This window comes from Cicer arietinum, chromosome 7 (genome assembly GCF_000331145.2).
Source record: "Cicer arietinum cultivar CDC Frontier isolate Library 1 chromosome 7, Cicar.CDCFrontier_v2.0, whole genome shotgun sequence".
NCBI lineage: Eukaryota > Viridiplantae > Streptophyta > Magnoliopsida > Fabales > Fabaceae > Cicer > Cicer arietinum.
In genome coordinates this window covers 13,764,256-13,816,657 of record NC_021166.2, presented here as the reverse complement: position 1 = coordinate 13,816,657, position 52,402 = coordinate 13,764,256, and the positions used below count along the sequence as shown (strand labels likewise).

General features: G+C 28.5%; 4 protein-coding genes across 4 annotated transcripts in view; 2 read left to right on the top strand and 2 right to left on the bottom strand.

Annotated features, from left to right (window-relative positions):
* Window positions 1-4,672: 4,672 nt before the first annotated feature.
* Window positions 4,673-9,271, bottom strand: LOC101505715 (uncharacterized membrane protein At3g27390). Its single transcript, XM_004509092.4, has 9 exons — window positions 8,898-9,271; window positions 8,637-8,745; window positions 8,230-8,425; window positions 7,966-8,105; window positions 7,117-7,405; window positions 6,770-6,876; window positions 6,516-6,687; window positions 5,412-5,860; window positions 4,673-5,043 (listed from the first exon to the last, which is right to left on the bottom strand). Exons 1-9 carry the CDS (start codon window positions 8,986-8,988, stop codon window positions 4,803-4,805), a joined length of 1,794 nt encoding a protein of 597 aa, XP_004509149.1. The 5' UTR covers window positions 8,989-9,271; the 3' UTR covers window positions 4,673-4,802.
* A 6,914-nt stretch (window positions 9,272-16,185) lies between these two features.
* On the top strand, window positions 16,186-19,376 carry LOC101505174 (B3 domain-containing protein Os01g0234100-like). The gene is made up of 7 exons (XM_004509090.4): window positions 16,186-16,617; window positions 16,858-16,917; window positions 17,258-17,295; window positions 17,395-17,551; window positions 17,707-17,913; window positions 18,127-18,214; window positions 18,353-19,376. Exons 1-7 carry the CDS (start codon window positions 16,477-16,479, stop codon window positions 19,099-19,101), a joined length of 1,440 nt encoding a protein of 479 aa, XP_004509147.1. The 5' UTR covers window positions 16,186-16,476; the 3' UTR covers window positions 19,102-19,376.
* Window positions 19,377-21,827: 2,451 nt separating this feature from the next.
* Window positions 21,828-22,908, bottom strand: LOC101504862 (uncharacterized). Its single transcript, XM_004509089.4, has 2 exons — window positions 22,263-22,908; window positions 21,828-22,119 (listed from the first exon to the last, which is right to left on the bottom strand). Exons 1-2 carry the CDS (start codon window positions 22,794-22,796, stop codon window positions 22,054-22,056), a joined length of 600 nt encoding a protein of 199 aa, XP_004509146.1. The 5' UTR covers window positions 22,797-22,908; the 3' UTR covers window positions 21,828-22,053.
* Window positions 22,909-44,902: 21,994 nt separating this feature from the next.
* LOC101497795 (uncharacterized) overlaps window positions 44,903-52,402 on the top strand; it is a 9,713-nt gene continuing 2,213 nt past the window's right edge. Inside the window, exons 1-6 of the mRNA XM_004509151.4 lie at window positions 44,903-50,222; window positions 50,318-50,556; window positions 50,632-50,773; window positions 51,555-51,753; window positions 51,902-52,243; window positions 52,331-52,398. Coding sequence (XP_004509208.1) covers window positions 45,327-50,222; window positions 50,318-50,556; window positions 50,632-50,773; window positions 51,555-51,753; window positions 51,902-52,243; window positions 52,331-52,398 — 5,886 coding nt within the window. The 5' untranslated portion in view covers window positions 44,903-45,326. The remainder of the gene's footprint in view (window positions 50,223-50,317; window positions 50,557-50,631; window positions 50,774-51,554; window positions 51,754-51,901; window positions 52,244-52,330; window positions 52,399-52,402) is intronic.

Sequence of the window (52,402 nt, the reverse complement as noted above, 5' to 3'; positions counted from 1 at the left end):
ATAATGTTGTTCGAGTTCCATAATGTTCAGATAAATGGAATTTAAGGAGAATTATAACATCAGTAACCATCTTTTAATATTAACGGTTAGAAAATTTCATTTCATGATTTTTAATATCATGATTCTCACTATACCATGAATTTTCTTAAAGAGAGTAGTAAAAATATATTTGAATATATGATGATATTTTTCGACATTGAGTGTTCTTGATTATTTTTTAATTGTTTTTGTCTCTCTATCTTTTATTTTTTTGTATCTTTGATGATGAAGATATTAACCATGAAAATATAAATAGAATGTTATTATATCCTTCTATTTTATGTCCTTTTATATTTACAACAACTATGAAACCGCTATTTAAAGTCAATTTATTATTAATTACATGATGCACACTGATAGATTATTAAAATAATCTAACATGTAATACTTTAAATGATTTATATTTACCTTCTTCTAAAACACCATTTATTATTTAAAATTATACTTCTTTTCTCCTTAATTATAATTAAACACCATTTGAGAAGAAAAAAATTGTCTTTATTTACAATTTTTTTAAAAATTAGTAGATATATTTATTATTTTTTTAAACATACCATTTACTAATACTACGAATTTAATCTAAAAGATAAAAAGTTAGAGTTAAATACATTACATACAAAATATGTTTTATGAGTATCTATACAGAAAATTAGTATTTTAAAAGGAAATGACTACTTATAATTAAGGACTAAGATAATTTTACGCACAATTTTTAAAAGAAATATATTAAATGCACAAATTTTTATGATACAATTGTTTATATTGACTAGAATTTCTTATATATTAAAGTAGTTAATGAGTAGTTAGTGTTAACAATGAAAAGAGGAAGAAGAGAAACAACCACTCTAGGGTTGCATAATATAGAATGAACCAAACTTCAGTTAATAGGGTTACAATGAGTATATATATATATATATATAAAAAAGAACAAAAATGTCTAAAATACTCTTACTACTAATACATAATAATATTATCTAACATCTCCCTTCAAACTCATGATGCATTAACATGGAGCATCAAGAGTTTGTCAACTAAAGAAAAAAAACGTTTAATGGAATGCATCTTTGTGAACAAATCTGCAATCTGTAAAGAAAAAGAGACAAACAGTAGAGTAATGGTTCCATGCTGAAGATAATAACGAGTTTTGATCTTGTATACCTAACGAGACCCAATAGCACATTTTCCAGTAGGAAGAGGTACAAATTCCCAAGTATTGGTTTTGGGCAATGTAGATAGTTCTTCTGCCATAGTCTGCTGCCAAAGAGGATCAAGAACAACCTCTTTATTGGAAGAGGGCTTAGACAAAGTTGACGAGAGGGGTAACGAGGAGGATCAACAATCGCATGAGGTGGTTGGACAGCCGGGGGGACAAGAGGGATGTCACCAAAGAAGAAACAACAATCAAAGAGAAGAACCAACAAAGAGAGAAGCAATGAAAGAAGAAGCAGAAGCCAAATAGAGGATTATTAGCTATACCAAACAATCACAATAAAGAGAGAAACCAAACCAACAAGAAATCATATCAAATAGTCACAATTAAGAGAAGAACCAAGCCAACAAAAAATCAAACCGAAAAAGAAGCGATCAAAAAAAGAAGCAACAACCATATCAAAATCAACAGATAGGAACAACCAAAGAAGTAGTACCACGAAACCAAATCAAAACAAACCAAACCAAAAAGAACCAAACAAAACTAAATCATATCAAACCAAACTAAACTACACCAAACTAAACAAAGAGATAAGCAACCAAATAGATGAACCACATGAGAGAAGAGCAAACAAATAGAACAATCAATATGGAGAGAAGCAACAAAGAAAATCACTAGAGAGATGAGCAATCAAACAGAAGAAGCAACAGAGAGAGTGACAACACAGAAGAAAACAACCAAAGAGATAGAAGAGACAACACAGGAGAAAGCAACCAAAGAGATAGAAGAGACGAACAATTAAATTACCAACCAAATTAGCAAAGAACCACAACAATTGAAAACTTGTGAACTAAACCAAAATCAACTCCTTAAGACTGATCATAACAAACAAGCAGTTTTTTTTGAAGTTGTTCTGCAATATCAGATATTTGGGAAGCAGTCTCAGATGAGTATACAGAACTAGAACTAGAGTCAATGGTAGAAGGAGGAGAAGCAACAACATTGGACGATGGTCCCCTAAAATTCTTCTCATGTGCTCTCCCTAATTCCGGATAATGTGTTTTCCAATGTGCTTGAAGAGAATTATCCTTAGCACCAGCCATAACAAATAATGACAGGAAAATACGAAAAACACAATAATTGAGACAAAATAAATTAGGGATAATCTGGTGTTGTGCGAGCCCGATTTCTCCCCCCTACAGACGTCGTTTCGCCGATCCGACCGTTGAAGACGAAGACCTGAAGGTTGAGAACCTGCTGTCTAAAAATCAGCCCGATCCAACGGTTAACGAATGCGCAATCGATGTTTTTGTGAGACTGATTTAACAAAATCGGGAACATGGTTACTCTTCTCTTTTCTCTTTTGGTGGTTGTCTTTCCTATCAAAATAATCTTTCTCTTCTTTATAGTAGATCCCAAAATCAACCCGAGCTCTTTGATACCATATTAACAATGAAAAGAGGAAGAAGAGAAAAAACCACTCTAGGGTTTCATAACATAGAATGAACCAAACTTCAGTTAATAGGGTTACAATGAGTATGTATATATATATATTATATAAAAGAACAGAAATGTCTAAAATACCCTTACTACTAATATATAATAATATTATCTAACAGTTAGATAGACTGAGATTTAGCAGATAAGATTTATTAGTGGGAAAAATTAATAAATGTTCAATAATAGATTTTAAAAAATATATATTTTAAAATAATAAATATTATGTAACAATCAAATTTTATAAACTTGATATATATGAGGCTAAGAAAGTATTTTGGTGTATTTAGTTTTGAGTTGGATACCCCTTGTTTCTTATCAGAAATTTACTAATCACCCTCTTATTTTTACATCTTTTTAAAGCATATGAAAAGAATATTTTATGTTATTTTTATTGTCAATTATACAATATTTTAATATTTTTAAAGATTTTAAGAAAATTAAATCTTGAAAATTTTGTGTATATTCAAATTTTCGATTATTTTTTAATTTCTGAAAAAATTGTATTGTGGAAGTTTCACATTCATCTAAAGTTTCAAAAAAATTTAAAACTTTTGAAAAATTTTCATTTCAAAAGTTTCAATACTTTTTTAAATTTTTAAGAAAATTGCATTTCAGAAGTTTCACATCCATCCATATTTTTAAAATTTTTTAAAACTTTTGAAAAAATTACATTTTAAAAAATTTACATCATTTCATATTTTTTAAATTCTTTTAAACTTTTTAAAAATTTTGACTATTAAGTAATAAATGGTAAAATGGGTTTTCATGTACTTTAGAGATGGAAGGTAAAGATGAGATGAGAGGGTGGGTGGTAGATTTCTTGTTGCCTACTTGTGGATTTCAATGAATGAGGGTGAATTGTAAGGTAAAGAGGGATTTGGGATTATCACATGGGTTAAAAGAATTGAGCATGAGTCATTTCACTTGTATAATGTGCTATATCTATTTTTGTATTCAATGTATGATTCTTACTCACATTTGACATCATATAAATGACATTGATAGCGTAATAAATTAGTTCAAATCTAAAAAAGACTTGGGTATTAATTTTGAGGAATTTGCTCGTGAACAATATATAAGTACTTTTGTAATTGTTTTTTTTATTTATGATTTCTCTTATCTTGGTCAACTCAGGAACCAAACTCCCTTAAACTTTTATTCCATAAACAAAATAAAATAAAAAAGGTACTTTATTTGATCCTAGAAAAAAGTTGAATATTTCAAAAAGAAAAATATTGTTTTTATGTGATTGAATTTCCTACAACATTACACCAACACACCAGTTTTATAGACATTGTATAAAAAATAAAGCATTCAATTTTTTTGTTTCAACAGGCCTATACTGGTGGCAACACTATAGTTTTTTATATGTTTTTTTTATAAGAGATTGTATTGTGTGACTTTTAATTTTTATATTATTAAAATTAGTTTGTTCAATAAGTATATCATTTATGGAAAGTACCTATTAATTTAACTAATGACTAATTTCTGATGGTTAGTCACCTTTATAGGAGTCTCTCCTTTCAACTTATAGAGAAAATATAAGTTGCGAGATATCAACTTCTTAAATAAATCTGAATCAATTTAGGAAATTAGTCTCTTTAATTACTCATGGAGTATATCTAAGTTTACCGAGAACTAAATAATCAAATTTCCATAAAATGATTCGATTATCTCCAATGTTAAGAATAGAACAACGAGAAAAACATCATACTCATGCTAATTCACTTTTGCTTTCTTGCAGCAAACTAATTTTGCTAAATGATTATTTTAAATTTGATTCTTAAGAATCATTCCTTTAATTTACTCACACAATTAATTCAGCTAGGGACCAAACTTGAATGGTATAATTGTCAATAATGCCACTTCCCTTACTCACTCTGTTCAAGATCATACTAGTGACAAAACATACAATTTGAACAACATATTATAGTAACTTTTGATGCCATATTGATTCTCAAAACTTAAAAAAGAAAAAAAAAGTAAAAAATAAAAGAGAATCTCTTCAATCTGTACAACACTCAGAATATGTTCTTTTACAGTAATCAATCTAAAGTAATTTACAAAGATTCATCAACAACAGCAATAGAGAAGAAAACTAGTATAGTTTATCTTAAACATTGTCATCTGATGGAACTGATACTATAGACCTACTGGATCTTCCTGAAACATCTTTCTCCAAATAATGAGTAACTAAAGCCTTTTCAGAAACATCTATATCAAGAGAACGTGTAACCAAAGCCTTTTCTGAAGCATCTTTCTCCAATGTATGAGTGACTAATGCCTTAACAACCTGTCGAAACTTCCTTCTGTATGTTGGAAGCTTTGATACACCTCTTATCATTCCAATCATCCTAACAACGTTAACATCATTGCATAAACATCAGTGAAATCATCGAATAACATGTTACCACCTAATGTGTTTGGAATAGCTAACATGTCCATATACTGTTTTTTACTTTCTTTCTATAAGTTTTTCTGAATAGCTTATGAAAACATATTACAGCGTATAAGAAAATAATTTAATCTTATTTTATTTTCGATTATAGAAAGAACTTGTATGCAACCATTTATTTGATGAACGCTTAATTAAACTATTTATCTAAACCTACCCTAAGAAGTATAGAAAAACAAAATTCCATACATAGCCATTTGATTTTGTAAAGTTACTCAATACTTTGGTCAAACATATATAACAAGTAGAGATTGATATTGTAATTACCTTCTTGAAATTCCCTCAATTTGAGCAGCTCTAAGACCATCAGGAATCACTAAACTACCATTATCCCAAGTCTCCAACCTTTGTTTATTGATTCCAAAGAGAACAACTTTTTCCAAGTATCTCACTTCACCTTCTACCAACTTAATGACCCTTATTTGTTCCTTGAGAACCATAACAGGATTGAAGAACCAATCCAACAACTTGTCCTTTGGTCTGTTGAAATGTGTTATCTCAAAATCATCAAGTAGCAATACACCACTTGAGTTAGCTTTGATGGAAAAGAGAAGAGTCTGTAGAAGTGCAAAGCAAGGCAAGCCAACACCAACTATGGCTGCTTCATTGATATTCTTTCCTCTTAACCACTCATAAAGATCAGCAGATGTGAGTACATTACCATCCAATAACTCCTTGCCTCTCATCTCACAGTACTTCATCATATTTCCCCATATCTGTCGCAATACATTTCAAGTGTTTTTAGATAGATAAATGTGTATGTTAGTAAATTAGTATATGTTAGCTTTTTGGGTTTGAACCCTGTGTAAGTACTCCTTCAAACAAATTAACCGCAAAACATCAGCTAAACAAATCAGAAAGATGTTTAAAGCTAAACTAACTTAATGACTGAATCATTAATTTAATTCCTGAAAACGAAAGATCTTCGTGTAATTTGGTGTTTGAAATTCACGAAATTTCAAAATTAAAAATTCTAAATCACATTAGTTCTTCTGAGTTAATCAATTTAGTCTCTGCATTGTATCAAAGGAAATAATATGATCGAGAAGTTTTAGACTTGGGGATCATTTTTGAATTTCTTCAATTTTAAAATTCAAATTTTCTAATCACTAAAATTCAAAAGACTGAGTGCATATTTTGATTGGCGGTAGGTTTGGTAAGTAACTTTTTGATTTTGGTTAAATTCCAAAGTGTAGTTTTTGCCAAAATCAAAGTGGCACACCGTGATTCTGACAAACTAATTGAATTCAAAGATGCACTGATTCACTCTTAACTTAATAGAAAAGGAAATACTTAGACACTTGGTGCTTTAAAGTAAAGGAAGAAATCCTAAATACTTGATCAACCAACATAAGATGAAAAACAGCATACCTGCACCATTTTCACTTCATGAATGGTCTCTCTAACTGATCTTGAAGGAGCTAAATTTGGCATAAACATTGCAGGTGGTTCCATGGTAGTATGTGATCTGCTTCCTCCCACGCTATTTCCTCGAGTTGAAAACTCTGATGATTGAGAAACCATTTTCTTTCGATATTGGGGCCTGGCTGCAAGAAAATTGATGTGCTGATGTTAACAGAACAAAATGGCATATAGGGTAAGAAAATAATTGAGAAAAAGTTTACTTTGGAAAGAATGTCCCCTCTCTAAGATAGAGCCAATCATTTGTATATTCATCAAACTCAGCAACCATTGCCATTATATAAGCTAATCCTCTCCGGAAAGATCTTTCCTACACTCACACGAAGATCAAAAGGGGAGATAATTAAGACTTAGCAATTGTGTAGCGCCGACACTTCTCATTAAACGTGTGGTGTTTGACATGTCGTCAATTCTGACACCAACACGACACTAAAACATGTTGCATTTAATTATTCTATTTTCTCAAATTATATCATTGTCAACATGTCAACGTCGGGTATCCGTGTCTGTGTTTCCAATTCAAACAAAAAGAGTGATCAAACAAACAAACCTGATATACTATAATAGAGGCATATAGTCCAACAAAAATGCTAGAGAAAATAGCCAACAAAATGCTGGCAGTGACAACAAGAGGCCACACAAATATTGTTAAACCAGCAATAGGGACACAAACTGTTTCATGGAATGGACCTTCTCTGCCAATTAAATCATGCAAAAGTCTGTACCAACCCTTGAACAATAGGTAGGGACTTTTTACTATAGCAATTGCAGTGAAAAGAGGAACCTCAACAATTAGTCCCATTATTCCTACAATGATACATGCTGGAACATGAATTAACCTGCAAAATTAGTTTCAAGTGTCAGAGTTGAGGAACAAACGGCAACAAGGGCCACTCATATTTTGCAAATAAAATTTTGTAACTCAAAACATATAATCAAATCAATATGGTTCCTACCAATAACAATTAACAAAGAAATAAAAAAAAATGTTCATTCATGTCTTCCAAACTACCTGAATTGGATAAACAACTTAATATAGCATAAACTTATCTTATAAGGGTATGTTATGTCTTCCAAACTTTATTTAAAACAAAAAGTAAAATAAAGTCAAACTATATTCATATAAACTATGAGTTTTTTCATAAGCTATCTTAGAGAGATTATGAAAATAAGCTGAAAACAATTTATAGACATGTCATAAGCTATTTCCGATCCATAAGCTTTCCTAAACAGTGTCAAAGTGCTTATATCAATATATAAGCTCAAATAAGTTAATCTAAACAGGTCTCAAGATGGTAATTTGAGCTCAAAGAGAAATGCTATCTTCACTAGAGTTAAAAAGAAATGAAACTCATGTGACATAAATAAATAAATACACTAATGACTTCATGATGATTACCTTAGTCTCTGACACTGATCTGAAGCAGGTAATTGTGATTCACGTAGTTCCTTCAAGTAACTTGGATATGAATGGTAACACATATCAGCAAAATCCCTAACCACAGTACAACTACCTTTAATAGTTCCCAAGGTTCCATCCTGATTTAAATGAGAGTAAATTTATTAAAGTAAACTACTCATTTTTAATTACTACAAACAATCAATGTGCTAATAATGAATCAAACAGTGGAAATTAACATCTTAATTGATCTTAGAATCTCACCACAATACAGTGCAAGAATTTCTTCGACTCATTGTCATATCTAAAGGCCTCAAAAGTTGAAACCCAAGGTGTAAAAAAGCCATACCCAACAGCAACAAGAACACTACCAGCTATGCCTAAACCCAACCATAAGCCAAATAAAGCAGGCAAAGCAATCAAAATAGCAACTTTCAAAGCTGCATCAAATATTTGAATCCTGCAAAACACAAAAAAACCATTCAAGCGAAATAAGTTTCTGAAATGTATACCTGGGTTGTAGGCTATAGCGGCGCTATAGTGTCATAGTACAAAATATTGTCAAATAACAGTTACAACATGCATTAGCACCGTAGAAGTAATCACTATTTTTCGTGATATGCTATGCTATCAACTATCCAAACACACAAAAAGTATAGAAAGTTTGTTACTTGAAAAGGGTGTAAACAGTCCAAGCCACGTGTGCAGGAAACAGACCCAAAATCACCCCAACGTTGCCTATAATCAGTATAAGAGCAGCAATAGGACCCACAATCAAACCTGTAAAATTTCAAGAAAATATCAACAACCCTTTATCTAAAATTCACTTTAAATTGAGAAATTCAAAAGAAAGTAAATAAAAATGAAATCTTTACTAGACAAGATTATTAATATGAAACATAAAGTATGAAAAAGGGTAAAAAAGAGAGAACCTTTGATGGCACCGAGGAAGAAAGCAGAGAAGAATGAAAAGACAACATAAGAAGCCTTAATCCAACCTTGTATAGAATTAGGAAATTCCATAATAATAAAGGATCAGAGTAAGTGGATAAGGATCATGAAGACGTTAACAGCATAGAGAAATTGTGTGTTGTAACTGAAATTTGAATGAAGAAACTGTGAATTGAAATGAAGAAAATGGATTGAGCAATTGGTAAGTCAAAGGAAAAAAGGGTAATCAATACTATAAAGTCAAAAATAAATAGCAAAAGAGATATTTGACGTGCGGCGCAAGAAGATGACAGAGTGTATAAGGAAACGAAAAAAGAGAAACAAAACTCAAATCATTCACAGGATTTTGGTGACAGCATTGAAAAAACAGAGGCTGCTAAAATAAATAATATAATATAATAAGTATTATTGTGCACAAAATCACCAATTACAAAGGACAAAAAAAAAATTGATAGAGTTGTTTCTTGTTTCATTTATTTATGCCCTCTGACTCACTCTCAACATTCATCTACCTATTTAGTTTGACTGGAATTAGTTTGACTGGAAATCAAATTTTGTCAACAATATCTGGAATACAAGTCTAGTAATGAGAAAAATATTGTTTTAACATAATTTAAAATATAGGTTGGTCTAATAAAAAGACAGTTTTTTTGTTCAACATGTTGTGAGTTGGAGTATTGAGTCTATTGTAATTGGAATGAGATATATATAAATCTATTTGTAAATGTTCACTAAAGTTAAGTATTTTTTATCTTTCCTCTTTAGTGATTTAGTGGATCGCCAAATGAACCGTAGGACATTTTACTAGAGTATATTCAAAAATTTAGAAATATTCATGACTTTAATTTTTACATCCGTTGTGAAATTGTTATGAAAATAATCAAAAATATAACAAAATATAATACAATTGAGAAGTGAGAAAGAGAAAATGAGAGGATAAGAGAGTATTGTTTCATGTTAACTCTTCAAGGTGTGTCTTTTACCACATAAATCCTATATAGAATATAATTCTTATAATTTACAAAAACATAAATGGCCTAACATAATGATCCATAAATCCATTTAATCTTGAAAGTTAAGGACAACTTATGGAACGTAGAAAGCAAAGGGGCAACGCACATAATCATAATATTCATAACATATTTTTGATTAAAATATATTTTGTGTGTTTAACTAAATTAATAATATATTATTCGTTTAGCCAAACACAAGTGTAAAAATTAAAGGGCAACGATGTATACATTTTGAGACATAAATGATTTATTTAGAGAAGAAATAAATACTTTAAAGAGCAATTAAAAAATAAGTTATTTTTTACAATTTAAATATGTGTGTAATGTATATGGAATATTTGACATGCAAACAAACTTACCTTAGTAATCAGGTCATTATAATTTGGCTTAAATATGTAATTAATTTCTTTAAAGTATAAGAAGTTTAATTATAATTAGTGTATTATACTTATTATTATTTATAATAAATTATAATTAGTGTATTATACTTATTATTATTTTTATTTAAAATATATAAAAGATATTAATTTTGATTAACTGATTAACAATAAATGACTCATTCTCAAATAAACAACTTTAAAATATTATAATAAAAAAAACTATTAATTATTAATATCATCAACATAAAAATAAAAATGATTTTAATACAATAACTATAAATTTTGACATTCTAATATTTTCATTTTCTTTTTTTAAAAATTGAATCGCAAAAAAATAATATTAAAACATACAATTTATATATGAAATATTTGTCTTTAATAAATTAATTATACTTAATTCATGTTTTTTAAATAAAAATGATAATAATGTATTATGAAAACTATATCCAAACAAATGTTAGGACAAATATTTTTTATTAATAGATAAAATAATATATTTTGTTCCACGTAAAAAAGGCAAGTATTTTTATATCAACAACAATAACAAGTAAGTAATTATAAAAATAATAAAACAAAACAACTACAAAAGTAAGCACGTCACGTCATACAAAGGCAGGGTCTAGAAGGTCAAAGAGAATTATTGTTTTAGGGAAAGTCAAAGAGAATTAGTACCATACTAATTAGTAATTTGAAAATGCCTCGTTTGAAACTAAGTACTAGCTGGCTAGAGTTCTATGATTCCCCTTTCAAAATTAATGTATTACTCGATTTTTGAATTAAAGTGTGTTAAAAATATGGTAATTAAAAAAAGAATTATATATTATTAAATTATTAATTTTAATCATTGATAAATTTTTTATTATTATTAATATAAAATATAATAATATTTTTTAAGTTGCGTATTTAATAATTATTGAAAAATAATATAGAAAAAAATTATTAAAATTATATTGAAATTTGATTGTTAAATTTATTTTAAGATAATTTTTTTTAAATAACATTCATTTGTGAGGTGGAAGGAGTAATTAATATAAATCTATCGATATGGAATATTTTTAATCTACAGTAATTCAAAATTATTTTTAAACAAAATAAATAAATTGAAAAAGTTAAAAGTTATTTACATTTTCTTTAACGAAATAATTTTATAAATAACGAAATAATTTAATGAATGTAATTGATCTCTAATGTAATAACTATTTGCATTAACGTAATATATATATATTAAATTTTTTTATCAATATATTTCAATATTTTTAATTAATATAAGTCTTTATCATTTTTATATCTCAAATAAAAATAATGTTTAAATGCATTTTTGATTCTTTTATTTTATCAAAAATAAATTTTTAATCCTGTATTTTTAAAACCAATTTTTTTATCAATCTATTGACAAATTCTTGTAATTTTTTTTATCTCTACCACTTTTTATTATATATCACTTTTATTAATGAAGTAACACTTATATTTATATTTTAATATATAAATAAAATAATTTTCATATTATTATTGTCATAATTACTTTTATTATTTATTTTATTTATACATTAAATATAAAATTTATTTTGTTTATATATTAAAATATCAAATCTAAAATAAATAAAAATTTAAATAATTTATATAAATATTTTAAAATTTAAAATACTGTTGGATAAAATAAATAATTTTGAATATTTCATTTTAATATTAAAAATAAAATCATTTAAATATTTAAAAATGTAATAAATTGTTAAAAAAACTTAATTTTTATTTTAATATTTAGATAAAATAAAATAAATTGATATTTAATATTTAATATATAAATAAAATGTATTACAATAATAATAACATGAAAAATATTTATGCAACACACAAATATCTTATATGTGTCACATCATTAATAAAAGTGTTACATCATAAAAAAAAAAAATAAAGACAAAAAAATCCAAAAAATTAATTAACAGAAAGATAAGAGTAATTTAAAAAAAAAACTAAAAATTTATTAACCAAAATTACATTTAAACTTTAAAAATAATAAAATCCACCTTTGAACCAGAACCATCATAATTGCTCCCTGAAAATGAATATCGTTCAATCTTGGTGGCATAGGTTTGTTTCACAACTATTATTAATATGTCTTGCATTTGTGGTGATGAATTATTGTGGGCAAGACCTATTAAAAGATGAAAGCGAGAGAGCATATTAGAGAGTGTGTACAAACAAGAACTATCTTCTCTGGCGTGTACGAGTAAACAAATAAGTCTAAAATGGATGGACAATTGTCATAATCTTATTAGTATCATTTATTTATATAAACCCTTCTAGATTCCACATACCAATTAGGCAAATTGACTTGCACCTTCAAGTTTGAGATGTGTTTCGGGGTGGTTGGGTTGAACCAAGCACATGCTATCTTTTACTCTTTTTACTCTCTTCATCCTTCATCCTAGGATAGCTTTCGGATTTACAAAAATAATTTATCTTTAAAAAATCGTTATTTTTAATTTAATCATTTATTTAATATTATATATAATACAATCAATTTATTATATTTTTATTTTGTATTTATGATAATTAAAATGCATTAATAATTAATAATAATAATTTGATAATATTACTATTTTTTCTTTCATTTATTAATTAGTTAATGTGAAATGGACAATTGTAATAGTTTTTTTTAAAATGTATAATTTACACACTCAACATATAATATTTAATATGTCAAATTTATATATAAATGTATTTAACAATAATTTCCATCTTCCAAAATTAGTAGTACTCCGTCCGACTTTATTTATAAACAATTTTCTGAATTAATTCGTACATTTAATAAAATGAGTTGGTGTGACCAAAATAACTTTCTATTGATTACTTTTATTTCTTTTTGTTTTACTTTTTTTTTATTAGATCGAAAATTTATATTACATCATGCATGTAAAATTTTATATAAATTTAAAATTATTTAATATATTGTTGATATATATCAAAATGAACATCTTATGTATTTTATTGAATATTGTTAATCATCATAAATTTTAATATTATATCAAATAATTTTATATTTATGTAAGAAATGATCGACATATATTTAAATGACATATATTTAAATCGAGAGAATTCACACTCATAATAATTGTTTCTTGGAAGAAAAAAAAAACTAAGTTGAATAATTATGAGAGTATTAAATATTAGTTATATTTGGATTATGGGGTATTTTTCAAACAAATGTATTAAATAGAATTTAATTTGCTGACTTTAATTTTAGGCTTAAACGCATATTTTTTCTTTCTATTTTGCCCAAAATAAAATTTTAATCATTTTATTTTTAAAACTGATTTTTTAATCTTATTAATTAATTTTTGGAATTTTTTTTGTTCTGATCTTTTTAATGTAGCATTTAGATGTCATTGGCATGTTTGATTAAATATTTTTCATTTCACTATGGTTGTAATTTATTTTATTTATATATTTAAATATTTAAAATTTACTTTCTTTATTTACTTTTTTTTATTTTTAATTTATTTATATAATTTTTTAAATATTTTAATTATATAATATTTATATATTAAAATATTAAAAAAAACTATTTTATTTTATTTTATTTATATATTAAAATATTTAAAATTTATTTATTTTATCCAACAATACTTTTAAATTTTAAAAATCTATATAAAATGATTTCAAAATTTATTTATTGTATTATATTTTAATATATAAATAATACATTTAATTACAATAATAATAACATAAAAATTATTTTATTTAAATCACAAATGATATCTAAGTATCATGTTATTAATTAAGGTAGCACATGATAAAAATAGTGGGGCAAAAGAAAACCTCATAATTAGTTAATAAAGAGACCAAAAAATATGTTTTAAAAATTGAGAAACTAAAAATTAATTTTTGACAAAATAAAGGGACTAAAAATGCATTTAAGATATTAATATTTGAACAATAGCATATTTATCTTGTATGTGGTATTTACAGTAAATTATAATTAATATATTTATAAAATAAGCAAAAAAGAATACTGATAATTAAATATACATTCCAAACAAAATTTTCTTATTTTATGCATGTAATAATAATTTTTTTTGTGTATGATTAGTTTAGTAATCATAATTAGTATATTAAATTTTTTTCTTACGCTTTAAAGCCATGTTTCATCGAAATATTTAGAAATTTGCTGTAAAATATTATCAAGGTATATAAGTGGAATTATTGAAATGTAATTTCTTCATTTACACAATTTTATGTAAAATATTCATACATATTTGTAAAATTTTATATGAATAAATATACATGTATTTTAGTGCATAAAAAATCAAATTTATTTAGTATCTAAAGTCCTCTAAATTTCATTTAATATCATATAGTAAGATATAATACAACTATATTTTACTACCATGTTTAGTGCATCGTTATTTTTAGCTAACAAAATATTATTAGTTTTAGCAAAATGTTTAATTAGAAAAAAATAAATGTGATTGATGTAAAAAGATGAGGTTGAATACAATTTTTGTGTAGTACATATTGCAATAATTATTTTTTTATGTATCTTGTCCAAATTCTAAAAAAAAAATTCATTTAATGTATCAATAACAAATTTATCTTATGTTAAATTTATATTATAAATTATAATTAATGTAACATAATTTATTCACAATTTTATCTAAATGATAGTTATTAGCGAACAACAAATATTTTGTATATCACATTTCGTTATTGATGAATTTGATAGATTTATGTTAATTTTTTTAATTTAGAGATTTTTATTTTTTTTAGATTTTAGGAACAAGATGTTGAAGATGATGTAGGGATGAAGATCTTCATATTTTATGGGTTTTTTAATTTTAGTTAAAATAAATAAATTTTATTAATAATAATGTTGATGTGGTTTGCCATTTCAGTAATTTTTAATTAATAAAAAAAGTTTAAGGACGTTTTAAAAGACAAAGAACCAATTTGAGAATAAATAAATAAATCATGACATTGTTACAATTAAATAAAATAAATTACTATAAATATAACTTTACTTTTATTTTAATAAGATTTTTGTTGCAAAATATAATAACTTTTACATTGAAAAAGATTTTGTATAATAATTAATGATAAATATAAGAATATTTTAGTATACATCAAATAAATAAATGATTTCTTTAAAACTCTTACTATCTTTCTTTTTAAATATAAGATTCATCATACTACATTATTAGAATTAAAAAAATATAGTATTAATATTAAATTTGGGACAAATAATATTATTTTATAAATTTACTTTTTAAGAAAAATATTTAGTATATGTTTCGATCAAAAGTATTTGTTATTGGAAATAATTTTTGCTTTTGAAAATTAGAAAATGGTCTTATAAAAATAGACAATGAACTTTTTCAAGAAAGTTGTTTATTTAGAAACTAAGATAGTAGTTAGTAAATTTATTTTGATAGAATTTAAATTCTTACGCCAATATTAAGTAAAAAAAATGACACTTCGACGTCTATATGCAAAAATAATTTTTTCTATTCAAAACCATTATTATATTGTATATTAAAAAAATAATCATTAGATATTAACTCAACATAAATATGTTCAATCTCCTATATCGAATTTGAAATTAAAATCTTTTAGTTATATATAAATTTATAATGAAATTTGCCATCATTTTTACCAATAAAATATATATCAAAAGAATAGTATAAAAAAAGGAGTATTTACAATTTTATCTAACGTATCATAAGCTTTTTTTACTATCACAATTTTTTTTGTTTTGAGTTTTGACGGCGGAATATATTTAAAATCTTACATATCTTAGAAGTGGGTCCCATGTCCTATGTTTGTGTCCATTTGGGGTCTACCACATATTTCGCATGTAGTTGTTTCATAAAATCTATCTTCACTTGTTTGTACCACGTAATAATCCTAATTCCATCACTAACAGAAAGACACAACACCAAAGCTGGAGAATCTCAAACACAAATTCTTGTTTTTATCTCCCACATGACAGATCCAATTAACCATGCATCCATCATGTAAACCATTTCTCTTTTTATCAAAAACCAACACCACCACCCCACAATTCAAATATTCTCTAATGCTTGCCTAGGAAGAATTGTGTTTGTGTTTGTGGTTGTGGACAATGCAAGACAATTGTTAAGGAAAATTAAAAACTCATCTTTATATTGTTAATGTCGAAAATGGTGGCGGTCGATGAAAAGAAGAGAGATGGAATGGTTCAACAAAATGATCAAGTGACTTTGGCATTTCATGGGGGAGATGTGTATGATGGAGTTCCTCTTGCACATTGCTCTAAAAAGTCTCCTTTGGATGTTGTTTTCTATCTTTTTCTATTTACATATATACCCTTATGTTTCACAAAATGTGTATGCCAAAGGTTTTTTTTTTTTTTTGATATTGTGTTTTATGCATAATGAAGGCAATGTGTTTGATGAATATCTTAAACTTTTATTAATTTATGATTCTGGCCTGAGATTCACATAGGTTTGGTTTATTTTTGGATTTTGAGTTTATAATAATGAGTTGTAGCTATGTTGCAATATTATTTGCAGGATAAACAGAACAAGGTAGTGGATAATAAATGCAAGCTCTTGAAAAATCCAACAAAACAAGTAAGATTTTGAAGGGATTTTTTATGCATTCTTGATGTTTGTTTTTATGTTGAGCTTGTAGGATTTTCCTTCTATAAGATTTGTCTTGACATTTTAGGAAATAATATTATAAGATGATAGCATAGTGAGATATGATTGTCTAGCTGTCTAATTTTTTTCTTTTCTAAACTATCTAATATCTATGCTCAACCTTGGTTTTGATGTCACATTAGTTACTCTTTCATCTTGTATGGTTGAGGTTCATTGTTTTTTTAGTTACTACCTTATATTACTTTACATGAATGAGTCTATGAATTGAATGTCAAATTCTAAGTGACTCTAACAAATACCTTTTCAACAGGCAACACCAGATGAGTCACAATCACAAAAGTTTGCAAGGTTTGTAAAGCATCAAGTGTCATTAGTTAAATAATCCTTCCTCTTTTTAAAGTAAGTCATCAATTATGGTAAATTTGGGACAACTGTATTTGATTGCAGCTCAATGAAAGTGACAACAGACGGAACATTTTCTCGTGGCGAGGCCATATCATCTGCTGTGATTCAAGCGGAAGGTCTCCGATCACATTTGGGATCGGAATTCCCTAGTTTTGTGAAGTCCTTGGTTAGATCACATGTAGCTAGTTGTTTCTGGATGGTAAGCACTTTGACAAAACAGTAGTTAATGTAACATTGAAATTTGAAGACGATAGATAAATACAAATATTTTTTTCTTAAAATACCGACAATTAAAAAGAAAAAAGAGAGACTAGGATTAAAGTAACATATCTTCTGAATGATTTCTATTTATAGGGGCTTCCTGTGGCGTATTGTAAAAGGAACTTACCGGATAAGGATACAACTATAACTTTAGAAGATGAATCTGGTAGAGAATACAAAACTAAATACATTGCTTGTAAGACAGGATTGAGTGCTGGTTGGAGACAGTTTTCTGCTGTCCATAAATTGCTTGAGGGTGATGTTGTGGTGTTCCAATTAGTTGAACCTACCAAATTTAAGGTAATGGTTTGGACTTTTTTCTTACTTTCTTTTAGTTTAATTGTTCTTTTATTAGTCTTAATGATAGTTCTGCATTTCAATGAAAATATGAGATTATGTTACAAAATAAGACAACAATAACATGTGTATCAATGATACTAACATTTTTGTAGCATCATTACTATCATGCCTTAATTATTACTATCATCACTTATAGTTGTGCTTGATTTTCAGGTTTATATTATAAGAGCAAGTAATAATTTAAAGGAACTAGAAGGGATCATTTTGAATCCAGACAGTTGCACAAAACAAAAAGTGGGAGGCAAGACTTGTTTCTCTAAGCTTTTTACTTTGTTGTATTGTTATTTGTCATGAAATAGTAAAGGATTTATACACTCTCAGTCTTAGTATAGTAATTAATATACTATTTAATCTTTATCTTATTGCTTCATGTTTTCAGGCAGAAATAACATAGATTCTGATGCTGTAGCATGTAATAGTCCCAAAAGAAAAAATGGTAAACAAGTTCCACAAGACATCCAAAAGAAAAAGAGGACAACTATATCAAAAATGGAGGCTAAAGCTAAAAAGTCTATAGAAAATTCTGAAAATGATAGTGAAGATGCTTTCTCAGAAATATTTGAAGGATTTAAAATGCCTGAATTCAAAGACTTGAAAGGTTTTGAAAGTTTCAACATCATAGTTGATGGAATGCAAATTGATGACGAATTCTCTACCGAAGTTCGAAACAAGTACTACAAACTATGCTATAGTCAACAAGCTTATCTTCACGAAAATCTGATCAAAGGCTTAAACTATAAGCTTGTTTCTGGAATTATATGTGAAACTGTCCACATTGCTGATGCTATCAAAGTCAGTGTTATATCGACCCCACGTGTCGAATTTTCTAGTTGGGATAAAACTTTGCTAGCCTTTGAGCATTTGGGTATGAATGTTCAGTTTTTAAGAGTTCGGTTGCGCAGGCTTGTAAGCATTGCTTATGAAAATGTTGACGCCGAAGAGACTAGAAGATATTTGGCTTATCGAACCGAGCGCAGTCGAGCAGACGATGAAATAAACAATGTGGAAATGAAGCTTGAAGAATTGAAGGAAGCTTGTTATGGATTTAGTGCTTATCTTGAGAGTTTGAAGTTCAAAGCTGAAAACTATCAACACAAGTTTCATAAAGAAGTTGCTGCTAATTGGTGAAACTTTGTTATGTGTGGTTAAAAATAATTTGTGCATTGTGGAGAGTTAGACAGAAGAAAATGCTTCAATTAATTAAAATGTCTACATTATCTACATGTAGTAATAACTATGTGTAGTATTATGAGTGACAATTAGAATAGCCATTAATTTTTGTATGGATTGTGTTGTTGAAAAGTTCGTAAATTTGGGATTAGCTTTCTCCCAAAGGACAAATACTATATTATAACTATAATGAACATTTGGCACAAATCATAACAAGAAAGGACATTTTTCAAGTTCTTGGTATTCTGGTCATTTGAAATGAGAAATGCTCTTTTTGTACGCAAAAATAGTAGATGAATTTATAGTAGACTAAGCTAACCGATAGCAGCTTCGTATTAGTGAAAGAAATCAAACCAACTCTTATAATATTTGTCAAGATCATCATTCATAATCCAACTCTTATAATAGTTCTTGGTATGTAAGTACCTCTGTCAACACTTTTTTTTTCCATAATCCAACTCATTTAAAGTATTTTGTATAAAAAAAAAAACCGCACATGACAATTGCTTCCATTATGAATATGCCATGAGTTAGTGTTTAGCATTTTTTTTCCTTTTTTCTTTAATTGTATGCACAATTAATTCGTTTTACATTTGAGTTTAATTGTGTGAATGTAAAAAATTCGTCACCGCATCATAACTATTCATAAATATAATTTTAGAGGTCATTATAATAAAAATTAAACATCCATAATAATCTAATGATTGTCGTGACTCACAATGTAAAAACAATTTTTTTTATATATATAAAAGGAAAAATTACACTATGAAATCAAACGAAACAAACTAGAGCATCAAGCATCATCCTCTAAAATTACTTTTAAAGTTGGAAAAATAGCATTTATTGGTATCCAATCAAATAATATGAACAAGTAACCTCTCATGTCAACACATCTATTTGCTTTACAAAAAATAAATGACACACTAAGATTCTTCAATTAGTGAGGCAGAGAACAGTAATAACATCTTGAAGAAGAGATTGAATAAAGGAATTGAATGAGTATCCAACATTCACTATGTTAACAACTACTAAATAATCTATTTCAAAAATGACTTAAATCCTTTGTTATATGAATTAGATCCTTTGATTTTTTTTCTCAATTACTTATCTAAATAAATATATAAATATTTATGTATTACACATTCATAGAACATCAAATAAAATACACATAAATATTTATGTATTACACATTCATAGAACATCAAATAAAATACACATATTCACGGTCAACTTTAGATATATAATGCATATTTAGTTTTACAAAAGTTACGTAGTATTTATAAAATCATAATTCACCATAATTTTATCAAACACATGATAGAACCATTGATGAATCTTTGTTAAGACAAAAGTAGGTCACAGCCACTCCAAATTCCTCAACAATTTAAAAGAAAAAATATAATATATAAGAAAAATTACAAAAACAAGTTAATAAATAAAATACACATATCTTTTAACTTAAATTTCAATTGTGTACATTGTGAGTTGCATCTATATATATAAAAATTAAACTAATGATCTAATAAATACAAAAATTTAAATTGAAATCAATTAAGTTGATTTTAATTTTTTTCGTGTTTGAGTCCAAACCAAATAAATTCAACATCTATTTATTTGAATATAAATTTCACTTAATTTAAAACGACTATTGATATTTAAATGAAATTATTATATTTCATTTCTACATATGTAGTGTTATTTTAAAATATATATATATATATATATATATATATATATATAACAAATATCTAAGAATATCTAGATATTTCATAAAATTACCATTTCACCCACAAATTTCCACATCACTTTCCATCATATATATATATATATATTTAAGTATTTTTTTTAATAGTATAAAAATTTAGTATTTTAAAAGTGCTATCTTAAAAATTGAATAGTATACAAATGTGTTGTATTGAACTGTCAAAAATAAACAAAATCAACACATTCTCATCATTTCAATTCAAATTTTTCGTTAGAAAATTTTAAAAGTTAAAACAAACTGAGTTTCTTTTTTCTTCAATTTTTCCTAAAAAACTAATCAAAATGCTATGCCTATAGTTTCATCACTCCTTAATTTGTACAATTTCTCAATCGGATATCCCCTCCTTCTATGTTGTATTTGCAATTTTTTGTAGCTTAAATTACAAATTTATAACTTAAAATGCATATATACAATACAATATTGTATTTAATTTATATATTAAATTTTTAAACTTTGGCAACACCAAAGATTTTGGTCAGTATTTGCCACATAATCAAGTATGCGAAAAAATAAATTCAACCTTGTAAAAACTTAAAGGATGGTCATTATTTGAAAACAACGATACATGATATGATGGTTCTCAGTTTGTTCAATCCACTTGATTCTAGTTGGGCAGTAGCCAAAAGAATCCTCAAAAAAATTGTAGGCACTTAACAAAGTTTAAAGGCATTGGATCAACACATAGAGCTTTCAAAATTGAAAACAGTTTTTATATGTAAAGTAAATTATAACATAAGTTAACCATTTCCTCTGTTAGAGATCCGAAGATGACATAGGAAGAGCTAGCTCAGCCTCAGCCATCATACACTTTGATATATCCAATTATTTTAAGAAAATAATTAGTATTTTTTCTAAATATTTTTAAATAACTCAAGTAAAAAACATCTAGTTTTTTTTAAAGAGAAAAGAATAGATCTAGTTAGAAAAGATGCTTTTGTTTCAACTGCAAATATAATAATCATGTGTACAATAAACAGTCAAATCCTAATTCCTAGGAAGATCAATTGAAATCAGAGAATACTCACAAGAGAAAAAATAAAATATAACATAAATTCACCTCCTTGATTAATCCAAATCCGCTGAACTAGAAAAAAAATGCGAAAAAAAAAAAACCTTAATCCTAATTCCCACCATCATCAACAAATTCAATAACTTGCTCTATATCCAAACTCAAATTCTCTGCAATTTGACCCTCCTTCAATCAAAATCTCCTGTTTCATACCCCACAAAAAAATAAAATAAAATAATTAATAAACAAATAAATCAAGCCAAAGAAACACAATCACCAATTGATCTAAAAACTTTTTAAAAAACATTAAAATAAAAACAAATACTCCTAAATAATATATCTAACCTGTGAAGTAATGTTATTAAGCCTAGCAGTGTCATTGACCAAACCAGATCTTCTTGATTCAACACTTGTGTCAGAAAAAGTTTCATTCTTTACAACTTTCTTCGAACCAATGTGACTTTTTCTGAGACCCAAAAACCCTTTCCACCTTGTAGAAGAAGAAGAAGAAGAAGAAGACCCTTTTGGAGGCCTAAGAGAAAAAGCTTGTCTTTCACATTCTTCATCATCTACAAGTAGCTCTTCTCTTAGAGTAGTTTTCTTGTTGTTATCTTTGAATGGCAACAACCTTCCCTTGAAGAAAAGTTCATCAGCACTCATCATTGAGTAGTTTGTAACAGAGAATTCAAAGTCAGAGGAAACTGGTGCTTCTGATCTACAGCTTTTTTCTTGCTTCGAGATTTGTTGAGTGTCCACAAAATCGTTTGAGAATGAGATTCTTGGGCTCACTGGAGCACAATGATGATTATGATGATGATTGTGATTGTGATTGTGATTGTGATTGTGTTGCTCTGAGTTGTACATTTCTAAGCATGCCATGAGATTTCAGAACCACAACATGGAAGAAATTCTAAGTAAAAATAATGAACTCAACATTTCAGAGAAAAGCTTTCAAACTATAGAGACTAATAAATTCTAAATAGACCCTTTCCAAGTAGATATTTATATAAATCTTTATTATACCTCTACATTTCTAATTTCCATACACATCTTTAATATTTTACTTTCTTTTTATTTTCTCTTTTCCTATAAAATCATAAATGTATCATATTATTTCTTTTATTTCTTTTTCGTTCAGGGTTGTTTGAGTGTATACCAAATATATTTTTATTAAGTGATTATGTATAAATTTTTTTATAATAAAATATTAAATTTATTATAATATTTTTATTTTTATTATTGATTGTTTTAATAAAAAAAATTTAATCTCCTTAACTCTCTCAAACCTTCTTATGATTCTCTGATTCTTTTAAATAGTTTCGCAAGTATTTATACCAATCCTAGGAAATAAATTCAAAGAACTCAATTCAAAATATTTCCTAATTAAGCTTGTGAAGAGAGTTTAATTCAAAAGTCTAATACATTAGATGGTGAACTACATAAGTATCATAGAATTTTCTTTTCTAGTCAACATGAAATTCTTAACATTGTCACACCATAACCCATAATGAAGTTTATTCTATTAGCATGGATAGATGAGTGAAGCCATCAAAGGGGGAACAAGTCGTAATTGGGTCAACGTTACTGAAGTAAAAATCATTGTTGACGTTGACTCTTATAGCTAGTGTGGCAATATTATGAGTATCACATATAGTATAAAAGAAAGCTCACTCTTATACTTAAGTATTTTATATTTGAATGTGTTCACATGAAAGTGCATTGAACAAAAAAATCAATTTAAGTTTAAAAATTGCATTTGAAGGCAAAAACTAGAAATCAAATGGGCCCATAGACTCAATTTTAATTAAGAATGCCCAAACATATTAAGCATGTGTCTGCATTCTTGCTTCCCATTGTTGTTTGATCCTGGAAATGTGGAAGACTTAAAGCTATAAATTCAAGTTTTTGTTGATTGTGCATTCAAAAAGAATCCCAATGTGATTCCAAATGAGTGCTAAGAATGCATTTAAAAAACAAAGAAAATAGTGTTTAGTATTTTCAAAATTTTAGGTTTGTTTTCAAAATTGTAAAGAAAATGGTGAAAAAATGTTAAATTTACGTTCTCTTATGTTTATTTGTTGAAATAAAATTATTGGGAAAAAAATGAAAACATGAGATGTAAGCAACTCCTTATATATCAAATAAAGGTTATACTATTATTTTTACATTTTTATAAATAAAAAATTTAAACATTTTCTTTAAAAAAAAAAAAAAAGAGCACAGATGTTACATTGACATTCTCTAAATTCTCTTTAAATGATCTATACATTTTTTTTTAGTTTTGAAAAAATATTCACCTCCTCTATAGAAGTTAGGATCCACTTAATTTCTTCAATCTCCATTTTATGATGCATTTGAAGAGAGATAGATACAAAGAAGTTAAAAAATTAAAAATTTGGTGAAAGGAGTGGATAAATGATTAATATTATAACTACTCCATGATTGATTATGCATGTCTATAAAATTATAATTATTTATTTGAATCAATAGTTGATAAAACTATAAATAGAGGGAGCAGAAACATAGAGGGTCTTTTCTCCCTCTATATTTACTATAAAAAAAACGTCATTAAACTTTGTTTTTACCATTAACATCTATTCATGCTATTTACTATATGATACAATTTAATTTTTCGCTTTAATTTTTTGAGGAACCATCGTACATTCACTATTTGTAATTTTAAATATATAATTATATTCTTAGTGACACATCATTATGTGTATTTTGAGTATTTTTTATAAATGATAGATAGAGATATATGTAAATATATCAAAAAATATTATACACAATTGTTTTAATAAATACGAGAGAAATAAGTGAACTTTAAAAACTAAAGCGACTCATCTATATTATTAATATAGTATTTTGGTGCGATACTATTATATTATTAATATCGTTATACTTTTTATAAAATTAGAAAATTAAATAAGATCATAGTGTAGTGTACTTAAATTTACGAAAACACATGAAAACTTATTTTATACTTATTTTGTTTACGTTAGAAACAAGTTTTGTAGAAGACTTTTTCCAACGTGTACATGTTGATTTGACATTGAATGAAGGCCAATCCTGAAGATATGAACTATCTCTAGAGTTAAATTACATTGCACCCCTCCCTCCAAAAAAGCCATTTTCCTTTCGTTCTTTCTTTTACCCCACAGATAACTAATGCAAAGTTCCCCTTTTTAGGCCAATCCCTTCTGCTTCGTGTAAAATGATAAAGTTTTGTGAAAATTTAAATAAATCAGTGTACGTTTGATTTTACTGAATTGGTATTATAGAGACTGAATGTGAATTTATTAATTTCACTGTATAATAAAATTATGTATAATTTTCTTCTAATTATGTGATCTCAAAATCTAGTTATTAGTATTATCAATTACTAGCTAGAGTTTATTTTGGGTGAACAACTTGTTACTAGTATTTTTTTTTCAAATAAAAAGTCTTTTTATTTTTATTTTAATAATTTAGAGTTTGATCGAAAATAAATATAATTTAATTAATAATTATTTTAGTTAAAATTTAAATTCGAGTACTTTTAAAGAATTCAATTTTTTTTAATTTGACATAAACAATAAACTTCATTTAAAATGTTAAAATAAAAATAGTATATAATAAGATTAAACAATAATTCAAAAACTAGGAATCACATTAACAATACACGTAAATATTTCAAAAGTCAATAAAAAAAATCAAAACTTTATTCCTATAAAATAAATTAATTTCTTTCATATATACTAACAATAAAAAAAAATAAACAAAATCTATCATCTTTAATCTCATCTATCTTAAAAATAAAAAATAAAAATCAAAGTTCTCATGTCGACCATAAAATGACTCATCTATCTATTTGTTCATTTTGGTTGAAATTTATTAACAAGTTCATTAAATATAGGTGAAAATTTAATGTTTATGAAAGAAGAAAAAAAGGTGGTCCAAGCGGTTGAAATAAAAATTGAAATAGTAAATATTGAAAAGGCAAAACATGATTAATGTGTGTGTAAAAAAAGAGAAGTAAAAGTTGAAAACAGTTACCATATGTGGTAGAGAAAGCAACAGGAGTGACATTTAAAGGGAAAGGGGTACTGGATATATAAATGGTTAAATGCATGCTTTGAATGTTTTGAGCTAAGTTTTAAGGCCTCACACAGTGACACAGAGAGGGCCAGCATATGCATGCACAGTTGTGTAATTGACCAATCTTTGACTCCATTCTAAATTCAATTAACTAAGCTATGAATGAGCTGGCGATACTGACGGATCAAACTACCCATGTGACTCTCATTTTCTCTTTCAATTTCTTAACAACAAATTATTAACTAGTTTTTTAAATATATTTACATAAATACAATTGAAAGATAAGTTTAAGTGTAAAGTTAAAGATCATTTTAAATATAAAATCAATTATAAAAGACAAAATTGAGGTGGATTCGTTTAATTAATGAAGAGTTTGCTAATTTGAGACATAAAAATGGTTTAATTTAAAGTTGAAGTGATGCATGTTTTCCAGATTAAAAATTGGATTCTTGCATTAACTTGCTATAATGATACATTTGCATTTGCTTCCTTGTTTCAAGTCACTCACACTAGACACCAACAATTTTCGTTGGTAAAAATAAATTAGATACAATAATTGTTAATTTTTGATCAACCATCAATTTAAATATTATTGTTGAGTTATGAAAGGAGTTTGACGTATTATCACATTAGGTTAAAAATAATTAAACAAATAAATTGAACATTATATATTTACTTCATTTTTATATAAAATCTTATAGCAATTAATATATGGATCTTCTAATTTATATATTTCTTAAAATTTATTTATTTTTCAAGTAATGTAAATCTTGTAAGTATACACCGATAGTACCTACTCATGTTGTGTGTGTACTATATGGAAGGAAATGAATCACGTGGCTTTGCACAGAACTCTTCATTTCATAAGCTAGACAAGTCTGGCATTCACCAACTCTAAGAAATGTTTGTATCTTTATTATGTAAAAGTTTCCTTTGGAGGAACTGATTGGCTTTGTACCCTACCTTGTGTTTTTGCCAATCATAGGGAGAGGAAACTAATGTAACTAATGTGGCTTCCACGCTAGTTTATTTTAATCATATCACATTGTTAATATTCATTGCTAATTTTTTGTTTCAATTTTGTAAATCACATGTGATTTTTTTAATTGTAATTTCTAATTTAAATATTAGATATATTAGTAAGTTAATTATATAATATAAATACAATAGTTTATTTTTAGAGTGTTACGAACAATAGTTAGTTAGTATAGTTAGTTATACTAACCAGTTGTTTTTTATTGGTTATATAAACTTTAGGTATCATTTAATGTATTTCAAAAATTCTCTTATTTTTCATGATATTTTTCATTAATCTTCTTTGAACTATAATTTTTATGTAGATTTGTAATATAGTATCTGAGTTTAGTTTTGTGTGTACTCTTTGTATTTCTTTTGTTGCTAAATTTCATATTTTTCAAATAACTTAATCAATTATCATTTGTCTTTATTGTTGAAAACGAAAAAGATTTGCATTTGATTAATATTTTTTTTTTATCTTACTCATGTTCATCTTGCAGTTATTACAATTCTAGATAGATATGATAAGAAATGGTCCATTTTTGACATATTGAAGAATTTGAATGAAAAACGAAGAAAAAAAAAGGAGAGGAAATAATTTTCTTCTTTTTTTTTGGCATAAGGTTTGTTGGCAAACACATTGCTCTTAATACATGTTGTCTTATAATTTTTCATCATCATGATGAGATAATTCTTACTTAAAATTTTAGAGAAAATGAACAAATTTTAAGTCATATTTGAGAAAAGATGAAAGTGAAGATCGACTATGTTGTGCACAATAAAAAGATGAAGAAATAATTATTTTTTTTTAGTCACGTTTGAAATATTGGAGAAACTAGGTGAATGAGATGAACAAATTATTTAAAAATTAAATAGGAAAAAAAACTCTCGAGAATTTTTAAAACTAAAGTAATTGAATAGTTATTTATCTATTACCATATTCCAATTACATATAGAAATCTTAGTTGAGAGAAAAAGTAATGAAAAATATGTTAAATCATGAGAGAATTGTTGAAGTAATACATAATATAACCAATAAAAAATAACTAGTTAGTATAACTAACTATACTAACTAAGTATTGTACTTGAATAATTAACTAACTAATATGTCTAATATTAAACTTAGTATTTGAATTAATTATATTTGAATTAATACACAATTTTCTTATTTTTATCATGCGTATAGTACCGCCATAACTTTAATTAGATTCCCATGTCACTTTGTCGCTACACCTCCCCTCCACCATTCAACTTAAGACTAACAATGTATCAAATCAATTTGAAAATAGTTTGAGATTCGATAATTAGTTCATTGGACTTGACTAATGAATCAAATTTGACTTGAAAGTTGAGCTCGTTAAATAAATGAGGTTTAATTGTTTTATTATATCTTTATTTATTGAATAGTAATACATAAGGTTTTTTTTAGTTTTGTGTAACATTTTACTATAAAAAATTGAGTATCATTTCTTTAATTTTTTTATATATATAAAACAGTTTCTTAGCGGAAAATCGGCCTTTTAACTTTGAAGAATATTTTATTTACTTTTTTTTTATAACATTGCACATAAAAGAAGTCTTTAGAGAAATTTATTTTTTACTCACTCACATAAAAAGACAATTTTACCTTTTTCTATTTATTTTCAATTACTTGATAGTCAAATTTTTTGAAAAGTTTAAATGAATTTTGGATGCATGTGAAATTTCGGAAATGCAATTTTTTTTAAAATTAAAAAAAAATCAAAACTTTAGATAAATGTGAAATTTTTGTAATATAATTTTTTTCAAAAGTTTTAAAAAATTTCAAAACTTTGGATGATGTGAAATTTTCAAAATGTAATTATTCCTAAAAGTTTAAAAAAAATAATTTTTTTAGATGAATGTGAAACTTTCGTATTTTAGAGAGGTGGGAGATTCAAATGACAAGGTAGCAGGTAGATTTGTCAAGACTTTATTATAACAAAATCTGAATGGGCCTTGGAAGTCCAATCTTCTTATCTTCTCTAATCTCAAGACCGATTAGTTGAAAATTGTAATCTCAAGACCGATTAGTTGAAAATTTATACATTCTAATATTATAAGGTTGATTATTTGGCAAATTTACCATTTGTTATTTAATGAAAGATCTTTAATTATATTAACTTTCTATAAGTAGTAATAAAAATACATTTATTTATTTAAATAATTGTTATTTAATTTTTTAAATTTTAGTTAATTTTATTAGAATATTAATCTACCATAATTAATGAAATCATTGATATTTGCTACAGTATAGTATGTTGGTATTGGTTTTACAGCTTTTTAATAAACCTTTGCAATTAGGAGGGGAAAAATACCCTTCAATAAAGGCCTTTCCCGTGTTTTTTTCTTTTCAATATCCTCTTTTTCAAAAAAATTTATTAAAATATTCTCTTTCAAAAATTTTCCTTTATAAACTTGTCTACAAGTCGTCTTTGCAAATGACGATTTTCTTAAGAAACACGAATTTGCAAAGGCAAGAAATTTTTTAAAATAAATTCAAATTTTTTCAAATTAAAAAATAATATATATATATATATATAATTTATAAAAAGATACAAACATAAATTTTAAATTACATATATTAATTAGAGTTCTCGGTAATATTTGGACAATATTTTCAAGTGTCAAGAAAATTCGTACTTTGTGGTTAACTGGTCATACTCGAAAATACTGTTCAAATATTACATAGAACTCTAATCAACTTATGTAATTTAAAATTTATATTTATATCTTTTTATGAATTATATTAATTATATATATATGTATATTATTTTATACGAAAAAAAATTAACTTTTTTTTAAATTCTTTAAGAAAGTCGCTATTTGTAAGAGAGACTTGTGGGTAAGTTTAAAATAAAGGTATTTCGATATATAATTTAAAAAAAAAATATTTGAATAATTTTTTTTGAAAAATAAGTTATTCGTGAAAAAAAAAAAGTTCTTTCCCGTTGCCTTTCAATTTTTGAAGAGAGAGCAATACAGATGACCAATTCCTTTTTATTATTTATTTCCAATAAATATAATCATCCATCTTCTTCTTCTCTTTAAGACTCACTTCCCAAATATATAACATAATATTATCTGCGCCTCTCAACCCTTTTTTATTTAATCACAATTGCTCTTGCTATTGTGGACGTTGGCACTAATGTCTATTGCTCAATTTTTGTCAAATAATGTATACGGTAAGTTTTTACTTAGTAACATTCTTCCTTTTTAATTATGACTATCTTTTTTTAATTAAAATTATTTTATGCTGTCGGTCTAAAATTTCGAGTTTTCATCGAATTTAATGGAGTCGCCATCAAAATTTATTTGTCTTTGAAACCAGATTTTGAGTTCGGATGCGTAAAGAAAGTATTAGCATCCTACGACATCCTTTAAAATACGGTTACCTTTAATTAATTGTGCAAAATTATATCAACTTAAATATATATTTATAAAATATTTTTATAAATTTGATTTTTGAGATAAAAGTGTGTTAAAAAATAGTAGAACAAAAAAGAAAGTTTTTATTAGTGTGCTTGACAAGAGTGTAATCTTGCTCCTACGTATCTTCCGGTGCGATGGAGAAATCAAAGCTACGTAGTTCTTGGTAAAAAATGTGGATGTGTTGATTGCTTTTAAATAAATTGTATTTTTGTTATTTAAAAAAAAAATTGACAAACATAAAGAAATAAACTTGCTTGATTTGAATAATTATCTTAAAATATGAATTTTAAGACGATTGAATTGTACAACTCGTGTCTCAAAATTCAAGGAGTAAAAAGATGTCACATCTAATTTAATCCTCTTAAGAATATTTTATTTTTTATTTTTAAATTGAATTTCAAAACAAACAAATAGTTTAATTTGTATCTTAACAACTTCAAAAATAATAGTAATAATAGTAATAATAATAATAATTAAATAAATTTTTTTTTAAAAGGATAAGTTTTAGAGTTATCAAAATATATAATTTGTATTATGTAACTCCGAGATTAAAAGATTTTAATTAACTTTAAATAATTTTTATGATTTATTTGTTTATGAATTTTTAGTTTATTAAATCATTTGTTAAAAGTAAGTTTTAGAGTTATCAAAATATATAATTTGTATTATGTAACTCCGAGATTAAAAGATTTTAATTAACTTTAAATAATTTTTATGATTAATTTGTTTATGAATTTTTAGTTTATTAATTTATTTGTGATTATGAGATTTAGAACCATCAAATTGTCACAATTTGTGTTCTAATAACTCAAAGATTAAAAAGATGTCACATCTAGTTAATTTTTAATAAAAAAATTGTTATAATTTTATTTTTATTTTTAAAATAAAAATGCTGAATATTAAATAATGTTTAAACGATTCTTCGAAATAAAAATAGTAATAAACACGAAAATAAAAATAGCAAAAATAAAAATGTATAGACTTGCAACTTAATCTATTAAATAAAAAAATTTATATTAATTATAAATGTAATCATCTTTTAATATATTTTGTAAATAAGTGAAAAATTGTTATAATGTAAAATAAAGGACATTTATTATTAGTTAACTGTGATCATAATTTTTTTATAATAAACATAATTAATTATATTAAACCTAACAAATAATAATTTAATGAAATTAATGCCCTACCCATTAATAAAAATTACACCACTATCTATGTCTAAGCAAACCAGGGAAATTGATCTTAAACTTTCGAATAAAGCAATCCTTTCAAGCGAAATACTCACACTCATTTCAAATGCAAAATTTTAGCCAAATCAAGCAAAATACTTCACCCCATAAACACACAGAACCACTGTGAACAAAAACTCATATTTTGGTTTATTTCTATATAACAATATTATACAGTTTGAAACAAAACTAAGAGAAGATACATCCTTTAAGATGCGGGTGAAGATGGTGTGCGGTCGTCTCTTTGATCGGTGTTGTTAAAATGAGTTCGAATATCCTTTAGCTATGGATATGGGTTTGATGTATCTGAGTTTGCTGAATGAGTTTGATGGATCTGAGTTTGTTGGATTTGGGTTTGATAGATGTGGGTTTGTTATGGATAAGATTTGTTTATCTAATAACAACTCTATCTTCTACCTTTTTCTCTCGTTTACCGATTTTTAAGAAAAAAAATTTCTCCCTTCAATTCAGTTTGTCTCAATTTATAGGGAAACTACTAATGTTTTCATTCATCGAACAAATACATGTTATGTATTTTGTATTGTTATTCAGCCAAGAATTAATTGGATTTTACATTGTTTTTCTAACAATTTTAAGCAAAGCATGATTTTAGGACATAATTTTTTTCTGGCTTTACAAGTAATCTCTTTATTAAGTTAAAAAGTAAATCAAATTAGTGAAATAACCAGTTTATCACATGATCTTAAGAAGACAGACAAGATAAAAAGGTGACATAGAGAATGAAACATGTTTTTGTTGCTGTGAATCTTGGTGAGGCTGTCAAGGGAACGTGTTGTGTGATAAAATGAGATTGAAAGAGACTTGTGTTGTTGCTTGCAGCAGGTTGAAAGAGTTGTAACTTACAGTTTCTTTTTGTTTTAGAATTATTTTATTTTTTTTAAAATGATAATTTTAGATTTTTGATAATAATTATAAAATATTTATTAAATATATTATTATTATTATTATTATTAAAATAATCTAAAATTATTCGGACAAAAATTAGGTAGTACACATGCATTTTTTAGCACTAATTTTTATTGGAGTACTATTTTTTATAAGGACTTATTCAATGTTTTCTAGAACATAAGATTAGCATGAGAATAATCATTTGCTGCTTACATCGTATAAGTTGTTTTATTTTACTTTATTGTCCCTTAAGTTGATTCTCTCTAATGAGTTATCAAAGGGGGAAAATGAAATTTGATGGATAAGAATAGAAGCTTTGGTGTTGTCATGCATGCAATTTTATGTTAATCCTACATCTTGATACATTTTTTGGGGTGTTATCTTCTAACCCTTCACCTAACAATTTTCAATTTATGTTTTGATCCTTAAATCAACTCAAAGAAAGTATCCTCTTTTTTCAATTTTTATCCATTCTATTAAGGTCTTGTAATACACTTATGTGAAGGCTTATAGCATAAGAGTTTGCAAACGTTTGGATATCTATGCTAAAAAGTGTTGACAAAAATTGAAGTGTTAAGATGTATCAATACTTAAGCAATTTATAAAATACTAATATATTTTTTAAAATTAAAAAATTATTTAAATATTACCAATATTCATGACGCAAATTAATATCTAAAAATAATAATTTAAGATTCAATCCAATGTTATAAACATGGTCATATATCCCTATTAAATACAATGATAAATAAATAATCAAAATATCACCCACCATTGACAAGTATAGTAGTATAAATATAAATATTATTTAAATTTATAAAAACAAGAAATCATCAATGTTATATAAAACAAATCATCACCCGAATCAAAACGTATATAAGAATCGTGCCCCAATCAAAATGTTATTAAAATTAAGTTTAACAATTACCCCGATCAAAACCTATTTACGAAATATATATATTAAATTTATAAAAATAAAAAATCATCACAGATATATAAGGATTTAATCGTTACACGTCATTTTGGAAATGATTGTGCCACGATATGTGAGTGAGAAAATAAAGAAATTTAGAGTTTTGACTTCAACAATAGCATATGAATAAAAAATAAAGAAGACGTATATAAAAAAATATTTGAGAGAAAAACAAGTCACGCATGATTCAAAAGGATGCTTACCCAAACATATAAACCAACTTATAAAACTTTGATAAGCTTTTATTTATTTATAAGTTTTACCCCCAAACACCTTTTCAAAGGTTCATGTCATGTCCTAAATATGATGTTGTGGTGTTTTTGATGGGGTTCTTTTTAAACTTTTCTACCAGTGTATGTGATTTTCTGAACCATGTTATGTTAAGAGTAAAAGTTATATAGAATATTAAAATATAATTAGATTATTCAACTGTTGTCGTGTATGTTGCTAAGATTATTTTGGCTGGCTATGTTTTTTTAGAAGGTTTATAGAAATATTAATGTTGTTGCTTGGTTTCTTAAAAAAATAAGAAAGATATATTTTTAGTTGTTTATATTTAGTTAATTTCGTTAATTCTTTTAAGTTTTTTTTTAATTGTATCATTCACTTTTAAGATATATTAAATTATGGATGTGATTTTTTAAATTTAAAAATCATCTCGATTACTATTATGAAATGTTAAAGTCTAATCAAAACGTTAGAATGAATTGACTAACCAAACTATTTTGCACGTGAAAGAGATTAAAGACATTTATTATTTTATTTTTAATATATGTGTGTTTAAATTGTTGTTAGATTAAATCAAGAAATATAAATAATTTATAAAATTTGATTAATGTTTTCTAAAGGATTAATATGAGAGACATATTGTTGTAGTATTTGATAGAATTTCTATATATCAGAAACTTCAAATTGAACCGATTATTAGTGAAATTGAGATAAATAACTAACGTTATAAATAGAATATAATTTAAAATACATAAACAAAAATTGAGTTAAATGTAAAAGAATATAGGTTAATTTTTACCTTAAAAACAATAGATAGGATTATGTTCCGTTGGCGGTTTTTCTTGATAAAAATAATAATAAGGTAATGTCTAAGGATTATTTTTGACATCATTATTAATTGTGGATACATTTATTTAGAAGGAACTTCAATTCATCGACACATATTATACGCCACGCGCGGATTACCACACTAAAACAAAAGAAAGAAAAGTGAAGTAGCGACAGACAAATACAAAATAATCACTATTTACCATGTTTAATTTTTTTTGAAAGGACAAAACATGGGACATACATCGAATAGATTTCAACTAAATGTAGAAGCTAGGAAAGGTAGCATCAACTGGATTCGATTTCAAGTGAACAGATCGCGATTTCAAAAGAAGATCCAAACATCCTCCAAATATATGAAATTGGGGTTGACCGCTATAGATGTGTGTTTGACTGTATGTCTGGTTTGTTTTTTTTAGCAAATGAAATTGATTCTAGATGTCTACACTTGATTTTGATTAGGTATGTCAACACAACCAGCATATAGCTACTTGAATTTGTTTCAACTTTAATAAGGAAAATTTCTTTGAACATGTACAGTGTTTGTGTGAATTTTTTTCTAAATTAAAACTCGGAGATAAATGTTAATTTAGGAGTGTTGATATCTTCATTATTAAAAATATAATTTTAATATTTGTTATTTTATTATTGTATAAGAATTATTATTTATTATATTAATTACAATAATGTAACTTTTAAGTTTATTATTATTATTATTATTATTATTATTATTATTATTATTATTATTATTATTATTTGAACAAGGGCATGGCGGAGTAGAGAAACCTGAATGCGTCAGGACGCAGATGGGGATTCAAATTTCAAATCCTATAAGAAACGAGAGTGGATGCGAGTTTTTCTCAATTAAAGAGTATAGGGGTGTAGAGGCAAAACATGATCCCAACCCACCTTGTTATCATACCTAATTCTAACATGTTTGGTTGTTTTAAGTTGAAATTATTTTTGGCTTCAGAATTGATCCTAATTTGATGCTTAAATTTGTAATTTTTGCTTCTATAATTGACTTTTAATCTTGAATTTATTGTTCAAATGACTTTATTTGAAATCACTTTTATCCAACATAAAACACTTTATTTGCAATTCACTTTTAGTTCAAATCGATTTTAAAAAATCAATTCATTCAAAATTATTTTTTGTCACCGCATAATTAAAGACACACTTAATCCTCAACCATCCCACCCCACTACGCTAATACAATTTATAATTGATTGGTTCCCTTGCACACAAATTCACACTTTGTGTATCATATTGTTGGATTGTGAATGGAGTCTTAGCCTATCATAAGACATTGAGTATATGGGTCATATGAGTTATGTGTTGCTTAAAATCTATTTTTCGACTCAACGTAAGACTTTTACTTACATTAAAAGTATTTGAAGTTGATTACAATTAAATTTTACCCACTTAAAGCTATATTCTAGATAGAATTGTTTCAATTACAACCACATTTTAATTCCCTAAATATTTTTTAGAAACTAAAATAATACAAACTTGTTTTGAAACATCTTTGAACATTTACTGATCAAACACAATTAAAAAGTCCATGAATGAGTAGTTTAGTTAGGAACATCGAAAGATTATACGTACAAGGCTCAAGATTCAATCTCTGGCAACTAATATTTCTTCCTTTCCTTTAACATATATATTATAACAATATCAACATTGTCTCGCATTTTACTCGCTACAGTGCTATTTATAACTAAAGTTTCAATTACTTTTTTTTTATAATAAATTTTAGAGTTTTAAATTTGCTTTTGTATTTATACTAAAGTTTACATAGTTTGAGTTATTGTCTTCTCCAATCAAAAAGGTATTTTGGTTCAAATTTGTAAATTTCCAACTTAGAAAAGATTCTAAAATCATTCATGACAAAGAAGATCATATAATTTGGTACCAGAGTTTGTCTCTAGATTTGGAATTTAGTAAAATTATATTTATGCATTTCTTTTTTTGTAAAACATAAATTCCTAGCTTGTGTTGCTTTTGTTTGGGTTGTTGTCCTTACTTATTCGATTTAGTTCTATAATTTTGTTTGCTGTTACTTGAAATTTAGTTGTAATCCTTCAACAACAAAAAAATATATCATTGTTGTTTGGTTAAGAGTAATCAACACTACTTGTTTAACAAAATTCTTAAGAGTATTTTTCAATCACTCTACTTCTATTTTATGTTACTTTACTTTCTTCTAACCATTTTTGGTTCAATATTCTTGAGTATTCTTGTTGATTCCATTAAGAACTTGAAGAGAGTAATTGAATGGAAAAAAGAAACATAGATACATTATAAAAAAAACTAAATTGAATCAAATATGACTTACCAATTCAATAGTGTAAACACGTGAGTTGTGTGGTGAAGTTTTTTTTCTTTCACTTTTTTTGTTCATTTTCTAAACTTTGACAGGCATAGGTGGTGATGACAGCCCTCTTACGGGGGGAAACAAATAATTAATAGTGGAGATTATAGCTGCTCAAATGCAAAGGATGTTGAGGGAGCATACCGAAGATTTACATGCCAGAGTTGAGCAGTTAGAAAATCATAGTAGTGATGGAGGTAAAAGGAGGAGAAGAGAAAATGAGGGTGATGATAAAGGAGACAGAATAGAGAGAGTGAAGCTTAAAATACCATATTTCCAAGGAAAAAGTGGTCTAGAGGCTTACCTTGAGTGGGAGATAAAATTGAACAACTCTTTTAATGCAATAATTATCTGGAAGAGAAGAAGGTAAATGTGGCAGTCGTGGAATTTACTGATTATGCACTCATTTGGTAGGACCAATTATAAAAGAAATAGTGGGGTATGAAGAACCATTGGTGGATAGTTGTGTGGAGATGAAAAAGTCAATGCAAATGAGATTTGTTTCATCGTACTATCATAGATACCTTCACTATAAGCTTCAAAAGCTCACACACAGTAGCAAGAGTTTAGATGATTATTATAAGGACATGGAGGTATGTCTAATTAGAGGCAATATTAGTGAAGATAAGGAGGCTATTATGACACATTCCTTACAAGAGCTGGATAGTGATGTAAGGGATGTTGTGGAATTACAAAATTATGTGGAGGTAGAGGAATTAATGGATCAAGCTACTAAGGTCAACTCAAGAAAAAGAGTTCCATGAGAAATAGCTCTTCTAACTTTCATTTCTCTAGCTGAAAGGATAGAAATAAGAAAGAGGAAAATACTTCATCAAACACACCCACGACTACATCCAAAATAAATCTAATGATGCTCATATGAAAATAAAAAGTAGCGAGATTTAATGTTTCAAATGTTTGGGAATAGGTCACATAGTTTTTGAATGTCCAACTAAGAAGATCATGTTGCTTAAAGAGAATGTAGATATTATTAGAGGATTATCTTATGGCATAACTTCATTATCTTCTAACCATGAGCAAAAAGTTGTTGAAGAATGAGACTTGTTCATGGTTAGAAGAATGTTGAACAACCAATCAAGAGACTTGGATTGAACGCAAATGAAGAATATTTTTCATACTTGATGTCTCATCCAAGGTAAATTATGGTCTTTAATTATATATGGATGAAGTTGTGCACTAACATTTAGTGCAATAATGGTTTCAAAAATGAATTTGGTGACTAAACTCCACACAAAATCATACAAACTCCAATGGCTTAGTGAGGAAAATGATAAGATTGTGAGTGAGCAAGATTAGGTGAACTTTTTTATTTGGAAGTATGAGGATACAATTATATGTGATGTAGTGCCAACAGAGGCTTGTCGTTTACTTCTTGGAAGGCCATAACAGTATGATAAGCAAAACAACTATGATGATTATACAAAGAAGTTCTCTTTTGAACATAAAGAACGAAAAATTACTCCTACTCCTTTGTCTCAAAGAGAGTTGGTGAGGATGAATCCAAAATGAGAGATAAAATAAAACAAGAGAGAAAAGAAAAAAAAAAAGAGTGAAAAGAAAGAGATAAAAGAAAAAAAAGTCAAAAGAAATAGAGAAAAGAAAAAAGAGTCAAAAGAAAGAGAGAAAAGATAAAGAAAGTGAAAAGAAAAAGAGAAAAGATAAAGAAAGAGAGAGAAACAAAAAATTTGCTCATAAAAGAAAAAGAGGTGAAAAAGGCTATGAAATTAAAAAAGTCAATGATATTGCTTTTGAGCAAGAGAGTGACTTAAAGGTTTTGGTCTTACTAACTGTCTTCCTAGTGAAGTTGCTTCTTTGTTGCATGATTTTGAAGATGTAATTTTCAGAGAAGTTCATTACGACCTACCACATATAAGAGGTATAGAACATCAAATTGATCTTACTTTAGACGTTTCATTATCCAACAGGCTAGGATATAAATCCAATCTCCAAGAGACCAAAGAAATCCAAAGGCAAATTGAAGACTTGATGCAAAAAGGATGGATGCAAGAGACTCTAAGTCCACGTGCAGTTCCCATTATTTTTGTATCTAAGTAAGAGGGAATTTGGTGGATGTGTACTAATTGTAGAGTCATCAACAATATCATGATAAAGTATAGACATCTCATTCCTAGATTAGATGATTTGTTGGATGAATTGCATGGTGCTTGTATGTTTTTCAAAATTGATCTTAAAAGTAGATATAATTACATTAGAATTAGAGAATGGTACGAATGCAAACCACCATTTAAAACAAAATATGGCTTGTATGAATAGTTAGTCGTGCCTTTTAGATTAACAAATGCACCTAGTACTTTGATGAGTTTCTAGGAAAATTTATTGTGGTTTACTTTGACCATATTTTGATTTATAATAAATCCTCCGATGATTATCTCTTGCATCTGGTGAGTATTGGTGGTTTACATTTGATATATATATATATATTATTTTGATCATATCAGAAGCAACAATAAACTAGTTATATTGAAACTAATTTGAAGGGGGATGTTTTCTAATTCTATATAAGGTGTCTCTTTCTGTTTTGTAGAGCCATTATAAGTAACCAATAAAGCAATTATCCTTAAAATATATTCAAAATTATGGTTTTTAATAATTTGGTTTTTTCTTTTTAACGTGAGTGAGATTAAATTTAGTAGGACAATAAACAATCCCAATTTAAAGCGATAGCTAAACGTGTGTAGGATACTTTCCAATCACTTAATATCAACTACAGTAATCTTGAAAGTCTAACAAAAAGTGGTATAAACAAGGTTCATCACCAAGTATTTTGAAAATTAAGCCATAACAAGTTTTCTTGAGTAATTAGAGAGCAATTAGAGAGTTATCTCTTCTTTAATTTAATTTAATTTTAAGATCTAACTTTTTATGATACACTATATTTAAAATATATTTTATAATAAAATATACTTTTAAATATATCCAAAATTAATGTAGACCATTATGCTTAAATTAAAAAGAGGTTAGTGAATTTATGATTTAACATAAATTACAAATTTTAATATAATTATAATAATTTATTTATATTTACTTAAATTAACTAATCTGATAGGTTTAAAATACTTTTTCAACTATGTATAATTTGACTTTTGATTTTAAAAAATTATCGGTTTATCTATTTAAAAAAAAAATGTAACCTCACTTTAGCCTAAAATAATTGAGTAGATAATAGACCCTCTCAATCGATCTCAGATACTTTGACCCTTGTACACAAACATTTCACAAACCCCACTTACACTTACAATTCAAGATGTGTACCCTCCCCACTTAATATGGGTTGAACACCAACCAAATTCACAACCAAAATTATACTCCTTCCCCCCTATTTTTCAATAAAATCACATTTCACTTTTTTGTTTTTAAACATTTTTCATTTATAAACTTTTCAATTTTTAAATTTCTCGAAATATATTTTTTAATTTTTAAAAAATTAGTCACTGTTAACCATAGCTAAACTTTATGGCAAATTATTTTAAAACATAAATAAATTTTCAATTTTTTTTTCTAAAATAAAAGTATTAATTCGGAAAAGTAAAAAACTTATTTTTTTTGGAAAATATACTTTTCAAAAAACTACAAATTTGAGTTTTTTTTGTTTGTTTTAAAAAAATACGTTTTAAAATTTTCAAATTTTGACTATTCCATATTTTTTTAATCCTGAAAAACTCAGAATATAATTTTTTTTAGTTGAAAGATGCATAAGTATAAACATTTAAAAGTTGTTACGAGTAAAACTGGAGATTTGAATATTTTATATACTTTGTTGGGATACTAGTATACATTGAGGGGTTGGAATAATATTTTTCATTCACGACTTTCACTTACTTTACTTGGGCTGGCCTCTTAAAGGTTGTGTACCCATCTAAATCCAGTAATGGTTATAAACCATTGATTGGGACTGCCTTATTTATGAGATTAAGACTTGAGAGGTGTACATATTAAAATCAGGTGACTTCTTTTGCTAGTCATGTAGTACTGACTTTGTAAGTAGGGATGGGAATAAGTTGAGCCGTCCGTGAGGGGTATACGGCCTGACCTGACCTATTTAATAAAAATGTTAGGTTCAAACTATTTTTAAAGTCTATTTATTTAAATAGATTAAACTTATAAAAAAGTCTATTAGGCCTGACAAACCGGCCTATATATATTTTATTATTTATTAATATTGTTTTTTATTATTATATTAATAATATTATTTTCTATTTTAAATTTTATCAATTAGGCAATCACTTAGCAGTAGTCATTCCATATTCGGTAGCAATTCCATATTTGGTAGTCGTTCCATATTTGATAGTCGTTCAATTAGTCAATCACTCAGTAGTCGTTCCATATTTGTTTGAGAACTAATAATGCGTTTGTTTCAGAAAAAAAATCTATTTTTTGAAACTAAAAATTATTTTTTAGGGTTTAAAGGATGTTTGTTTCATTTTTTTTTTTTTAAATTCTTTTGTTACAAAAATTATTTTTTGTTTAATATATATAGATATGTACATTGATATTGGTATGTGGAGAGCATCACATAGTATAAAGTAGAGCATTTAAATATTTTAATGTGAATAAGACTTTTAAATAGGCTTCCAGGTCAGACCAGACTTTTAAAAAGGTCAGATCAGACCGAAAAAAAAACCTATGATAGACCGTAGGCCAAACTTAGGCCTAAAAATTTAATCGTAGGTCATACTCAAGCCTTTCAAAGTCTGACTTGACCTGACCTATTCTCACTTTTACTTGTAAGTAACTTTCAACTCTAATTATTCGTGTAATTATTGTATATCTCTAAAAAAATATTATTATTATTATTAAGTCAAAAGTAATTTATTTTCCTTATAAATTATGTTTTGGATTAGCTTTGTTTTCTTTCGTACGTTGAGTCAGTGAGATTTATTTTGTACGAAGGATGTCGTTTTATCATTCATTTCCAATTATTTTTGGACAATTTGACATTGTTGTGACGTACTTCGTTTTGATAATAAGATGATTTTCCTTTGGATTGCCTCTAATTTAATATATTTGAATGTCTCATTGATTGGTCACCTAAATAAAGTGGTATTTCGACTTTTTATATGAAAAGAAAACTCACCTCTTGATTTTCAAAATAATGGAGAAGATGATAATACTCTCAACTATTTTTTATTTTTTTTGAAAATCAAGAGGTGAGTTTCATTTCTCTATTTCATTACATACATGTATGAGGTGGTGCTTAACATAAGTTAGGGACTTAAGGTTTAAGAGTTTTAAATAAAGAAATAGATATTTATCCGTTAGATTTAGAGGTTTTGGAATAGATTATTAAAATAGGTTATGCATAAGTTCTATGGTGAAATTGAGAAAATATAATAAGTAGAATTGAATTTCCTTGATGACGTGGAAATATGCTCTCTTGATGTGTTTGAGATTAAATTACATATTTTTACATAATAGTTTGATCATTCACATGAAATTGTTTTTTAATAAAATTTTATAAAATAAAAATTAATAAAACTATTAATTTCATCATCACCTTCCTCAAGAATCAAATCGCACAACACACACAAAATCGAATATGCATATCCCCTCTATTATTTCCACTCGTGGTTTTTGAGATTTTAGTTGGTTTTGCATTTTCTTACCACATATGTTGCACATGTAGGGTTTGGATGTTCAATCAAATGATTTAGATTAATATATTGACCATTGTGTTATAATTATTTTATGTAGGATTTGAAATTTTCAAATCTTAGTATTTTGTGTGTGTAACGTGTGGTTTGATTTTTGATAAGTTTGATACATTTGGGGTTTATTTTTTAATTTTGAGAATATAATTTTAAAATTTAATTTTTTTTCTTGGTTTTTATGATTAAGATGGTGTTCAAGATGATTAATATGAAAATATAGATGATGGAGATGGTAATTTATTTATTTTTTATTTGCGGCTTGACACATCAATATTTTATAGAAAAAACATAAATAAAAGATTAATTTGTATTAGTTTTAAAATACGAAGGATCAATTTCAAATAAAATAATAATAAAAATTAAACTGTTACAATAAAATAAAAGATAAAAATATAATTTTACTTCTATATATATCTCAAACTTTAGATATGCAAATGTCATGAAGATGTCAACTTTAATGAAGTACTATGACATTTAAAACTTTAAACATTAAAAGTCTATATACGTTAGTTTTAGATTCGTTCATGCAACATGAAACATATTTTTGACAACTCAATGACATATGGATACTAAAATTTTAAGTTGAGAAAATTAATCATATATTATGGTAAAGATGACAAATATAATTTTTTGCCTTTGGTTATTGTTTTTACAATAATATTTAGCATTTTTCGTTTTAAATATGATAATGATTTTGTTTTAAAAAATATAGTCGTGTTTATATTTTATAATAGTTACAAACTTATAAATTATTGATAAATTTTAATCATTATAGCAATACAATTAGTGAAATAACATTGATCTCGTGAAAATCATCAATTAACTAACACATTAATAAAAAAGTATTTGTCCATTTTAGAGTTTATATAATAAATTATAGTTATAAATGGTGTATTATATTTTTTTTTCAAAATTTTATATAAAAGAAACTCAATATACACAATACTAACGACATCTATATTTCTTTTTAACTAATTGATCATTGACAAATATTTATTCAATGTTTGATTTATACAGTAAGTTATATTTACTATATTATAATTTAATCAAATTTTATCCGAAATATATTTAAGACACACACTACTATACACATTTCTCTTTTAACTATTTGATTTATAAAAAATAAACTTTTGACTAATTAATCAATAACAAATATTTTTCTTTATATATTATTTATAAAAAAAAATTATAATTAATGTGTTATAGTTCGAGGGTATGGAGGAGTTGGGAATGAATCGCCTCATGTGATAAGAAAGATGATTGAAATCTTTACTTTGAAATGAAACTAAAATTAAAAATTTTGTATTAAAATAAATTTAAAAAAGTTAAAAAATGCAATTTCTAATACTTTTTAATTTTTTTTTATATTTAATTACTTAATCAGTACATTTAAAACACTTGTTAGCATTCTATTAGAAAAAAAAAATAGTAAAAAAAAAAGATTTAAGAGTTAAAATTTTAAAAATTGATAAATATTAAGAGAATTCATTCTTAAGCCGTCTCTATTACCATCATCAAAACAAATCAATAAAACACCAAACAAAGTAAATTTGATTGATTTTTTAGTAAGTACGTGTAATTTGATTGATTTTTTTGGTAAGTACGTGCGGCAAAGATCCAATCTTAAAAATAAAAAAAAAGTTGCAAAATATCATCTAATAATCTAATAAAATCATACAAAACATAGTGACTGTGTCTCATGTTAAGCATATTCTCCACAACTCAAGAATTTTTATACCAAACATTAGTTTATCTAATCACCATAAAATTGAAAAATATACAAATGATATCTATAAATTTTTAAATTATGGCAAAACTTTTATTATGTCAGTTTAGTATCACAACATTAATGTGATATACACTTTTTGATAATATATTATAATAAATAGAATTAGTAAATATTCCCGTTGATGTATGTATTTAATAAGTTGATTTATAGCTAAAATATTGAAATAATAACAATATAGGTTAAACATTTTTATTTACAAGATATATTAAATAAGTTTCGATTTTGAATTCGAGGCAAATATATTATCATTTGTTAATTGAATTTTTTATTATCTATAAAAGAAATTCAGTCAAAAAAGATACTTGTATGATAAAAAGAAACCAGTTTATTATTAAAAAAATGGAGGTGTGGCAGAAACATAAATATCTAGAAACATATGGGTTAAAACACGAAGACAAAAAAGCTTTTCCTTAGTTTGGTCTACTCGATCGTTGTTAACTTCTCTTTTTTTTTTTTCTGCTCTCTCTCTCTCTGTCTCTCTCCGCTTAGACAAAAACATATAATTAGAGTAGGGCTTCTCTAATTGATCGCGCTCCTAACCACCGCCGCGCACTATTTTACGCTCCCGGAGGTTACCCTCTTATCCCATTCCCCCCTTTCATTTCAAACCCTAATTCACATCACACTAACCCTAATTGAAGGAAAAATCATAACCAAAAGGAAACCGAGATCGATCGATCCATCGATCGATCAAAGCTGAAGCATTTTTTTCGATCATCACTCTTAGGGTTAGGGTTTCAAGGTTCGATTTGATTCGATCTTCCACGATTTAGATCACTAGTAGAAATCAAAAGTGTTAGGGTTTTCATGCTTTGGCGATTCACACTTGCGGTGCGACTGCGATGGCAAATTCCGGCACCAAATATGTGTCTGTGAATCTCAACAAGTCGTATGGACAAAACTCCGCCGCTTTCGGATCCACCCGAACGGCGCGACCCGCCGCTGGGGGTATGGCGGTTCTCTCCAGACCTCGAAGTTCGCAAAAGGCGGGGTCGAAGCTTTCCGTTCCACCCCCCTTGAACCTCCCTTCGCTGAGGAAAGAGCATGAACGGTTCGATTCGCTTGGATCCGGTGGTGGTCCGGCTGGAGGAGCCGGTTCGGGTAGCGGTTCAAGACCATCTTCGTCAGGTGTTGGTTGGACAAAGCCTGCTGCGGTGGTTTTGCAGGAAAAAGAGCCGATTTTTCCAGAGGATGTGTCCCGGCCGGTTAGTAAGGTGGTTGGAGCGGCACCTCCTCCACCTGTTTCGTCGGCGGTGTTGAGAAGAGAGGATTTTCCTTCATTGCGTGCCACGTTGGTGCCTCCTGCACCTGGTCCTGGCCAGAATCAGAAGATCCAAGAGAATTCGAATCAGAAGCCTAAGAATGAGAATGTATCTGTTGAACAGAAGAAGGGTAAGGATGTGAATGCTGATGCTGATAGTAATACTTCTTCACTTGTTAATAATGTGAACTCTAGGTATAATGTTCCTCGCACTGGGAGTTTTCTCGGTGAAAATGGCCGTGAAAATCGAAGTTTTATTGGCTCTCGTGGGGCGAATCAAAGCCGAGGTGGTATGAATCAAGATGAGTTTTTTCCGGGTCCTTTGCCTCTGGTAAGGTTGAACCCGAGATCTGATTGGGCTGATGATGAACGGGATACTGGTTATGGTTTCACAGAGCGGAGCAGAGAGGGCAGGGATCATGGATTTCTCAAGAGTGATGCTTTTTGGGATTTTGATATGCCTCGTGTTGGTGTTTTGCCACAGAAGCATGTTGGTGGTTTTGATCATAAGAGGGGACAGCTGAGGGGCAATGAAGCTGGAAAGGTTTCCTCCAGTGAAGTTCCTAAGGTGGACTCTTATGATAGAATGCCTGCAAGGGAAGGAAATTCCTCCAGTTCCTCTTCATGGAGGAATTCGAAAGATGGGTTTGGAGTTAAAGATGCTGCTGGAAATGAGAGAAATGGGGTTGTTGGTGCAAGGCCGTCTAGTGGGAATAGAGATGTAGGGAAGGATAACAAGTACAATTCGGCCCCTTTCAGAGATGTTGTTCATGATGATTCTGGAAAGAGGGATGTGGGATATGTTCAAAGTGGGAAACAGCCTTGGAATAATATGGTGCAATCATATGGTGAACGAAATGGGATGAGGGATCGTTATGGTGGTGATCAATATAACAGGAATAGAGTTGATTCTGCTCAGAGCTCGGTGTCGAAGTCTTCATTTTCTTTGGGTGGTAAAGGGCTTCCTGTTAATGATCCTTTGCTTAATTTTGGCAGAGAGAAGCGCAATTTGCCAAAGAGTGAAAAGACTTACTTGGAAGATTTTGGAGCTTCTGCTTTTGATGGGAAGGATATTTTTTCAACTGGTCTTGTTGGGGTGGTGAAGAAGAAGAAGGATGTACTCAAGCAAACAGATTTCCATGATCCTGTTAGAGAATCATTTGAGGCTGAGCTTGAAAGGGTTCAGAGGATGCAAGAACAGGAGCGGCAGAGAATCATTGAAGAGCAAGAAAGGGCGTTGGAGCTAGCTCGTAGAGAAGAGGAGGAAAGATTCAGACTTGCTAGAGAACAGGAAGAGAGGCAGAGGAGGTTGGAAGAAGAAGCAAGAGAGGCAGCATGGAGGGAAGAACAAGATAGGATTGAAACTTTGCGGAAGGCTGAAGAGCAGAGGATAGCGAGGGAAGAAGAGAAACAAAGAATGTTTTTAGAAGAGGAGAGGAGGAAACAAGCTGCTAAACAAAAACTTATAGAATTGGAACAAAAGATTGCTAGGAGGCAGGCTGAAGCCGCCAAAGGTAACAATAATGCTCCAGTTGTTGCCGATGAGAAAATGCCTGCAAATGTGAATGAAAGAGATGCCTCCAGAGCTACAGATTCTGCAGGTGATTGGGAGGATAGTGAAAGAATGGTTGACAGGATATTAACTTCAGCATCTTCTGATTCATCAAGTGTGAATAGGCCATTGGAGATGGGCTCCAGGTCTCATTTCTCTAGAGATTTATCTTCCAACTTTGCAGATAGAGGAAAACCAGTTAATTCATGGAGAAGAGATGCATATGAGAGTTGGAGTTGCCCAGCATTCTATCCACATGATCAGGAGAATAGTCACAACAGTTCCCGTAGAGATTCATCCATTGTTGGAAAGCCATTTATGAAGAAAGAATATAATGGTGGTGCCGGACTTATACCTTCAAGGACTTATTATAAAGGGGGAATTTCAGAGCCTCAATTAGATGAATATGCTCATGTTAAAGCCCACAGGTGGAATCAACCTGCAGATGGAGATCATGTTGGCAGAAATACAGAGATGCATTCTGATTTTAATGAAAATTTTGTTGAAAGATTTGGTGATGGTTGGCCACAGAGCCGTCCCCGTGGCAATGCATTTCCTCCATTCACCGACCGTCCTTACCAGAACTCTGAAGCAGATGGACCTTATGCCTTGGGGAGATCACGGTATTCTGTCAGGCAGCCTCGTGTTCTTCCCCCTCCGCTTACTTCAGTTCACAGAACTTACAGGAACGGAAATGAACACCCCGGTCCTTCTGCATTCCTAGAAAGTGAGATGCCGTATAATCAGGCAACAAGGAGTGACTCTACTCTGTCAACTGGTTATGACAATGGGAATCATGGGCAACCTGAAATAGTTGATCCACTTCAAGAGGTTGCTGAGAATGAGGACCATAAAGTGGAGGCCACACCAAGGTGCGATTCTCAGTCTTCACTCTCTGTTTCGAGCCCCCCTAGTTCACCAACACATCTCTCTCATGATGACCTAGATGACTCTGGACAGTCTTCTGCGATATTGACTTCTGAAGAAAACAATAGTGGCCACCTCTTGGCTCCAGATAATGAATCCATTGCAACACCTGCCACTGCTGGTAAAGAGAATGTAGTTGCTTCGGGTGCTCTCTCTAGTGATGAAGATGATGATGAGTGGACTACAGAGAATAATGAGCAGTTCCAGGAACAAGAAGAATATGATGAAGATGAAGATTATCGGGAAGAAGATGAAGTGCATGAAGGAGATGATAATGCTGACCTCCACCAGGATTTTGAAAATATGCATTTGCAGGAAAAAGGATTGCCACACTTGATGGATAACCTAGTGTTAGGATTTGATGAGGGTGTTCAAGTTGGGATGCCCAATGAGGAGTTTGAAAGGACTTCGAAAAATGAAGAAACTACATATATGGTACAACAGGCTCCTAACATCACTCTAGAAGTACCTTTTGACAATGCATGCAATGATGGCAAAGCCCTTCAACCTGTTGAAGATACCTCTCAGGTGAATCTCAATAGTTCTTCTAGTGTATTCCAGGAATCAGTAAAGCCGACTCCAAATGTGGCATCTGAGAGTTTAAGTAATGTGGAAGCTTCTAATGGCCTTTCTGCCAATCATAGCACACCATCTTCGGTTATTATTGGCCCGCACTACACATCTTCAGGTCAAATTGTTACATCTGCTGCTCCAGGTCAAGCTGAGTTGCCTATTAAGCTTCAATTTGGTCTTTTTTCTGGTCCATCATTGATACCTTCTCCAGTACCAGCCATACAGATAGGTTCTATACAGATGCCACTGCATCTGCATCCGCAGGTTGGTGCACCCCTCACTCACATGCACCCATCACAGGCTCCTTTATTTCAATTTGGCCAGCTTAGGTATTCATCTCCCGTATCACAGGGGATGATGCCTCTGGGTCCTCAATCAATGTCATATGTTCAGCCTAATATCCCATCTGGTTTCCCTTTTAATCACAACTCTGGGAGTCAAATTCCAGTTCAAAGTGCCCCGGAAACCTCCAATTCCTTTATTAAGAAAGATATCAGGCATCATTCTGTTCACGGCCAACCAGGTAATTCAAGGAACTTATCGCATGGTTCACTGGCAAGTGAGAATGCAGAAAATATGGCTGGAATAAGGCAGGGACAAATTTATGCTCCTCCCCATGATGTTAATAATAACACTAGGATTGCAACCAATTTCCAATTGGACAAGCGGGGGAGCCAAAATGTAGTTGGAAAGGGCAGCAGTACTTCATCCAATGTTAAACAATCAGACGTTCAGCCTCATATCAAAGTAGCATCTCTTCATTCAGTTTCAGAAGAGAAAGATTTAATGGAGTCAAAAACGCGGTATCCTGTATCTGGGGGTAGAGGACAGAGATATGTCTATACAGTGAAAACTTCAAGCTCAAAATCGTCAGGTCCAGTTCCAAGGGTAAATCGCCCGGACTCCAGAGGATTTATGAGGAGGCCTAATAGGAATACACAGCGCACTGAGTTTCGAGTTCGGGAAAATGCTGAGAAGAGGCAGCCTTCCAGTTCTGTTTCAACTGATCAGTTTGGGTTGGACAATAGATCAAATGTCACTGGAAGAGGAATAGGCATATCTGGAAGAACTGGACCTAGGAAGTCTTTCACCGATAAATTGGGAAAACAGACAGTGGAGTCAGGTGGAGAAGATTCACATGGCTTAGATTTTGGAAGCAGGGCTGGGAATGTTGAACGAAAAGAATCAACAAAGGCTCAGAGCATTTCACATTCTGGGCATAGTAATCTCAAAAGGAACTTGTGTTCTGAGGAAGATGTTGATGCACCATTGCAAAGTGGAATTATACGTGTGTTTGAGCAACCTGGAATTGAAGCTCCCAGTGATGAAGACGACTTCATAGAAGTCAGGTCAAAGAGGCAAATGATAAATGATCGGCGAGAACAAAGAGAGAAAGAAATCAAGGCTAAGTCTCGGGTTGCAAAGGTACTAGTTATAAGTTAAGCTTCTCAGTTCCTATCTATTCGCGTTGCCTTATTTTATGGTGCATCTTTTATATTTGTCTTTTTATTTTATACTAGGTGCCACGGAAAACCCGTTCAACTTCACGAAGTACTGTGACCATGGCCAATTCAAGCAAAGGATCCATTTCTACTGGAGAAGTGTCTAACTATAGTGGTGCTGACGTGCATGGGATGACAAAGAGTGAATCCTCATCTTCTGGATATAATTCAAACTTACTGTCCCAGGCATTACCTCCAATAGGCACGCCTCCTTTGAAAATTGACGCCCAGCCTGATTTAAGATCACAGACGAACAGGTAGTTGCAGTCTTGTAATTTTTTTGCGTGGCTGTCATTGTACAAGAAACATGATTCTTATTTTTCATCTTACAGGTCACCTCATACAAATCTCCCATCAGTTTCTGGTCGTGAAAAAGACCCTGGGTCTGGGGTGATATTTGAAAGCAAGAACAAGATTCTTGATAATGTTCAGACCTCTTTGGGTTCTTGGGGCAATGTGCAAATTAGCCAACAGGTTTGAACTCACCCCTCCTCCCTTTTTAAAATAGCTGTGGCAAAGGAAATGTCATAATTTCTGACTCTTGTGCTTTAACTTTATCGACAATGCTTACATCAAGCCCCTCATATATATAATTGGGCGAGATTGGGTTTTACTGTGTATGTATAAAGCTTATGTAATACCATTTCAATTACAACACAGCAAATATTAATCTTTTTTAAGTAACAATTAATTTTGCAATTTTATGCAAATTAATTTAATTTTTATAAACTTGAATCAAATAAATTATTTGAAACTACTATTTTGAGACTTATATAAATATGTAAAGAATATATTTGCCAGTTTATCAATCTGAAATAGCCTGCAGCCAACTGCACTTAGGTCTATACCTACTCTCTTGGGAATGAAATATAAGTGAAGAGAGTATTTGAACCAGATAAATCAACGTTTTTCAAATACAAGTTTATATTTCATTCCGGAGGGAGGACTATATTGTCAACCAAAACAATACTTTCTTCATTGTTGGCTAGGGATACCCTTCAGTTGGCACAATATATCATTCCTAACCTAAATTGGCCTGCTCAATTCTTATTGACACCCACAAGTGTCGGTGTGGTCGAGATCTCACTTGGTGCACTCAAGTCTCTAATGCTTCTGTAGTGATAAAATTAAGTGACATGTGGAGTTCATTGTAGGGAGCAGACAATGTACTTGGAGCCAATATTATTAAAATGAATATATTGCAATAATTTTTCAGTTTAAAATTTGATGTATTGTAAAACTAATTTCATGACAGGTCATGGCCCTGACACAGACACAACTTGACGAGGCTATGAAGCCTCAGCAGTTTGATTCACAGGCTTCTAGCGGCAATTTGACAGGTGCTGTTAATGAATCCAACTTGCCAGCACCATCCATTTTGACAAAAGAGAAAGCATTCTCATCTGCTGCCAGTCCAATAAATTCCTTGCTAGCTGGAGAGAAAATTCAATTTGGTTAGAAAATAAAATTTTCACTGGGATTTGTTTTAGTCAATTATTTGGTCATAAAAACATTGAAAGGCTACTACTTTCTTGCAGTTTGAAGTAATATTTCTGGATGTTAAGTTTCCCTGCTTATGAAGGATATTTCTTTTTGTTCCAGGGGCTGTGACATCTCCAACTGTTCTTCCTCCTAGCAGCCGAGCTGTGTCTCAAGGCATTGGCCCCCATCGATCATCTAGATCAGACATGAAAATATCCCACAATCTTGCTGGATCTGACAATGATTGCGGTCTTTTCTTTGAGAAAGAGAAACATGGCAACGGATCTCATGGCCATTTAGAAGATTGTGATGCGGAAGCTGAAGCTGAAGCAGCTGCTTCTGCTGTTGCTGTTGCTGCCATTGGTAGTGATGAGATTGTTGGTAATAGATTGGGTACTAGTTCTGTCTCAGTTTCAGATGCTAAAAGTTTTGTAGCAGCAGATATTGATAGGGTAGTAGCAGGTGATTCTTTTCCCTCATTATATAAGACGTTGGTATAGTTTTTTGTTTCTTCTGTCTATATGCTAATAATATTAATTACTCTGGCAGGTGTAGGATGTGATCAGCAATCAGCAAGCATATCTAGATCTGTGGAGCCTCTTAGTGTATCCCTTCCTGCTG

Excerpts from the sequence above, each read along its gene's own strand:
- LOC101505715 (XM_004509092.4), bottom strand. The coding sequence starts at position 8,988 with ATGGAATTTCCTAATTCTATACAAGGTTGGATTAAGGCTTCTTATGTT. Across the intron at positions 8,106-8,229 it reads AATTCTTGCACTGTATTGTG|GATGGAACCTTGGGAACTAT; the intron begins GTGAGATTCTAA and ends CATTTAAATCAG. Across the intron at positions 5,044-5,411 it reads ATTGAGGGAATTTCAAGAAG|GATGATTGGAATGATAAGAG; the intron begins GTAATTACAATA and ends TAACGTTGTTAG.
- LOC101505174 (XM_004509090.4), top strand. The coding sequence starts at position 16,477 with ATGTCGAAAATGGTGGCGGTCGATGAAAAGAAGAGAGATGGAATGGTT. Across the intron at positions 17,552-17,706 it reads TAGCTAGTTGTTTCTGGATG|GGGCTTCCTGTGGCGTATTG; the intron begins GTAAGCACTTTG and ends TTCTATTTATAG. Across the intron at positions 17,914-18,126 it reads TTGAACCTACCAAATTTAAG|GTTTATATTATAAGAGCAAG; the intron begins GTAATGGTTTGG and ends CTTGATTTTCAG.
- LOC101504862 (XM_004509089.4), bottom strand. The coding sequence starts at position 22,796 with ATGGCATGCTTAGAAATGTACAACTCAGAGCAACACAATCACAATCAC. Across the intron at positions 22,120-22,262 it reads TTAATAACATTACTTCACAG|GAGATTTTGATTGAAGGAGG; the intron begins GTTAGATATATT and ends GGTATGAAACAG.